The sequence below is a fragment of the Rutidosis leptorrhynchoides genome, chromosome 1, assembly GCF_046630445.1.
Source record: "Rutidosis leptorrhynchoides isolate AG116_Rl617_1_P2 chromosome 1, CSIRO_AGI_Rlap_v1, whole genome shotgun sequence".
Lineage (NCBI taxonomy): Eukaryota > Viridiplantae > Streptophyta > Magnoliopsida > Asterales > Asteraceae > Rutidosis > Rutidosis leptorrhynchoides.
Genome location: NC_092333.1, coordinates 100,904,545 through 100,976,633, shown reverse-complemented (window position 1 = coordinate 100,976,633; position 72,089 = coordinate 100,904,545). Strand labels below are relative to the sequence as shown.

Sequence of the window (72,089 nt, the reverse complement as noted above, 5' to 3'; positions counted from 1 at the left end):
CAGTATGTTTAAGAATATGCTCAACCGTGGGCACTCGGTAACTAACTTAACGTTTAAATAATATATCACCCCCTGAAAGTACACTTGGCAAATGCGTATGTTTACGAAGTATTAAACACTCGTTAAATGCTAGCGCGACTAGCCCGAGTGGGGATGTCAAACCCTATGGATCCATATCTAAGATTCGCGTTCACGGTTCAAAAACCAATGATTAAACGTTACCGAGCTAAAGGGAATGTTTATGCCGTTGTATAACCCACACATATATATAGTTTAAGTACTCGTGCCTAGTATGTAAAACATAAAATCCGCATGTATTCTCAGTTCCCAAAATAAGTTAAAGTAAAAAGGGAATGCTATAACTCACAATGATAAAGTAGCGGTAAAGTCGAGTCGGGAAAAGTGTGCAAGTGATGAAGGTCGTCCAAACGGGTCCTCAACCTAAGTCAAATAGTACTAAGTCAGTAAATCGTCTGAATAGGTTTAAAAGTATGTAAATAAGGTCTTAAGGGTCATCATCATTCATCATTTAACATAAGGTGTAAAGTAAGTTTCGTTTATGAAAGTAGTTTAAAATAAAGGCTGACTTCAGTCAGTCACCACAGCCTCTACCCTTACTGAAATAAGGTGAGACCAGTGGTCATGGCTCCGTATATGAGTCCTTTAAGTGTGGTAAAATTTACAGAAGCAAACTCGTCTTCGTTTGACCGTGGCGACGGTCTAAGTGCGAGTAGGTCAGAAATTTCTGCACAACGTTAAAAGGACATAGTGACGATCGGAGGGCCATAAATCCTAAACCGTAACTCGGATTTAGACGAGTCCTATATGAAAAGTTATCTACTCGAACAGAGATATCTGAAAATCAACATTAAAACAGCCCAGGTCTTACTGATCAGACCCAGAAACGGCAAAACAGTAGGGTCAGTAGGTTCCGGTGGTTCTTGGTGCTCGATGCTTATCATGGTTCTCATCCTTGATGCATATAGCTTCAAGTGTACAACTCGTTGATGTGTTTGCATCATTTTCACCAAGGTTTGACCATCATAACCCAAGTGTAAGTCTAAGACATGAAGCACAACTCACTTAAGTGTTGCAAGTGTTTTGATGAACCAAAGTTACATCAAAGTCTTAGATTCAACACATACATGAAATGTAAAAGTAATATTAACAAAGTTTTGACTATTATGACACAAGTGTAGGTCTAAGACATGTAGCACAACTCACTTAAGAGTTGTATGAAGTTTGATGAACCAAAGTTACATCAAAGTCTTAGATCTAACACATACATGAACTTTAAAACTAATAATAAGTTACAAACTTGAAAGTAAACTCATGAAATCAAGACTTTGAGTTGTAGAACATAGTTTTTTAGTTTGGTCTTGAAGATCCAAGACTCAAAAGTCTAGATCTAACATAAGTGTACCAAGTTATAATTAAAGAAACTTACTTACATGTTCTTGAACTTTTAAAGTTAATTTTAGTTCAAGATTAATGAGATCAAAGTTAACTAGTAACATTTGACCAATAACAACCAACAAACATGAAATAAAAGTGCATAAAATGAAGATATAAACTAAGTAAACAAGTAACTAGTTCATTGTTGTTCATACTTTAAAGATTCAAACCAAAGTTTGATCTTTAAGAAAGTAAACTTCAAAGTTTACTAACATGAATTACAAGTATGAGTTTAACAACTATGAACTTACATTCTTTTGATACATTAAGTGTAGAACATAAACTAGTAAGTTTATGTTCTTGAGTGTTCTTGTAAAAACAAGATAAAAGAAGAATGAAACTAGTAAGTTTGATTCTTGAAACCAAGTAAGTAAGTAAATGATAACAAGTAACAACTAACAACTACAAACAATTAACAACAAAGAACAAAGATGATGATGATTTAAGGGTTGTTGGTTCGGTTTTAAGATAAAGAAAAAGAGAGGATTTGTTCATAATACTTACAAGTATTTGAGAGAAAAAAGGGGAGAAAATATGCAAGCAAGTGAATGTGTGTTTTAAGTGAAATGAAAGCAAGAGTAAGTAATACAAAAAGTAAATCAAAAACTCCACCAAAAGGCCCCTTGGCCAACGGCTTGAAGGGAATCAAAAGGGAAGGAAATATCCACAAGTTAATCTCATGTAATTGTCAAAAAAGATGGTTAATAAGGGTGTGTTAATGGGGATAAGGTGCAACTACATAGTAACTAGTCTTCCATGCACTTAACCATCTAGTTTCATCTTAAGAGTAATACTAACATAAAAAAAAAATGGGCTAACAAGTCCATTAAAGAAGTAGAGTGGGCTCTTAAGTCCAATAACCATTAATAAAAGCCCATGTTCAAGTAATTAACAAGTAAGTCCAATAAAAGCCCAAGTGATTAACTAATAACCATAGTTAATCAAAATGATTAATAAACTTAATCATGAATGTAAATAATATTCTAAAAATATTATTCGTGAAAGTTTCGTGTGTCACAAAGACGTTTCGGGCATTCAAGAATCATGTATGGTAGCAAGTAAATGTATAACAATACATTCGTTAAATCACAAGTATTAATAATAATAATTATTAATTAAACGTTGGAAAATCCAGGGTCGTTACATTACCCACCTGTTAAAGAAAATTTCGTCCCGAAATTTTAAGGAGTGACCAACAATGGTACCGTAATCGATTAAGAGGGGTGTATCAAAGTTCCGTGAGACCCGTGGGCTCAGAAGTAAGTTATTTACCCTAAAAGGTATTTCGGTGTATGAAAGTAAGAATGGGTACATGCCATTAATTAAGTCTCTTGTCCTAAGAGATCAACAAATCGATTCCGTTTCCGATTAACCTGAGTATGTCATCTGAATGTATATCTACAAAAAGAAAGATGGTGTGTCTAGCCTTACAGGCATCTACGGTAAGTTGGATGCGTGAAATGCATCATGAATGATTCTAAGCTCATCTAAAACATTGAGCGTGAATGTCGTAATATAAGCTGACGGTAGAATGGAAAACATAGTGATTACAACCATGCGATTTGATGTCTGGATAGCGTTAGCCACGAATTTTACCAATCTCTTGGTTTCGAAAGGAGGCCATAGGCATAGGAACTCGATATTTAAGAACGTTTCATTTGAATAAGTGAATTGAGATTTTAGCTAAAAGTGATCAATTGGACTTGCAAGCCATAATTATTCATAGTGCCGTCAGAACGGTCTGAACGAACAATGAGGAATATCACCTAGTTTACCATACTGCAGGTGAACCTACCCTTGGATGAAATGAAAGCACAGTTCTGTAATGTAACTTCATCCTTTCAGTTACATGTTGAAGTAGGGTTAACGTTAACTAGAGCAACATACAGTTGCAACCAATGAAGGAAGGAACATATAGAGTATCCACATCAGTGTCGTAAATGTTTTAAGCAGTCCCCTCCCAAGGGATAACAAGATTCATAGGTGGGGTTGTGGCTCCTGGAACGTCTGGAAGATGGGGTTGTGGAATGTCTGGAAGATGGTCCTGGAAGATGGGGTTGTGGAACGTCTGAAGGAAGGAACATATAGAGTATCCACCATCATCTTCGCCTTGTGATGGTCCTGGAACGTCTGGAAGATGGGGTTGTGGCTCCCCCTGCTCAGCACCGTCATTTTCCTCATTATCTTCTACTTCTGGTATTTCATCTTGCACTGTATATTCATTTCTCATGAATGATTCCGTTGTTGCCTCTGGCACTTGAGCAGCAACATTTGATTTCTGATATATTGTGGGCTTTTCAATATCTTCTATTGTCTGGCTTTCATGGAACACCACGTCCCTACTTCTGATCACCTTTTTCTCCTTTGGATCCCATAATATGTATCTAAATTCTTCATCTCCACAGCCTATGAATATGCATGGAGTAGTCTTTACATCCAGCTTCTGTCTGAGCTCCTTGGATACTTGTGCGTACGCCAAACATCCAGATACTCTTAAGTGAGAGTATGATGGATCCTTTCCAGACCAAAGTTTCTCCGGAACTTCAAAATTCAGTGGTACTGATGAAGATCGGTTGATCAAGTAACATGCGGCTCTGACTGCTTCTCCCCAGAATGGCTTTGGCAGCTTAGCCATACTGAGCATGCTCCGAACACGTTCCATGATTGTTCGATTCATTCTTTCTGCTATACCATTGTGTTGAGGGGTACGTGGAACTGTCTTCTCATGTCGGATGCCATATGATCTGCAATAGGCATCGAACTGCCTGGAAGAGTATTCACTGCCGTTGTCAGATCGAAGACACTTTAACTTCTTTCCTGTCTCACGTTCTACCATGACATGGAACTGTTTGAAGTAATCGAAAACCTGGTCCTTCGTCCGCAAGAAATATACCCACACCTTTCGAGAAACATCATCGATAAACATTAGAAAGTATCGATTGCCGCCAATTGATTTAACCTCCAAGGGACCGAAAACATCAGAGTGCACCAGACTGAGTAACTCTGATCTTCTCGTTGAAGAGGAATTAAACGAGACTCTATGCTGCTTACCAAACAGACAATGATTGCAAGGATTTAGTGCAGAGTCCTTGTCTACATTGATAAGCTCCTTCTTTATTAGGGTAGACAACCCTTTTTCACTCATGTGACCGAGTCTCTGGTGCCATAAATTTTGTGACGCCTCTTTTTCTGCAACATTAAGGCCGTCTGTACAGATCTTCACATGAGTTTTGTATAGTGTGCCACAAATATGTCCTCGAGCGACTATCATAGCGCCTCTTGACAATTTCCATGTGCCTCTACTGAAATGACTATCATAGCCCTGTTTGTCTAGAGCTACTCCAGAAAGTAGATTCAGTCGAAGATCTGGCACATGGAGGACATCCTTCAGAGTGATTGTGCTCCCGGAACTTGTCTTTATTGTGACATCTCCAATTCCGACAATCTCAGTGGAACTGAAATTTCCCATTTTCACAGCTCCAAAGTCACCAGCTTTGTATGTTATGTAGTATTCCTTGTATGGAGTCACGTGGTAGGATGCTGCAGTATCTACCACCCATTCCGTGTCTTCTCGTGAGACGTAAAGGCATGTCTCATCATGAGTTGAACAATAAGCTACATCACCAGTGATAGTAACTAATGTTTCTCCACCCTTATTCTTCGATTGTGAACTGCTCTGACCTTGTTCCTCTTTCAATCTGTAGCAGTTCTTCTTCATATGTCCCTCTAATCCACAATGATAGCATTTATATATTAATTTTCTGCTATCAGAGGACCTGCTCCTGCTCTTGATTCTGCCTCTCCATTTATTTTTGCTACTTATTTGTTGTCTCCCCCAATTCTCTGTGACAAAGGCATGGGTCTGATCTGTGCCCATGTCCTTTCTCCTTGCCTCTTCACTGAATAGGGAATCCTTGACCATTGAAATGGTTAGTTTGCCATTCGGGCTGAGTTGCTGAGTGTTACTACCAGTGTTTCTCAACTATCGGGAAGAGAACTAAGTAGCAGTAGCGCATGAACTTCATCGCCAAGCGGCATCTCTACAGACGATAACTGGTTGACCAAGCTCTGGAACTCACTGGTATGCTCGGCAACCGAAGTTCCACTTTTAAGCTTCATGTTGACTAAACGCCTCATCAACAGGGCTTTATTCCGAGCAGTCTTGGCCTGGTACATGTCCTCCAACTTTTTCCAGAGGACATATGCGTCTGTCTCTTGTGCAACATGGTGGAAGACACTATGATCAATCCATTGACGGATCTGACCAATAGTTTTTCGGTTTGATTTCTTCCACTCTTTTTCTTTGGCGGAATCAGGATTTGTACACTTTAATTCAATAGGGTCAAACAAATCCTTACAGCTGAGGAGATCTTCCATTCGAGATTTCCACAGCGTGTAGTTGGTGGCAATGAGCATAATGTAACATCCCAACCCGTTAACCAACCAAATACGAGTAAAAAAATTTTTTTGTATACACAGTGTAGTGCGCGGCGCGCACCACCCTCTGTGCGCGGCGCGCACAGAGGCCTGGACAGTTCTGATCAACTTGTTCGTTTCACGCGAAAAGATCTTAGACTTCCCGACACAATTAGACCAAACGGTTTTCACAACACATTATAATAAGTAAAACTAATACGTTTTGATAATAAACAAGTTTTACGACACCGGGCCCACAACGGCCCGTTTTACGAGTTAAGTACGAAATACAATTTTCGACCCCAGTTTCTAACACAAAATAAAAGCCGAGCATGGCGATTGGGGATACGCTACCCAATCCTAATCCAAATCCAAAGCAAGTCCACTAATCCCCGCGCTCACCCGAGCCACCGTCTCCAAAGCAAATCTATAAAAAAGGTAAACAACGAGAGGGTAAGCTAACGCTTAGTGAATGCAATAATTATACATATACATATATAATATACCTACTTGCATACACTTACACAAATACCTCATACACGCTAGCAAGTTACATAGCATACCTTCGCAAGTATAACTCTAAATTCTTCAAGACCACAAGCTAGCACCACAACAACATATATATAACTCGAATAATATAAAATGTTACACTACAACACGTCACCATGGTTAACCGATTACACAAGGGAATGGTACTTCGAATTTCCCACCGGTATTCATAACAACCGTTAGTGTACAACGAAATATATCACTAATCCCTAGGCCATTCGGAAAACGAAATATCCGTTCAAAGCAATCGTTAGTGTACAACGAAATATATCACTAACTCTTGGTCGGATTGGACAACGAAATATCTGTTCAAAGCAATCGTTAGTGTACAACGAAATATATCACTAACTCTTGGTCGGATTGGACAACGAAATATCCATTCAAAGCAATCGTTAGTGTACAACGAAGTATATCACTAACTCTTGGCGGTTTGGACAACGAAATGTCCATCGTTAGTGTACAACGAAATATATCACTAACTCTTGGGCAATTTGGACAACGAAATATCCATCGTTAGTGTACAACGAAATATATCACTAACTTTGGTGGTATAGACAACGCATACCCGGCCCCTCCCCCGCCCTACAAATAGATACATTATATACGCACATGTATAATCATTCCACTCACCTTGTCGCCTTGATGAAATGCTACCGAATAATCCGCAACTCGCCGATGAAATGTACCTATTCCATCATCACAATTACAACAACACACTTAGAGTGGATTTACAAACCAACTCAATTCGACCCTTAGTGCAAATTCGACCAATTGCACTTACAAACCCAAAACGCGCCCAAACTAACCAATAATCACTAACACAAGTGAAAATGGTCTTATTATGCCAATTGAACCCAATCTTAAGTGTTAAACACTTATCATTCTCAAAATCAACCAAAACCCCAATTTTGACTCATTTCCAAAATTAGTCTTTCAAATACACAAAATGGGTTCTAACACTTCCATAATCACTAATCCTAGTGATTAAACCCAAATACAAGTCCTAATCATGGCCAATTTGTTCACCAACCCAAAATCCACCAACAACAACCAATAACCCGATTACTAGCATCAATAAACTCACTTCATGAGTTTAAATGGGTTTCCTAACAATTTTAAGTTCAAACTCTAACTCGAGTACCAAAATCAACCAATGAAATTCGGAGTTTGAACTTACCGAAACTACCACAACGTAGCCGTGAACGGGATGAACAACTTTAAAACCCGAGCTTTGGTGAGAATCCAACTCCTTCTTCCCCAAGTGAAGCTTTCTCTCTCTAAACTCTTCTCTCACTAGGGTTTGGAGATAAGAGTGATGAATGGATGTGAAATTGATCCACAATTGGATCCAAACCAGTTGATATGGCCACAGATCCGACCCCTAGTGAAATGACCAAAATGCCCATCATTAAACTCAAAAAGCAGAAAAACAGAATCCTGTCGCTGGCAGTGTGCGCGGCACGCTCACTTAGTGGTGCGCGGCGCGCACAGTGGTCTGAGCAGTTTCCTGAGCTTTTTAATTTACGCCATGCACTATACATTTATGTACGCCATTTGCACTCTATGTACCATGAATATTTGGGTGTTACAACTCTCCCCCACTTAGAATCGATCACGTCCTCGTGATCCTCGTCACTTAACCGTCCGGATCTACGCTCCACGGTCCTCAACATAAGTTCCAAATTCGATCTCCACCACATAACGCATTAATCCGAAGATTATTCCAATAACTAAAAACACACTTGTACACGTTCCGAAACGTGCAATACATACAACATCCGAAATCCATAACGATCACTTGGAATACGCGAGACCGCCACGTACTCTTCCAACTTCTCTAGGCAATCCTTCTCTAAGAGTCACCATTAATAACCAAATCGTCACCCACGATCTATTAAAATTCACAAATCCAAGCACAAGAATTTGTTAAATCCCTCCAATCGGGAAAACTCAACCGATCTCGTACCGAGATATCAATCCCTGGACGTACTCTCACCAAGTACAATGCTAAGAACAACCAAGTCTCAACCTAAGGTCAACAACCCAAACGATGAACACCAAGCAAAAACGAATCCTTACGGATAACACTTACCCCTAGCATCCCCCGTAGTGCGCAAACACGGCTAGTACGCAACTATCGTACATCGTAAGCATGCGACCAAAACCGCTAACGTCCAAATCGACTAAGGCATCACATGTTCAAATTGTGTGAGTAAAACACGGCTATTACTCACAATCATACGCACAAACACGGCTATGTGTATAAATATGGAATGTGGACAACACATGAATGGTACTCCCATTCCGATATGGTTATACCACGATTAACCAATAATACAAGGGAATGGTACTTCGGATTTCCCATCGGTGTTCCCAACAACCGTTAGTGTACAACGAAATATAACACTAACCCCCGAGGTGTTCCAAAACGGCTATGAAACACTATTACCAACGTGTGAGTAAAAATCGGCTATTATTCACCACCATGTGCACAAAATGGCTATGTGCACAATTCATACGGTCAATTAACATCATAAACCTACAAGTAACAGTTCTTTCCGAAAACCGCTCACCATCAATCACAACCAAGAGTGGTTAACTAAGAGCTAATCCTTCCGGATATCACTCATCACCTATCGCTAGTCAAACGCGGTCAACCTAGAGATAACCCCAAATAAACACATACACGTAAGCACCTCGTAGTACACAATAATGGCTATCGTGTAACTACCACCCAAAGTATACGATAATGAGGCATCGTAACCTTTCTCAAAGTCCCATTATGCTATTTCCAAAGGTAACCAAACGGCTAACACAATCGAGCCAAGAACCACCCATATTGCACATAGGCACAACAATAATTCCCTAGAAGAGAATCCGGCACGCACATCCCTTAACCGAGGGATCTTACCTTGCTCGTCGAACGCGTAAATTATCTCCCAATGAGATTTACCACATCACCACCTTGGTGATAATTTAAATCCAAAAACCATAAGTACAATTTATTCCAAATCGTACTTTTACCACAATCGACCAATGTAGGTCTCAACACTAGCTTCGAATCCCTACGAGCATCGTCCAAATATCACTACAATAGAACACCTTCGTGCGAGAGTACAAACTCCCCCACTTAGAACTCCGCTCCGTAACCACATCACAGAACAATAGCATCCCGTGGAACGACCACTTATCAACATACACAACCAATATCCTCATTGGTCATAGTCCTCGAATTCTCATGGATTCGTTTTCAACAATAAATCCCGACGATAAACACATGCTCACTCTCACGGAAGGAGTGACCACTAATCCAACAACTAATGCGCCATTTGCATTATCATAACCCCTAAAAGAGAGACGAGGTACACCCGTCTTGCATAGTTCCTAATACGCACGTCATCAAACCTTGCTCCAACTTTGAGCATACGAAGGTTTTTAACCTATTCTTAAACACTTCAAACGAAGAGTTTACCACAAATTTCGCAACTTAAACCTTGCAATGCTCCGGTTGCTCTAGCTTGTCAAATTTCCACCTAGTCACTCATGTACTTAAGGGTTTCTCCCCGATACCCTAAGTACAATGTAACCGCAACACAATCGGAGTCGATCACCACGCTAGTAGGTATGAAAGAGGCACCTAACGTTGCGTCCCGTAGACTCCATTACTAACATTCATCTAGGCCAAACACTTGATCTCAATGGTTCCATCCACCCGACGAACCTCATGGTTCATCAACACGAAAGCGAGCACGCTCTAACATTCGAACACCAAAGCCCATTTCCATGGCTTGGTAGAAATGCTTTCCGAAACATTAAGGAATGCTTGGTTGCACCAAGTCTTACGCCCTTCGCCCGACAACCAAACGTCACTATAGGGTACTTCCATTAGGAACTTCACCCATAACAATAAAACGCACAACACAACGCACTCAACAAAACTGTACACATCGGCACACAATAAATATTCAAAGGACATATTTATTAAAAACGAAAAGTGCCTTAACGTCCCCTTACGGCATTTGCCGCCGCCAACTCGAGACAATCCGGCTTGCGATGTCCCTCTTTATGACAATAGTAGCACATTCCGTCATCACTTCTCGGTATCGTGCACTCCCATAGCTTGTGGCCCCTAACACCACAATTGAAACATCTAGGCGCACGAGAACTCGTAATTCCTTTCCCTACATTTCCCATGCTCACACTTGCACCCTTAGCCTTCTTACTTGGAGCACCATACGAATCAACCCTTCTCTTACTCGAAGGTTCACCAATTATCGATCGCGAATACGATTCAAAGCCCCTAGCCACGGTGAATAACTCCGCGAACGAGTTCACTTGACCAATGCTAATTTTGTTCCACAAGTCATCATTCAAAGCTCGACAGAAATCTTCCATCAACATACGATCATTCCCAATATACTCCGGGCAAACACGAGCCTTTGCCATAAAGGTCGTCTTGAGAGTATTCAAATCCATAGAAACTTGTTGCATATTTCGTAACTCATTACGCAAGTCCAACAAATCCGCTCGAGTCCAGAACTCCTCGAAGAATTCCTTCTTAAAATCGTCCCACGATAACCCCTTAAATGCTTCACCGCCAACAATATCAATCTTACCATCCAACCACTCCCTTGCCCTACCCCGCAACAAGCTAGTAGCGAGTCTCGTCCTCTTCTCGGGAGGGCAATCAATAGAACGAAAACACCCTTCGGCATCCGAGATCCATGTTGTGCTTATCCAAGGATCCGGTTTCCCATCATATATCGGAGGTTTAGTCTTCATGAAGCTCTTACGACAACGCTCCATTTCACCATTACTTCGAAAATCGGAATACATCCTACCCATTTGCTCCGCAACGGCGACCGTAACTCTAGCATTAAACTCAACGTCGTTCGTCTCGATCCCATTTCCCGTCACCATTTTAAGAAATGCATAGATTAGATCATGAACGTATAGAACCAAACATGCAACGTCGCCCCATCTTGCTCAATAATCGTCTTACATAACTTGTTAGACACGTTTTTCACCCGTATTAATGATAGCTAGTCTAATACGCGAACACGTCGCATCCACTCGTTAGTACCACGACCATCTTGCTCGATGATTTTCTCAAACACAAACATAAACACAAAACAACGCATTAGTATATTAATAACATCCGCATATTAATATAAACGTTAGTCCACCTATAAACTAGGTCACTAACCAATTTCCCTTTCCGACCCGTAATCCTACAAGTCCCGCAACAATTTCGCACACATAAAAGTCTAAGTCTAGGCACCTATCTCAAGTCACCTAAATCCCTTAGACCATGCTCTGATACCACTTGTAACATCCCAACCCGTTAACCAACCAAATACGCGTAAAAAAAAAATTTGTATACTCAGTTTAGTACGCGGCGCGCACCACCCTCTGTGCGCGGCGCGCACAGAGGCCTGGACAGTTCTGATCAACTTGTTCGTTTCACGCGAAAAGATCTTCGACTTCCCGACACAATTAGACCAAATGGTTTTCACAACACATTATAATAAGTAAAACTAACACGTTTTGATAATAAACAAGTTTTACGACACCGGGCCCACATCGGCCCGTTTTACGAGTTAAGTACGAAATACAATTTTCGATCCCAGTTTCTAACACAAAATAAAAGCCGAGCATGGCGATTGGGGATACGCTACCCAATCCTAATCCAAATCCAAAGCAAGTCCACTAATCCCCGCGCTCACCCGAGCCACCGTCTCCAAAGCAAATCTATAAAAAAGGTAAACAACGAGAGGGTAAGCTAACGCTTAGTGAATGCAATAATTATACATATACATATATAATATACCTACTTGCATACACTTACACAAATACCTCATACACGCTAGCAAGTTACATAGCATACCTTCGCAAGTATAACTCTAAATTCTTCAAGACCACAAGCTAGCACCACAACAACATATATATAACTCGAATAATATAAAATGTTACACTACAACACGTCACCATGGTTAACCGATTACACAAGGGAATGGTACTTCGAATTTCCCACCGGTATTCATAACAACCGTTAGTGTACAACGAAATATATCACTAATCCCTAGGCCATTCGGAAAACGAAATATCCGTTCAAAGCAATCGTTAGTGTACAACGAAATATATCACTAACTCTTGGTCGGATTGGACAACGAAATATCTGTTCAAAGCAATCGTTAGTGTACAACGAAATATATCACTAACTCTTGGTCGGATTGGACAACGAAATATCCATTCAAAGCAATCGTTAGTGTACAACGAAGTATATCACTAACTCTTGGCGGTTTGGACAACGAAATGTCCATCGTTAGTGTACAACGAAATATATCACTAACTCTTGGGCAATTTGGACAACGAAATATCCATCGTTAGTGTACAACGAAATATATCACTAACTTTGGTGGTATAGACAACGCATACCCGGCCCCTCCCCCGCCCTACAAATAGATACATTATATACGCACATGTATAATCATTCCACTCACCTTGTCGCCTTGATGAAATGCTACCGAATAATCCGCAACTCGCCGATGAAATGTACCTATTCCATCATCACAATTACAACAACACACTTAGAGTGGATTTACAAACCAACTCAATTCGACCCTTAGTGCAAATTCGACCAATTGCACTTACAAACCCAAAACGCGCCCAAACTAACCAATAATCACTAACACAAGTGAAAATGGTCTTATTATGCCAATTGAACCCAATCTTAAGTGTTAAACACTTATCATTCTCAAAATCAACCAAAACCCCAATTTTGACTCATTTCCAAAATTAGTCTTTCAAATACACAAAATGGGTTCTAACACTTCCATAATCACTAATCCTAGTGATTAAACCCAAATACAAGTCCTAATCATGGCCAATTTGTTCACCAACCCAAAATCCACCAACAACAACCAATAACCCGATTACTAGCATCAATAAACTCACTTCATGAGTTTAAATGGGTTTCCTAACAATTTTAAGTTCAAACTCTAACTCGAGTACCAAAATCAACCAATGAAATTCGGAGTTTGAACTTACCGAAACTACCACAACGTAGCCGTGAACGGGATGAACAACTTTAAAACCCGAGCTTTGGTGAGAATCCAACTCCTTCTTCCCCAAGTGAAGCTTTCTCTCTCTAAACTCTTCTCTCACTAGGGTTTGGAGATAAGAGTGATGAATGGATGTGAAATTGATCCACAATTGGATCCAAACCAGTTGATATGGCCACAGATCCAACCCTAAGTGAAATGACCAAAATGCCCATCATTAAACTCAAAAAGCATAAAAACAGAATCCTGTCGCTGGCAGTGTGCGCGGCGCGCTCACTTAGTGGCGCGCGGCGCGCAAAGTGGTCTGAGCAGTTTCCTGAGCTTTTTAATTTACGCCATACACTATACATTTATGTACGCCATTTGCACTCTATGTACCATGAATATTTGGGTGTTACACATAATCATGACTCGGGAAGATGATCCTGACTCTTCCGTGGACATTATTACCTTACAAATAATTTTTCAACACAAACGGGGTTGAAAACTTCAGAAAACCCAAAAACTCGACCAACGCCTCTAACCTAGCTCTGATACCACTTGTTGTGATTAAGAGGGGATCGACTGGACGTTGGTACACACAAATTTGAGAGAAAATAACTCTATTACTCACAAGAATAGATTACAGAGTATTACAAAACTCTAAAACAAAAAACTCTCAAACTAACAAACTAGGAATTCTCACCACTCTCTAGAGATGTATTCACTCTTGGTTAGGATTACACTTTAACTCACACACACTAACTAGGTGTGATTACACTTTTCTGAATGATTTACAAATGAGGCTTACACCTCTATTTATAAGGAAAATTTGAGGAGGTGGAAGGTGTGAACGCAGATTGGTGTGAACGTAGAAAAGGGTGGCTAGACGTAATCGTTTCCAATTTGAATACTTCTATATGAGTTGTCAAACAAGTGGCTAGCCGTAATTGTTTCCAACTTTGCTTCTTCAACCGGCTTCTTTGAATATATAGAAAAATCTAGATTACGGCTAGAATGGAAACATCTAGATGACGACATCTAGAAGATACGGCTGAAAATCATCATAGGAGTCAGTTTTAGTTAAAGGGCACCCCAAACGTCACAATTTAGGGGGCCTTTTAGTATAAGGGAAAAATATAAGGGAAATAAATATAAAATATAATATACTAGTAAAATGACCCGTAGAATCACGAGTTTGTTTAAACGAAATAATTTAATGACATGTTTTAGGTATTATGTAAATGTAAATGATAAAGTCATTTATTTTAATGACCCATGAAACCACGGATTCCAACTAAGAAACTTGTATTTGTTTTTACAAATATATAGAAACATGTATTTTCGCATATATATGTAACGTAATTAATCTCGTAAAGAGAATCAATATTTGAATATTAATAATATAATAATTATAGTTGTGGAGCCCTCGCTTCGCGCCGGGGGCTCCGTTTTGAATGCGAGTTAAAAAAAAGTCTTGATCTATTTTGTAAAAAAGAATTTTTTTCGACATCTAACATTGAAGGGTTGTTCCTTTTGTGAAAGTTGCTTCTTTTAGCGTTCCTTTTTTTTAAAGTTAATTGATCTATTTTGTAAAAAAGAATGTTTTTCGACATCTTTTGGTAGCATTGAAGGGGCGTTCCTTTTATGAAAGTTGCCTCTTTTATCGGTGAGGGAAAAAAAAAAGGTAGTTAATTTTTTTGTAAAAAAGAATTTTTTTTTCGACATCTTTTGGTAACATTGAAGGGTTGGTTCTTTTACGAAAGTTGCTTCTTTTATCGTTGGAGACAAAAAAGTTAAAATGACGAAAATACCCCTGATTACTATTGGTAAATAGTGTTACATGGTTTTATCTTTTAGATAGTATAGTAATTAATAATTATAATTATAATTATTATAATAAAAAAATCATAATAATAAAGTTTGCTCAAAGTTGAAAATTTATATTTTTAATAATAATTATTAGTAATAGTAATAACAAATACCTTTTAATTTTTTTTTTTTAGAAAATTAAAATATAATTATTATATAAAGGTTGTACAATATGTTTATAATTTATAAACGTGTTCATTGATTGTTCTATAGAAGATTGTATAATTTGTTTTAAACTTTAAACATATGGTCATGTGGGTGTTTTATCATAAGGTTGTATATAATGTTTAAAATATTGTATATATAGTCATGAAGTGTTTTACCATAAGGTTATACATAATGTTTCAGACTTTGTACATATAGTCTTGGAGGTATTTTATTTTCTTTCCATAATAATAGGGAAGTTTAATTTTTTGTTTGCATAATTCCGCGTACTAATATGCTCCATTGTTTTTAAATTTTTTTTAATTGTATTTAATTTTGTTATCAAGAGAAATTTAGGGGATGGATTAGCTTAATGACATCATCATCATTATATAGATTAGCCTAATGATGACATGGAATAGAATTGGTAGATGGTGGAACTTTGACAACATCTACGTATCTACTCTCGCGGACATTTCTAATCCCAAAATCCGCAACTTACCTCCTCTACGGGTGTAACTCTTTGGCAAGCAACCGTTTGGGTCACTTCCTATTTCATTTGGAAGAATTGTAATGATCACGTTTTCGCCAACAACCCTCTAAGTGGACCTAAGCTAATCTCTGAAATTCAAACCAAAAGTTTTGAATGGATCAAGTCCCGTTGAAAGAAATGTACTCTAGATTGGCATAACTGGCTTTTTTTCTCCAAAATGTTTTGATATGGATCGAGCTGCAAAAATGGGAATGGGCTAATGTTTGGGTTTTTCACTCATTATCTCAATGGTTTCCCCTTTTGGTGATTAAACGAGATGATAGCCGTATACTTTGCCGTTGAGTTCTCAACACTGTATCGTCTATTTTTCTCGGCTTGGTTTCAAGTTCACTAACCAATTGGAGAAATAGTTGTGATAACGAGTTTTTTCCCAATTCGATTATTTAATTATTGTCGAGTTCATTTCCTAGTTTTTTCCCTTTTTTTACACTTGTAATTGATAGGCTCGAGTTGTGTAGTTTTGTGTTCGTGCTTATATAGGCTTGTGATTTTGTATAGGAGCTCCTTTGAGTTTCCGCTGTGTATTCATTTTTCTTTTGCTTTAATAAAAGTTGATCTTTAAAAAAAATATAGATAGATTGTTTTTTTATAAAAAAGAAAAAACATAACGGTGTCAGGCTGCCAGCGGAAATATGTGACCTATTAAGACCACTAGTAAGACCATCTTTATCCCTGAAGGGGATGATGGGCGTGTTGCTGGGTGGGGTGGGCGGCTTGATGAGCGTGCTGACATACCGGTGTGTAATGGGGTGGAGTGTTAAGTGGCGTGTTGGGTGATGTGTTAAAATCTGATTGGAAGTTGGGTAAAAAGGGGGATAAAAACTAATTAAAAAATAATAATAAATGCAGCACATGTTCAACATCTCCCGTGCTCACTTGATGCACTTGGACCAACACACACACCAACACGCCTTGTTATGGCGTGTTCAGTGGCGTGTTGGCCAACACACACCCCCAACACGCCTTGTTAAAGGTGGTCTAACGGTTTCGTGTTTCTACCGTCCTTCACCTCCGCCCTTCAAGGAATCCACTACTAGCAAATAGTCCTTGGTCCGTCGTTGAAGACCCGTACTCCAAAATGTCGTTGCACAGCAAATTCGATCACGGAAGCAAAGCAATTTTTTGTTGTACATAATGCTTTTAAACTTGTACCCGTAAATAATTAATCAATTTAGTGGGTCTGAGAAAGTGTGTGATGAATACGTCATAGTTGTTAGTATTTAGTGGTTGGTTAGTAATAAGAAGAAGATGCTCATGTAGCATTGATGTGACACTCCGTAATTCTATGACGTAACGTCATGATGATTAAGAGCGGTCTAATAACCCTGGGAATTGATATTTCCAAACTTGTTTTTGATGGATCCATACAAATTTACTAAACTACTCTTAATGATATGTTATATAAATTTTTCAATCTAAATTATTAGAGAGTATAACTGGAAAGTAATAACAAATGTGTGTGATTTATCGCATGTTTGAAAATATCAATCACCCAGTAACCCTCCTTTATAAACAGCAACCCACCACACCTGCTTTTTCAATTATTCACAATTCACAAATCAAAACCTAAAAAAAATAAAACAACCAAAAAATGGTAACTTCGTCTTCATCACAGATCACGGCCCTTATTGTGCTGCTGTTGATGGCCGTAGCGGTATCGACGGCAGAAGCGCAAGCTCAGACATGTGCATCGAAGCTAGTTCCGTGTGCCCAGTACCTTAACGCCACCACAAAACCACCAAACACCTGCTGTGATCCAATCAAACAAGCCGTGGCTACCGATTTACAATGTTTGTGCAACTTGTACGAGAATCCTTCATTTTTGTCGGGACTTGGAATTAATGTCGAACAAGCTCTTCGTCTTCCTAAATTGTGCGGTATTTCATCTGACGTTAGCGCCTGTAAAAATGGTTAGTTTTATTTTATTTATTATTTATAAATATTATTTATTTTATTAATGGATCGTGTAATTAATTTATTATTAAATTAATTCCTATTATGTGTGAATTATTTGTTGATGCAGCTCAAGCTCCAGCTGGATCTACCACACAGCAACCTCCACCACCACCAGGTATTTTCATTATCTCAAATTTTCATTTATTTGGTTTTACATTATTGCAGATATAATATAATAATAATCACCAGTAACACTTAAATTTTGATATATTGCAAAGCTCCTTTTAAATTTTAATCCTTTTTGGGTTTACCGGGCATTGATATTTCTAACATCAAAAATGATAAATTCATCGTAACAATGCATTATAGAGTTGTACAGTACAAGTCCATTATATACCATTGTGGTGGATTTATGATTTTTGATGTTGAAAATATCTTCAGCCTTACCTACATTCTAGAAAGTGAGTAAATGAATGTGCCAAACAATGTATGGTTAGACATATAAGTTATTGACTTTACGTGTTCAACGTATAAAATTTGCCGTTCAAAAAAAAAAAAAAAAAAAAAAAAAAAACGTATATAAATTATTTACTTTGACCTTTCCCAGCCATCGTGAGATAACCCTGCCCTCTGCCCTCTGAGTATGGCGACTTTGGAAAGCATTTATCATGGTTTTTTAGTTGGTTTGACTGTGACTTAGTAATGTTGTGGGATGAGAGGGTATGACTATAAGATGAAAAACAGCCCCTTTTCTTTTTGTTTAGCCTGTTCCTATCAGAAAAAATTACGATTTCAGAGAAGAGGAAAAAAGTCATCCGTCATAGGCGGATGATCCGTACACCATCAATTTTTAGTTATACACAATCAAACATACTTGGAAGTGTTGTATTGTACAACATTATAATGCATATTTGGTCGTGTATAGCTAAAAATTAGATGTGTACGGATCATCACCCTAACTGAAAATGTTGTGGGAGAGGTTGCGAGTGATGTGTCAATATAAGATTATAAATTGGTCGAAAAGTCGGTGAAAAAGGTAGAAAAATGACAAAAAATAATAATGAAATACCCTTGTTTATTTTCGTCCAAAGTTGCTCGAACACTTCAATTTTTTTTGGCTAAAAACATCCTATAAGGGAAGTGATGCAGATACGACTAATAGGTGGGCTAAAGTGTATCAGCGAAGGGCCAAGGCATTGGGCCTACATGATTACTTAAAATATTATGGGCTTATGAATGATCAAATGGGCTGTGGATAGCCTGACTTTTCCAGCAAGCAAAAGGAGAAGACTTTTTATGTTTTCAATTTGATTGATATTTTGTTTCCTATTTGAACTTATCTATTCCTAGTATTTATCTTTCTGCATTTACTTTTTGAAAGGCAGTTTTTTGTCTTCTAAATATTGAATAAAATTATTTCACGTGAAGTTATCACGTTTGGTTTCTTATCCTGCGCAGCCATACTTTTCATCCCTTAACAGGGACATTATTTGGTATCCAGAGCGCTAGGTTTCGAACCGAAAGAATGCATCGTAGAGGTGACCGTCGAGTTAACCCTCGTGATGCTGAGATTGCTCGTTTGCAGCAAAGAATCGCAGATCTAGAGTTGAACCGAAATCTAGATGACTACTATGATTCGGAACATACAGAAGATCAGTGGGAAAATCCTTTCGCCGATGCACCGAGGGGATTCCAAAGGGGTAATCGTGATGATCCCCTACGGAACTTGGGAGTAAAAATTGAGATTCCTGAATTTTCGGAAGTCTTGCAACCGGATGATTTTCTTGACTGGCTAAGTACCGTTGAACGCATCTTTGATTTGCGTGACGTTCCCGAGCACTTGAAGGTCAAGTTAGTCGCGATAAAATTAAGGAAACATGCCTCACTATGGTGGGATCATGTGCAAAAGAATCGAGCAGTAGCAGGTAAATCAAAAGTCGCAACTTGGGACAAGATGAAGAAACTGTTAAAGGGTAAGTTTCTTCCACAAAACTATCGCCAAGAAGCTTTCTTGGAATATCACTCGTTGCAACAAAGATCTTTAAGTGTTGAAGAGTTGATTAGAGAATTTGATAAGTTGCGTATTCGGTGTAACTCAAACGAGGAAGAAGAACAGGTAATCGCTAGATTTCTGGGAGCTTTAAATCCAGAAATTGCAAACGTAGTTACTTTACAACCCTATTGGTCTTATAATGATGTGTGCAAATTAGCTTTGAAGGTGGAGAAGCAACAACGCAAGGGCAAGAACCGAATTCCGTTTAATCGAGTTCCTCCTGTGATACCCACCAATCCTTCTGTGGTAGATAAAGGAAAAAAGGAACAAGCTTCTTCTAGTGCAGCTCCTAACCGCAACAATATCCGTGCTCCTCGTTGTTTTACGTGTAACGGGATGGGCCATTATTCTCGAGATTGCCCAAACCAACGTACTATCACTCTAATGGACGAAAAGGAAGAACCTATTTACGATACCGAAGGGGAGTTTGAGCCGCCTGAGAACTCTTATGAGGCTGAAGAGGAGCTAGTTTTTCCAGATAAAGGGGAATCCCTTGTCATTCGTCGAGCTTTGAAAGCTGCTGCTGTGACATCAGATGATGAGTTCGGATGGTTGAGAAATAATATTTTTCACACAAGGGTAACCGCAAAAGGGAAGGTCTGTAATATGATTATTGATGGCGGGAGTTGCGAGAATGTGGTGTCGAATGAGATGGTCGAAAAGTTGGGATTGAAAGCTGTTGACCACCCCGAGCCATACCAATTGACTTGGTTAAAGAAAGGTAACTATATCAAGGTTACCAAGAGGTGTTTAGTGCAATTTTCTATTGGGAAAAAGTACAAAGATGAGGTTTGGTGCGAAGTCATTCCGATGGACGCGTGTCACCTACTACTCGGTCGACCATGGCAATTTGATAGAAAGGCTAAGCATGATGGGTTCAAGAATACCTATACTTTTTATAAGGATGGTATACAAATCACTTTAGCTCCATTGGATATGCGGCAACAACAAGATAGTACTTTAATAATCGATCGAACTGAATTTGAACAATCAGCCAAACTAGCACCTCTCGTGTTCGCATTGGTAATTCAAGAAGTTAATGACACTGTTCAAGAAGTGCCGAATCAGGTTCAGCCCCTACTGCATGAGTTCGCTGATGTAATGCCAAGTGAAATTCCTTCAGGTCTACCTATGATACGTGATGTGCAACATTGCATCGATTTAATTCCCGGGTCATCAATACCAAACAAACCGGCGTATCGAATGAACCCTGCCGAGTTTGAAGAACTACAAAAACAGGTTACTGAATTGTTGGAGAAGGGATTAATCCGAGAGAGTATGAGTCCTTGCGCGGTTCCTGCCTTGTTAGTTCCGAAACAAGGAGGGACGTATCGGATGTGTATCGATAGCCGGGCAGTTAATAAGATTACTATTAAGTATCGTTTCCCCATTCCGAGGTTCGACGATTTACTTGATCAGCTTCATGGGGCTACAGTGTTTTCAAAAATTGATTTACGAAGCGGGTATCATCAGATTCGGATGCGGCCCGGTGACGAATGGAAAACGGATTTTAAAACACGGGACGGATTATATGAGTGGATGGTCATGCCTTTTGGATTATCTAACGCACCAAGTACGTTTATGAGATTGATGAATCAAGTGTTTAAACCATTCATTGGGCGGTTTGTTGTCGTCTACTTCGATGATATCCTAATCTATAGCACATCCGTTGAACAACATTTGGATCACCTTCATCAGGTTTTCACTACATTGAGGGACCAAAAGTTGTATGCAAATCGTAAGAAGTGTCATTTTCTTACAACGGAGGTGACGTTTTTTGGGTATGTGGTGTCTGGACGAGGAATACGGATGGATGTAGCTAAGATCGAAGCAATTTTAAATTGGCCACTTCCCACCACATACTCAAGAAACGTCACCTCCGTTGTAAGAAAATGACACTTCACGATATCCGTAGTTTTCATGGGTTAGCTTCTTTTTACCGTCGTTTCATTAAAAATTTTAGTACTATAATTGCGCCTGTTACTGAATGTATGAAGGGTGGAAAATTTTCTTGGAATGATGAGGCAACCAAGGCTTTCAATGAGCTGAAAACGAAAGTCACTCAAGCACCTGTGCTTGCCTTCCCCAATTTCTCGGATGTATTTTACGTTGAATGTGATGCTTCAGGGGTTGGGATTGGCGGTGTCTTAAGCCAAAACAAACGTCCTGTTGCATTTTACAGTGAAAAATTAAATGATGTTCGACGTAAATATTCAACCTATGATCGGGAGTTTTATGCTATTGTGCGTTGTTTGGAGGCATGGAGGCATTATCTACTGCCTTCCGAGTTTGTGCTTTATTCTGACTATGAATCCTTAAAGTATATCCAGGGGCAACATAAGTTGAATGCTAGACATGCGAAGTGGGTTGAGGCTTTACAAGCCTATACATTTGTTATTCGGCACAAGGCTGGTTCGCAGAATCAGGTGGCTGATGCACTTAGTAGACGTTTTTCTTTTCTCTCCAATATGCGTGTCCAAAAGTGTGGATTTGATGCTTGGAAATCTATGTACGAACATGATAGAGACTTTAAAGATGTGTGGAATAGATGCAAGACAGGTACTGATCAGTTGTTCTATATTCATGATGGGTTTTTGTTCAGGGGTGCGCGACTTTGTGTACGCACGGGTTCAAGGGAAGCGGTTATATCCGAGGGCCATTCGGGTGATCTTGCGAGGCATTTTGGTATGAACAAGACACTTTTGCTAATCAAGAATAAATTTTATTGGCCACACATGGAGCGCGATGTTAATCGGGTCGTGGCAAGGTGTCGAATTTGTCATATTGCTAAAACACATGGTAGTAATGTTGGATTGTATATGCCATTGCCCGTACCCGTTCGACCGTGGGAAGATGTTAGCCTAGATTTCGTGCTTGGTTTACCACGTACTTAAAGGCAAAAAGATTCGGTCATGGTGGTTGTTGATAGGTTTTCTAAGATGGCACATTTCATTCCTTGCGTGAAGACATTCGACGCAAGTCAAGTGGCCCGTCTTTATTTTGCGGAGGTAGTTCGGTTGCATGGTATTCCTAAGACATTAACTTCTGATCGAGATGTCAAGTTCGTTAGTCATTTTTGGCGCACGTTATGGGCTCGTGTTGGGTCCAAGTTGCAGTTTAGTAGCTCTCATCATCCGCAAACGGACGGTCAAACTGAGGTCGTTAACAGAAGTTTAGGTAATCTTTTACGGAGTCTCGTAGGAGATCATCCGAAACAATGGGATGTTATATTGCCGCATGCCGAGTTTGCCTATAACCGGTCAGTTAATCGCTCCACGGGTAAGACTCCATTTGAAATTGTGTATGTCTTTAATCCTTCGACTCCCCTTGATTTCTGTCCCAAACCCATGCGTGAACAACCTGATGATGAGGGGTTAGAGGAGGCTGAATATATGCAGAACTTACATGAGCAGGTTCGTGGACGTATTACTCGACAAAATGATTCCTATAAAAGGCGTGTGGATACTCATCGTAAGCATATAGTGTTCAAAGAAGGCGATCTTGTGTGGATACATCTTCGCAAAGAGCGTTTTCCAGCTGGGCGTTTTGGTAAATTAAAACCAAGAGCGGATGGGCCTTTTCGGGTTTTGGAACGTATTAATGATAACGCTTATAAGATTTGAGTTATCGGGTCATTATAATGTGTCTGTGACTTTTAATGTAGCTGATCTCTCACCGTATGTTGATATGAATGAAGATGAACTCGACTCGAGGACGAGTCTTCCCCAAGGGGGAGGGAATGATGCAGATACGACTAATAGGTGGGCTAAAGTGTATCAGCGAAGGGCCAAGGCATTGGGCCTACATGATTACTTAAAATATTATGGGCTTATGAATGATCAAATGGGCTGTGGATAGCCTGACTTTTCCAGCAAGCAAAAGGAGAAGACTTTTTATGTTTTCAATTTGATTGATATTTTGTTTCCTATTTGAACTTATCTATTCCTAGTATTTATGTTTCTGCATTTACTTTTTGAAAGGCAGTTTTTTGTCTTCTAAATATTGAATAAAATTATTTCACGTGAAGTTATCACGTTTGGTTTCTTATCCTGCACAGCCATACTTTTCATCCCTTAACAGGGACATTAGGAAGTCTCAGGGGTTTTTGGTTGCCTGCTACCGGCCCATAGTAGATAGTCTTACGGGCATTTGTTAAGTGTTCAAACTACAATGCCGTGTGTTCTCGGCTATATTTTGGGCTTCGTGCAAATATTAACGAGCAATATCTGCGGCATTCGAAAATATCGTAATATCTTTTTCTTTAGTTCATACAACTATCAATTATATTTTGTCACGTTAATTACAACTTTTTTACAATTCTCTTTCACAACCTTCACCATTGCTCTTCATTTTCACCCAACCTTGTCACGTTCCATACAAACAACTTCAAAAGTCCCCACAACTTTACTACGTCATAATCACCATTATAAATAGTTTTAGAAAATTTGGATCCTGTATTTTTTGTTATTGTGTTCCAATTTCTGTTGGGACCAATGCTTTGGAGATAAGTTAGTAAATGAGTAATTAGATCGAACGCCCACTGTTATAAGGTTATTCTTCGTCTCATTTTAATTGTACACTTTATTATTTTTGTATGTTTCATTGCAACTTTTAAAAATCATTACACTTTGTATTGCACCCTCATTAATTACTTTTAATCATTTGATGCAACAAAATTGACGATTATATCTTTCTATCATGACATCAAAGAAAATTTCATAAAAGAGAATTAGTATGGTATATGGAGAGTAATTATTTAAGTTTAAGATAATGACTATGTTTGGCGACGAACTTATTGGAGCTTTTAGCTTTTATGAAAAAGCTCATATTTAATAAAAAGCTCCGTTTGGTTAGAGGAGCTTAAAGTTTTTAGACAGTGGGAAAAAGCTAAAAGCTACTTGAACTAGCATTTAGCTTTTAGTTTCTAGATTTTTGTCATTTTACTCTTTATTTAACAGATTCAGCTACTTTGTCAAACACTAAAATATATTTGAAAAGCTAAAAGCTACCAGCTATCAGCTAAAATCTACCAGCTATGAGCTAAAAACTAAAAGCCACCAAGCTAGTTTTGTAAAACATATCCAATACTTATTTGAAATTTAGTTCATTTTAACATGATATTGATATATAACTAAGGGTGGTGTTTGATACAAACTGTTAATGTACAGTTATGGTGGATGTATTAAAAATGATGGTGAATATAACAATTTAACTAATGGTATCAAATTCATTTATATATTTGAAAGTATAAAAAATTATTCATATGGAATAATAATCCGGTGGAGACGATATCATATGGTGGTGTAGAACAAACACATGAATCTTTACATGTTATATAGGTTAAGAAGATGCCTGAAACATGCTTTTTCCCATATGTTTGGTTCAAGAAAGTTTAGTTATATTAATAAACAAGTACCCCATGTGTCTTTCGTGGCCTATTTTGAAATTCAGTAATTCATAAAATAGATAGTCGAACTTTTTATCTATCTGTTCTGAACAGCTGATAGTACATCTGTACATGCTTTGTATGTACGTTGCAGGCAGTACTCCTGGTGGAAATGGAGCCGGTAAGATCGCTTCGAGTGGTGCGGTTGGATTGTTTTTAGTTTCAATTTGTATGATGTTATTATAAGAGAAGGTATATTATATAATTCATTGTTATTATAAATATTATAATTATAATATAAATTATAATTATAATTATAATAAATAAGTGAGTTTATGTTAAACTTCACATACCATTTAATTCTTGCTGTGTCAAGCTTTTAGTTATGATTGTTGTGAGTAGGCTGTTTTAAAAACCGTCAAATCACGAAAACCGACCGTATCGTATCGATTTAGTTGGTTTGATCAAGTTTTGGATATTAGCGATCCGATCGTTGGTTTGAAAATCACCAATTTGAAAATCACCAAACTGCGAAACTTGATCTGGTTTACAGATTTATAAGGCAACCGATCGGTTAAACCGGACCAGACTATTGAACAATATTATATTTTATTTATTAGTTATATAAAATATACAATAATTCATGTATGTATAATTCATGTATGAATTTCAGTGGATCACTTTACTCACTAGATCATAGATCATGTAGAACGAAATACTACTATATAACATGTGCAACAGCTTAGTCTTCCAACCCAGTAAGATAATAAAAGATAATAACAACAGATGAGAGCAACATTTCTAATTTTTTTTTTATTTCAGTAGCGCTATAATAGTACTGCTATATTAATTATAATAAGTTTTTTTTTTTTTTTTTTTTTTCGAAAAGCAAAATTTTATTAAACAAGGACCAAGCAAATAGCCTAGCCCAAAGATACACTAAGCTATTTCAGTTCATATTGGCCCGGACATACAGACTCGAATCGATCACAAACATTGAATAAGAAATACTCGAAGGTTGCTGAGTGTGCAACTCTAAACCTAAATAGAATTAAATTAATTAAGACTAGAAGGTCCAAAACCTATTCGCATTTTTGATGGTTGGTTGAAAGTGAAGATAGCAAAAAGTAGTGGTCGAAGCATGGAAGAACAGGAAAACAAGAAACGCACGTGTTTCAGAGATAAATTAAAAAATGTCAAGGAAGCTCTTAAATCAAACGGCAATCCAAACTTCAACAAATTAAACTCGAAAATAAGTGATCATCAAAAAGTTGATAAATGGGAAAATACCATTGGTACAAGAGATCTCAACGAAACTGAAATTGAATCATGGTTAAACTCGAGGAAAAAGTGGCTTCAAAAAGACAAAGAAAAGGTTGAAATTCTTACACAAAAATCTAGAATAAAATGGGCTGAGGTGACGAGAATAGTAAATTCTTTCACTCAATTATTAAGAGGCGACAAAATAAAAACAATATCCGTGATATCAATATAAATGGTATATGGTCTGAGGGTCCTGAGACAATTAAGAATGAGGCTTACAATCACTTTAGGGCAAGGTTTAACTCATCATCTTCCCGTCGTTTTTCATTTGGAGGTAGGCTAGAAAATGTTCTTTCGGCAACAGATGCATCAATGCTCGAGGAACCATTTTCGGAAATTGAAATTCTCTCCGCTATCAACGAATGTGGTGGCGCAAAATCACCTGGCCCGATGGTTTCAATATGAAAATTTTCAACACTTTCTGGGACACTGTTAAACCCGAATTAATTCTTGCTTTCAACAAATATTGGGAAACTGGTGTCATAAACAATGGGTGTAATGCGTCGTTCGTTGCTCTAATACTAAAAAATAACGACCCTCAAAACTTTTCGGAATATAGCCCAATAAGTCTAATAGGGAGTTATTATAAAATTCTCTCTAAGGTGTTATCAATACGGTTACGTAAAGTTATCTTCTCGGTTATTGGTTTCGAGCAAAGCGCCTTCATAAAAAATCGATATATACTTGACGGCATCATGGTTGCCAATGAAGCTCTAAGTGACATGAAAGCAAACAAGAAAAAATGTTTTTTTTTCAAAGTCGATTTTGAGAAGGCTTTCGACTGTATTAATTGGGATTATCTTGTCGAAATAATGCAACTGATGAGATTTGGTCATAGATGGATAAAATGGATAAAAGCGTGTTTAACTTCGGCTTCCATATCGATTCTCATCAATGGATCTCTACTTATTTCTTCATAATTGTTGCGGAGGGATTAAATTACCTAACCAAGTAGGCGGCTACCAAAAACCTTTTCTCCGGAATTTGCATCGGGAAAGATAACGTCCATTTAACCCATATACAATATGCGGACGATACCTTGTTTTTCGGGGAATGGAGCAAACATAATGCAAAAAATCTAATGAAAATTCTGAAGTGTTTTGAAGACACATCCGGGCTAAAAGTAAACTTCAACAAAAGCTGTGTATATGGGGTGGGGGTCTCAAAAATTGAAACTAACAACTTGGCTTCCTGGCTTGGTTATTCAGCAGGTTCCCTCCCCATAACATACCTTGGGCTGCCAATTAGGGCGAATATGAATAAAGTTAAAGATTGGGGTCCGGTTCTCTCCAAGTTCGACAAAAGACTCGCGGATTGGAAAGCAAATACCGTCTCATTCATAGGAAGGCTCACACTTATCAAATCGATTTTAAGTTCCATCTCTCTTTATTACTTCTCCTTATTTAAAGCACCCTCGATGGTTGTCAATAATCTTGAGGGTCTACGCCGTAGATTTTTTTTTTTTTTTTTTTTTGAAGGCAAAAATATTATATACTGAGAAAAACAGGAGGATATAAGAGAAGAGCATGCATAGAGTTCATGTAATGCTAGAAACAACCCTACTACACTGTACAACACAAAGTAAGAGAGACACAAAATTTATGCGAACATAGGAATTTTGATCAGGTTAACCATGATCCTCGAATCCAAGTGGGTTAACAAACCACTGGTTTCAGTCCAGACTGATCTTCTTGCATCGTGACGACACCCAAAGGAAGCTTGTTACCTGAATTTCGTTAGCTACAATCAGACCAGGTGACTCATCCAAAATGTCTTGAATAAAATGGGATACGACTTTATTATCATATGAGTTGGGCGGGCTTAATATTGGATTACTTTTTAATAAAAACCGGACACTACTCGAAAAATAGTAGTGGAGGTTTAAAATTGAACAAAAATCTTTATGTGTCAAAATTATAAAAAGTATATACGGTTTTGATGGAAGACTAAATTCTAACTCGTTAATAAATGCAAAATTCTCAACGTCCACTTGGTCCACAATTTTTAAAAATGGTAGGCATTTGGATAGTCTGAACATACCTTTTTCATCATCTTTTTAAAAACGTGTCTCGGATGGTAAATTGACTAGCTTTTGGAATGAAAAATGGCTAAACAACACTAATCTTAGTTAAAAATATAATAGTCTTTTTCGTCTTGATATAAACAAAAACGCCACCGTTTATGACCATGTTAGATGCGTTAATAATGTAAGTTTGAATTATTGGTGTTGGTCCCGAGATTCCTCTGGTAGGTTTCACGGGAACCTCACCAATCTCACAAACGAGTTGGCTAGCTTTGTGTGTAGTAACAGGGCCGAAGATGATTGGAGTTGGGATCTGTCTTCACATGGTGGTTTCTCGGTTCAGGAACTTACACATATCATTGATCAATGTGGAATGTCAACTTCTATTGTGGCATCTGAAACTCGGTTAAATAAACTGCTTCCCCTTAAAATTTTTATTTTCATTTGGCGTGTCAATCGAAAAAGAATTCTGGTACGCACCAAGCTTGACAAAAGGGGCATTGATCTACACTCTATACACTCTATACACTCTGTGCATTGTCCCATGTGTGATGATGACTTGGAATATGTGGACCATGCTATTTTCTCATGCAAGTTTGCTATGGATGTTTAGAGTCGGGTTTTTAATTGGTGGGAAGGAGCTATGCCATACAACCTGTCCTTGGAACAACTCATTTCAGGTTCGTGTTTAACCTTCTCATCTCCTTGCACCAAAAATATATGGCAGGCAGTAGTCTGGACTGCGTGCTACACTGCTACCTCATATGGCAAAATCGTAACGCAATCGTGTTTAATAATTCAAAGAAAGGTGCTGCTGTGTTAACAAGCGAAATCCAACTAAAAAGTTTCGATTGGATCTCAAACAGGGTGAAGAACGGTAAGATTGATTGGACTGATTGGTTCTCTTCCCCTTCTTCCTCTTTCCGCTACAATACGGATAGAAGTGGCATTGGCTAAATGCATACTTAGGTGCTTGTGCTGCTGCTGCTATGAATGCTGCTCCCCTGCTATGTTTTTCTGTATTTTTTATTTTTATCCTTTCCATATACTGCAGCTTCTTTCTCGAGTTTTTGCAAATTATTTTTGGACCAAGTGTGGGCTTGGTTTAGGGCTAGTCTAATAGTCCAATAAATTTCATTGCTAATGGACTAAATGGGTGGATATGGGTGGCTTTGTGGCTGATTCGGCACTGTTGCCCCTAGACATCCAGCTTGACTTTCCAAGTGAGTTCTTGCTTTGATGTTATATTGGATGGTTAGATTGTAGCTTTAATATACTTGACTTTCCAAGTTACGAATAAAAGTTTATTGCCTTTTAAAAAGGTTATGTAATAGTTAGTTTTAGAATGATTGTTAATTTTTGTCAATAAGACGTGTTAGGATTTGAATCACTTTATAATTGAATTCGATTTTGGCATCTATTAAATTTTAATTTGTATTTCCGAAGAGAAATAAATTAAAAAAAAAAAATTGGGAAGAAAATTAAGAGGTTGTAAATGTTAATCCGAAGTGGGAAGCGCGGTATCAAAAACTTACAAAGACACGTATACACTTAATGATGACAAAGAAGTGACAGTAACAATGGAGTAAGGTTGTATTCTCGAGTTTTTCTTTTAGCGGAAAATAGTGAAGAAGAAAGGGGATGAGAGTGTTTTACTATCCTTCCCAATCCGCCCAAATATGTGCGGAGAGTTTTGGTGACAAAATCTAAAGGTACTATCCTTCATAATCATCTCCTCTCCTCTCATTTCCGCTAAAATTTAAAACTCGAGAATCGGTGTTATATTTTAATCCATTAATCTCCTTTCCATCCTAAATAAGTATCGAGAATACAGCCTAAGAGTGCATTTACAGAAGTAAAATAGATTGTTTATTCAGTTGGCAGTTTTGACCCCTATTGTTATATTGTTGTTCATTTACACTACCTTAATGCTACAAATGTTTTTTTTGTGCATAGAGAACATCGACGACCTAACTAAATTACCATAAACGGAGAGTTGTATATCTCATAAACTGATTATAATATCCTTTTGTTATCGTTTTGGAAAGAATTTAGAACTACTTAAGATATTTTGGAGATCACATACCTTTCAATACCGGATCTTGTTTGTATACCTAATACGGAGTAATAAGCATTTACTATGATAAACCGAAATTAAATAAGATACAAAAATTATATAATATCTGTCTCTTTACCATATCTGTCGAGTTATTCACCAAATTCAACAGGCTATTTTAAAATATAATGTGATAAGATATTAGAATAATAATCAAGAGTACATCCTTGATATTTACAAAAGAAAATAATGGATGAAAGTATAATAAGAGATCATACGAGAAAAAAAAAATGAGTATAGAGTTTGTGACAAGTTTAGAGTAGATCATGGACTTGTAAGTAGGGGCGGAGCTGTAGGCGGGTTTCCGACTCTCCTTTATAACTAAATGTATGTTAACGAGTTCAAGATGTGTGTCTAAAAATTGTTATCCGCTTATTTCAAAAAAGTTGTTTAAAGTTGAATCCTTCATATATATATATATATATATATATATATATATATATATATATATATATATATATATATATATATATATATATATATATATATATATATATATATATATATATATATAGGATCAAGAGGGAAGTAACCATTCGGGGGGAAGCGGGGGGAAGCAAAAACTTTTTTTTTTCTTCGTTTTTTGTAAAAACTTTGTTCACGAATATTATAGATGAGATGAAAATATGAACATTTAGTAGAGACACTTTGTGATAAATGTTTTTATTTTGGCGGGAAAACGCTCGAAGAAGTAATATATAACAATTATCGTGTTTTTCGAGCATATGTTGAGGTTTTAGCTATTGGGGTTTAGATATTAGGGTTTAGATATTAGGGTTTATAGGGTTTAGATATTAGGGTTTAGAAATTTAGGGTTTAGAGTTTAGATTTAGGGTTTAGATTTAGGATTTAGATTGAGTTTTTAACACGAACGGTTTAGAGTTTAGGGTTTAGGGTTTATGGTTTGGTGTTTTGGATTTATGGAATAAACCCAAAACACCAAACACCAAACCCTAAACCCTAAATCCTAAACTCTAAATCGGGCTAAATTTTACTTCACAAAACATGAAAAAAGACGTTCATATTCTTCACGAACAATATTATCTCGAATGTTATTTTTGTCGATCGTTTTTCCGCCTAAATAATAACATTCATCACGAAGTGTCTCTTCTAAATGTTCATATTTTCGTGTGATCTTGATGCCGGAAAAAAAAAATTCCAAAAAAAGCAAAAAAAAAAAAAAAAAAATTTTTGCTTCCCCCCGCTTCCCCCCGATTGGTTACTTCCCCATTGATCCTGCCCCTATATATATATATATATATATATATATATATATATATATATATATATATATATATATATATAGTGGTAGGATCAAGAGGGAAGTAACCAATCGGGGAGAAGCGAGGGGAAGCAAAAACTTTTTTTTTCTTCGTTTTTTGAAAAAACTTTGTTCACGAACATTATAGATGGGATGAAAATATGAACATTTAGTAGAGACACTTTGTGATAAATGTTTTTATTTTGGCGGGAAAACGCTCGAAGAAGTAATATATAACAATTATCGTATTTTTCGAGCGTATATTAATGTTTTAGCTATTGGGGTTTAGATATTAGGGTTTACGAGGTTTAGATATTAGGGTTTAGAAATTTAGGGTTTAGGGTTTAGATTTAGGATTTAGATTGAGTTTTTAACACGAACGGTTTAGAGTTTAGGGTTTAGGGTTTAGGGTTTGGTGTTTTGGGTTTATGAAATAAACCCAAAACACCAAACCCTAAACCCTAAATCGAGCTAAATTTTACTTCACAAAACATGAAGAAAAAAAAAACGTTCATATTCTTCACGAACAATATTATCTTGAATGTTATTTTTGTCGATCGTTTTCCCGCCTAAATAATAACATTCATCACGAAGTGTCTCTTCTAAATGTTCATATTTTCGTGTGATCTTGATGCCGGAAAAAAAAAATTCCAAAAAAACGAAACAAAAACAAAAAAATTGCTTCCCCCCACTTCCCCCGATTGGTTACTTCCCATTGATCCTGCCCATGTATATATATATATATATATATATATATATATATATATATATATATATATATATATATATATATATATATATATATATATATATATATACACATTAACAATCAAAGATGATTATTGTAAAAAAAATTTATTTATATCCCTTTTTGCACATTTATCACTAAAAGACCAATTGAATTATCTTGTGAAGCATTTCTATAATTTTTAATGGTTATACCTAGTTTATTTTGCTACATTTATCTATTATTTCCAATGTCCTATTTTTTAAAGGGTAATGATATGTACACAACCTAAAATTGTTATGTACACAACCATCATATTTTACAGTGCTGTACTGTACAGCACTGTAAAGCATGATGATTGTGTACATAATAATTTTGGGTTGTGTACATATCACTTCCCTTTTTAAAATACAAATGGTTGGACTTGAACTTTTATAAATGTACAAGGGTATAAAATGAAAAATCCGCCATATTTATTTTGAGACTTGATATGTAACTCTTATAAGTTGTTTGTGTCTGTGTGACAGGCATCATTCCTTTTCATCTCATCAATCATCAAACAGCCACAAATTGTAGTTCACCTGTTCCTTTCATGGCCAATGGTGGACCCCCTACTCTCTCACTACTAGGAACTATATATGAAGGTTGGTGGTTGCTAAATGTTTTTTTCAACAATATATATATATATATATATATATATATATATATATATATACCCATTGTATATATATATATATTAGCATTTGGATAATATTTACATTATATTATTAAAGTTACATGGTCATATTAAGTATTAATTTCTTTTATTTTTGGTTGATAAATAAAAGAGAAATATGGGGAGACAACCATGTTGTGATAAACTAGGGGTGAAGAAAGGGCCATGGACAACTGAAGAAGATAATAAATTGGTTAACTTTATCTTAACAAATGGTCAATGTTGTTGGCGTGCTGTCCCTAAGCTCGCCGGCCTGCGTCGTTGTGGGAAGAGTTGTCGTCTCCGGTGGACCAACTACCTTCGACCCGACTTGAAACGTGGTCTGCTCACCGACTCCGAAGAACAACTTGTGATTGATCTTCATGCTCGTCTCGGCAATAGGTAAGCTTCATGGTACTGATTGATCATGATAAGTTGATAACTAGTGAAAACGGTTTATGTGGTTATTATAATTACCTTATGCATGGCTCTATTAATCGAGTAAATAGGAAACGTCGATTTATGTGCGATTTAACTGTCGTTTAAAGCCCAAATTAAACTTCATGCAGGATTAATACTCATGAAAATTTGATTATACCATTTTATGGAGTCTCACTTTTTATTTTTTATATTATTTTTTAACGTATTTATTGGTTGGTCGGAGGTCCATTCAGAAACAATCTCTATATCCGTAGAAAATATTGAGAGGGATGCCTTTCTTTATTCTTGGGTTATTTGGTAGAGAAATAATTTCTCTTTATTTTAGGAATACGTAAAAGATTGTCTACATCTTATCTCTCATATATTTTACTTATGTGATTGAGTTTTGTTTTCGTTGTGTTGTATAACTAGCTTAAGACCCACGAATTCGCGAGATTTTTTTAGTGGTCAAATCAAATTCTTATTTGTCCCAATAATAGGATATTATAAGTATTTGTTAGGTTGATTAAAAAGCGAAATAATTTTAGAAGTAATGGTATATTAATATTGCATAATCAAATAACACTACATTGTAAAGCATAATATCACAAAAAAGCATTGGTTGCTTGGTCGAGCAGGTGTAGTTATGCATTGAGGTGAGTTTCCCACAACCTACTACTCCATGGTTCGCAAATTTTGCAGGTTTTAATATAGTAGTAAAAATAGAACAATTAATTCAAACTACACATAAGCACGTAAGTAGTCATCAAATGTCGAACTAACTATGTTGTTTTCATTGACTTTCAAAAATGACTAAATGTTATCAATCTTTCTTCATAGTGATTAATTGTCATTGAAAGAAAAAAACAATGCGTAGATGTGTTAATGTTTAGTCAAAATAGTTTATTCAAGTTGTATAAAATTTTGAAGGTGGCGATTCCAATAATGTCAATAAATACCTTATCTAAAAAGAATTACGGAGTATATAACTATCAACTCTCCAACTGCTTCATACTTGTGAGTGATATAACTTGAACCCTTTACAAAAGCATATGAGCTGAAAAGCTCAAAAAACAGCATACACCAAAAATGAAACTTTTTAGCCTTCCAAATGAAACACAACAATAGTATGTAACATAGCCTCACCAAAAGCTAAAAAGTCATACAAAAACCTTGAATGCAATTATAAAACATTAATTGCAACCGCAGTAGAGACAACCCCTACTCACGGAAACGTGATAGGGGATATAAGGTAGACAAACATGCCAGTTTTTGAGGGCTGGTGAGGTTCTGATGTTGCCCATCTACAACTTCGGATGTTTGACGTTCAACAAATGGTCGAAGGCGATTCTTCAGAGATGTTATGAGATTGGATTCCATCTCCTTTTGAAATTCCAGTATAATGAGAGAATAAAGAACTTTTGATTACCGCTATTTACAAAACTCACCAAACAGCGAACAAGGACAAACCACATGAACAATAGGGCGACCCGTGATAAAGCTAGCAGGAATCAAACATAAGTCCTCATTACTTCATTAGAGCTGGCAAAATTACCTAGAAAGGTATAACTGGGTCATATACGAGTATTAATACAAACTGGTGGGAACCTTCATTAACGGAATCAAAGCTCACGAAGCATACAACATATGACACAAGGAAATGATCATTTTCTGCATTATTAGTTGCAAAACTAAAATAAATAAAAAAGTAAATATAAAACATAACATCTAGAATATCTATGGCTAATTACACTATTACGGCATAGATCTATTGTTACTTTAAGCTGTATCTGTTCATATATGTAGTATTGTACATGAATAGAAGCCTTGATTTTTGCAAAATAATTGCACAAACCTTGTCAAAGCATATTTCACTATATTTTAGTTACCGAAAAAATGACTTCTTTACATGAGTCCTTTTAACATGTTGCACGAGCCCAATGCTACTAAGAAACAATATGTTCTTAATCTTAGGTGTACTTTTAATAATCATTGCATGATAAAGGTTCATGGCCTTCCTAAATGAGTGCCCAACGCCATTAAATGATTTTGACAAATTCAGATCCAACTACTATATAGCATCTGGAAAAGAAGCAAACCTTAGAAACATCAAAATGACCATTTCGATACAATCTCGTAGTGCCAGTTTGTACTCCTTGAGGGACTGTTAAACCTATAAAATACTATATTAATTCAATAAACACAGTCATTACTCAACATAAACCCATAACTAATAAGGCATCTGTGGCTATCTTATTTATACATACATTTGTTGTTTAAAGGTTAATGGCCTTCCTAAATGGCTTAAGTGTTCATTATGGGATATTTAAAAGAACATGTTTCATTTAGTTATCCAACCCACTTGAGCCGTCCAAATTGTCACCTCTAAAGCCATTAAAGAAGAGTACAACATTTACATCTTTCTAAGAACATATGGTTAACACAAAGTAATAATACAACTAATATTACAGTAAAAAAAAAAAATTATATCATACCTATTAAACTTCTATTTGAAACAGAAAATCTACAGACCTTTGTGTTAACATAATAATTAGTGGTACTATTTGACATCCAACCACCAATACATAAGGTTTGAGGTCAAATATTACTATTTAAACTGATTCAATTCCAATCATCCGGTAGTTAAAGTAAAAAAATATGATAGTTAAGGTAAAAAATAAACCTGAACCGACTATCATTTAACTTAACGCAGTTCCTGACCGAAGGAGATAAATATATCATTCATGTTCTATAGAATTACAAAATTCTCGTGAGAAGATTATACTTTCCATTACATGGCATCATCGGACGATCTTTATAACGTTCAATTGTGCAAAAGTTTGGCGCGATCAAATTGACAGCTGCTTCTTACTTAATGCATCTCGATTCTTGGTCTACACAAGTAAACAATTTGATTATAAAAAACACATCCAATTAGAATACATTCATTCATATATCGAAATCAAAGAGATAAATCTAAAACGTAAATCAAAATCAATTTAAAAACAAACTCTAATCAAATTTCAAAATATATGGATCCAAAATAATAAATTAATCTTATTTGATATAAGCCAGAGATCAGAAAAATATATCTAACTTATTTCATAAATACCATCGCTCCCGCAGGAAGACTCGCCAATAAGAAAAAAAATCAGCAAAAACCCTAATTTGATGACGAAGATGACTTTATACGAAACCTAATTTTACGATCAGATACACTTCAATCGATTATTCATCAATCTGCAACTAACAGTATTTGATTTCTTCGATCAATCAGAATCGAGTCTCGCCAGCTGATTTCAAAGGGAATAAATTAGGCGTTGAATCAAATTTATATTACAACTTCAAAAGATTCATTGTACAACACAAAACACATTCATAGTCAAGGTTGTAAAACTCGCGACTCGGGGAGTACTAAGTAGGAGGTTTTTGAGGAGTAATCGGCGACTCGGGGAGTACTCGGGGGAGTAATCGGATGTTGACTTTCGTTGACTTTTTAAGATAAATATATATATTTTGATAATATATAAATAACAGGGACTGTTATTGTCATTTTATCAAAGGTTCAAGAGTGATTATCAAATTTATTCTTATTATTAACGTTTGGTAATAGTTGAGGGGCTGTTAGTGTCATTTGATAAAGAAAAAGAAATTATTAAAATATTTAAAATATCACTTTTTATCAAGTGTCTAAGATCTGTACATCTTCCCGGATCTAAAATTCAGACACGCTTCCTTCCCTTTATTCATGTACAGTGTCAACTATACAAGAAGCTGTGGTCTTCCTTAATTCACGACAGGTTTCACCTTGCTCCTTCTTCCTTTTCCTTTTCTTGCTCTCCTTCCTCCTCTTTAAATATTTCAGGCAAGATCTGAGTTTTTCCGATGTCATTGACCACCGTTTGACCGGCGTTGACCGAGTAATTGGGCGAGTTAGACACCGATTTCTCGTTTTGATCTTCCAGCCGATTAATCGCCGATTACTCGGCCGAGTAGGCCGAGTTTTGCAACACTGTTCATAGTACAACACAACATAAATAACTATTTACAGAATAGTATGTAATGATTATGTTAGTGATTTGGTCATTATATACATAATGCCAACTTACTTTAAATAACCTGTGATGAAGATTTCAGAATAGCACAACATGGTTATGTTAATGATTTGATCATTACACTCATATTCCAATTGAGTAATGAGCATTTATGAGAATATATGACCAGTTTTAAGATGAACTAAAAAACGCCCATTTGATTTTTGTTTCTAATAGTCTTGATTCTATTACAAAGATAAGCCATGATTCTATTACATAATTTCAAGTCACTATGCAGAACATAATTCAAATGCAAATATTCAATGGGCAATCCGTTTAAGTATATCCCCTGCAAAGTTTCTGTCGCACCATGATTATCAACTGTCACAAATCTACTAACTATGATCGGAACAAAATCATAAAAATATTAACATCCTAAAACACAATCAATTATTAAGAACCCAAATACTTTAAATTCACAACAAACATAAAATAGGTTGATTAATCGATGGATGAAGAACCTGTTTAGATAGTAGGCGGATGAAGAATCTGTTAATTGGAAATCGCTACAATATCGATCTGCAAAACCCTAATTTTAATTTTCATACGAAAACGCGGCTTCGTGTTGTATGGTTGATCTTAATCATCAAAAACGTAAGTTTTGTTCATCGGCGCTCTTAAGAGAATCCATCAGCATCTGATGGAGAACCCTAATTTTATTTTCATATTGCATAATGCTTTGGAGAGGATGTTGACGGATGAATAAATGAATGAACTAAACCCCTGAATTAGGAATTTAGCCCGTGTTTTTTTGTTTTTTTTTTAAGAAATGTATTCCAAGGGTATTTTGTTAAATAAACAAGGATGGTAGGCGGGTGTTTATGAGGTCATAATCTTTAAGAGTTTAATCTAATGGTCAAGATTTAAAAGATTTATTTTAATGGAAAGTTATGATTAGAAGTTGGCGATATATATGATCTATTTTTGTGTTTGTTATTATAATATAAATATAAAGAGATTACTTTATGATATGTGATATTAGATACAAATTTATGCATGTTCTTTTCTGTTTTTATTGAGACTAATAAATATTAATTTTGTTTTAAAAACAGGTTATTGTATTTGGCTTTTGTGTTTTTTTTTCCCTCTTAACGCCTAGGTATAATTCTATACATGTGTTTTGAGATATAAAACCATCGATATTTAACTTTTAATTCACTTTTATATGGAGTGATATATGGAATATCACTCTAAGGTGAAATTTTGAAAAATAAAATGTGAGTTATTTAACTTTTTGTTACGAGTACAAATAATAAAATTTTAATTAAGATCTATACGCAATTATGTAAACGAGTTTTGTGGTTAGCCGCACTTCGCTGCGACTGAAGCGCGGTTGACTAATCATGAGTTGTTTTTTTTTTTTCTAGTGACGTGTGACGATCGCTCCAAATCCATATGGACGAACACGTCATTCATCGATTTCATTGCGAGGTATTTGACCTCTATATGATACGTTTTGTAAACATTGCATTCTTTTGAAAAGGCACACCATAAATGAATATTTAAATCAAAAGTTTTCGACATCTGATGATTTCTACATATAGACAATCACCGTAAATAATAGTTTACAATAGTACTTCCGTTGACAATGCAGTCAAAATAAGATACATGGTGATGATTTGGTGAATGCAACGTTTCCTTGAAAAATATGCCATGTAAGACTCCATGCACATAGCTTGTCTAACATATAAGCAAACAGCGGAAGACTTCTAGGGAACCTGAGAATAAACATGCTAACAAGTGTCAACACAAAGGTTGGTGAATTCATAGTTTTAATATTTTGCATAATCTGTACATAAAGGTGGATCACAAGATTTCAGTTGTTTCATCCAGAAACGTTTATCAAAATATTCTACAAGATTGAGCACACTGGTAACTAAACTTAACGTATATATAATTTATACCCTTTGTATAATCATCTTAATAATACACGCAAACCAACGTGTACGCTTCTCAAATAGCATACGTCCGTTAAAAGGCTAGTGCTCTAGCTCGGACGGGGATATCAAGCCCTATGGATCCATATACTACTACTCGCGCCCACCAGTTCTTATAACCAACAGTTACTAGTTACCAAAGCTAAGGAATTTTCGGTTCAAACTCAGTGTAGAATTTAGTATATACTTGTATCCATTGTGTTTAAAATAAAGTGCATGTATTCTCAGCCCAAAAATATATATTGCAAAACCATTTAAAAAGGGAGCAAATGAAACTCACCTTAGCAGCATATAAAGTCGTTCACCAAAATATGACCGAAACTCGGATTATCAAATAACCGTAGATCTCAACCTAGAGAACATATGTTGGTCAATAAATGTCTATCAAGCTAGGTCAGGTCATAGTGTATCACAATCCTAATGCTTGAGATCGACCTACAAAAGTTATCCAAAGTCGTTTCAAAAAGTCAATTTTGACAATAGTTCAACAAAACGAGACGTACCTTATATAAGGATTCATTTACTTGGTTGTTAATATTCAAAAATCCACTTTATCAATCTCGTAAACAAGTTGTTTAAATCTTAATTGCAGATTCAAAAGCAATTTCAATTAACGTCCATTATAATTCAGTTGATCATGTCTTTTAATCCGTTCATCGAAACTATTCGATATCTAAATGAAAAGTTATTGATTTTTCGTCAGCTTTCCAAAAACATGTATATCATATACCTTTTACCAGTAATATATGTATTTAATTAGTGATTCATTATAAACTGTTTAACGAAGAAATTTAGTATACAAGCATGCATAAACATATATACTCGAGCACTAGACATGGATACACAATTAATATATAAAAGATAAGATATGAATGCTTACGTATCAATATTGAGATTCAATATTGTAGGAAAGTACGTAGACGCAACAGAGATGATAAACACTAGATTTGATTCACAAATATACCCTCGAACATTACCCATAACCTCCTTGGCAATAACCCATAATTTCCTTAGCTCTATCCCGCTCAAAAACCCATTTTGAAGGTGACACGCTCATAACCTTGTCGTAGTATTTTATGTATATATACTACTAATAATAATATTATAATAAAATTAATAATAATAATATTAATCTTAATAATAATAATAATAATAATAATAATAATAATAATAATAATAATATAAATAATAATAGTATGTAGAGACCAGATCGAGCTTTTATAGTATGTGGCATGCTACAGTACCTCATGCGATCGCATGAGTTTTCAGTGTTTTTGCCATGCGATCGCATGACCGCCTTATCCGTTTTTGTTTGCTAGTTCGTCGACATCAAATAGTGTTTACTGTAGCAAATAGTGTTACTGTAGCAAATAGTGTTACTGTAGCAAATAGTGTTTTACTGTAGCAAAGTCATTTTTACTGTAGCAAATAGTGTTTTACTGTAGGAAAGTCGTTTTTACTTGTACACACACATATATATATATATATATATATATATATATATATATATATATATATATATATACATACATACATATAATTGTTCATGAATCGTCGAGAGCAGTCAAATGTAATTGAATACATGAAACAGTTCTAAAATTTTGAGATTCAACTTCATAGACTTTGCTTATCGTGTCGGAAACGTTAAAGATTAAGTTTAAATTTGGTCAGAAATTTCCGGGTCATCACATGACGTGTTACACGATATATTTATTATTGACATAAAATTTCATTTGTACATAGTTCTATGGTCATTGTTCATTGCTCATTGTTTATACTATGTTATCGATATAGTACAAAGTAAAGATACATGGTTCTACCAAGCATGTTATACATTGATACCTTTTTAGTAGTCCGTTAACGTCACTTATATTCTCTTATCGAATTTTAAAGTAGCATGATCCAATTTATAATATCTTTAAGAAAAATAATTGTAAAGGGAAGAAAATTTAGAAAACTGGTTGAGCGAACACTTTTATACGTATCATATAATGAAATAGTGGGTTAAAAGTGAAAGGACCCGTCCTAATCCATCTGGGCAAAGTCCATATCGATTATAAACGATTCACAACAGTTGATTACATCGCGAGGTACTTGACCTCTATATGATATATTTTACAAACATTGCATTCGTTTTTAAAAGACAAACTTTCGTTACATCGACAGTTGACAGGCATGTAAAGCATTTCATAATATATTCAAATATAATTGAATTAATAATAATCTTGTTGAACTCGACGACTCGAATGCAACATCTTTTGAAACATGTCATGAATGACTCCAAGTAATATCTCTAATATGAGCACATGCACAGCGGAAGATTTCTTTCATACCTGAGAATAAACATGCTTTAAAGTGTCAACCAAAAGGTTGGTGAGTTCATTAGTTTATCATAAAGAATCATTTCATAATTTTTAATAGACCACAAGATTTCATATTTTCTATTTCTCATAAACATACGTCCCATGCATAGAGACAAAAATAACATTCATATGGATTGAACACCTGGTAACCGACATTCACAATATGCATATAAGAATATCCCCATCATTCCGGGATCCTCCTTTGGACATGATATAAATTTCGAAGTACTAAAGCATCCGGTACTTTGGATGGGGCTTGTTGGGCCCGATAGATCTATCTTTAGGATTCGCGTCAATTAGGGTGTCTGTTCCCTAATTCTTAGATTACCAGACTTAATAAAAAGGGCATATTCGATTAGATAATCCAACCATAGAATGTAGTTTCATTTACTTGTATCTATTTCGTAAAACAGTTATAAAAACAGCGCATGTATTCTCAGTCCCAAAAATATATATTGCAAAAGCATTTAAAAGGGGAGTAATGGAACTCACGCATATAAATATTTTAAAACAGTTAATAAAGCATTTGCATGTATTCTCAGTCCAAAAACGTAAAGAGTAAAAGGGGATCAATGAAACTCACACATGTAAATATTGTAAAACAGTTAATAAAGCATTTGCATGTATTCTCAGCCCAAAAACGTAAAGAGTAAAAAAAAAGGCAAATGAACTCACCTAATGTATTTTGTAGTAAAAATACATATGACTATATTGAACAATGCAGGGTTGGCCTCGGATTCACGAACCTATATCATTTATATATGCATTAACACATATACTCGTAATCGAACAAGTTAAATATTACTATATATATATATATATATTATTTCAATTGGTTATATTTTTATATCTATATATATATACTTTTATATATATTTTATATAAGTAGTTTAATAACAATTTTATTGTAATAATAATAATAATAATAATAATAATAATAATAATAATATTGTAAATATAGTTCTTATAATAATAGTAATGTTACTAGTAATAATAAAAATGATAGTAATGTTAATAAGGTTAATAATAATATTAATGATGAAAATTCTAAAATGATACTAGTATTAATATTAGTGATAATAATAATAGTTTGTATTATTTCCATAATAATAATCATAATAATCCTAACTATAATATTTCTTACATCAATATTAGCAATTCTAATAATAATAATAATATTAGTAATGATAATACTAATAATAGTAATAATAATAATAATAGCTATAATAATAGTTTTAATAAAAATGGTAGATTTAAAGTAATGATACTTTGAGTAATCCTAATAATCTCTAATAATAACAGTACTTATCATAATAACAATAATGATACTAACAATTATAATTATAATAATAATACTAATAATATTTGGTGATATTACTTAATGATAAATAAAATGATAATAATAATAATAATAATAATAATAATAATAATAATAATAATAATAATAATAATAATAATAATAATAATAATAATATCAATTAATACCTTGGAAGCATTAAAAAAAAGAAAAGCTGCCCGCAACGAGACTCGAACCCAAGACCTCCCGCTCACAGCCTAACACCCTTAACCAAACGTACCATGCTGTTTTTCTGTTTTACATTTCCTTTTAACTATATAAAACCCGTAATCCACTGTTATCATCTTCTTCCATATATTCAGTCGACTATGGGACTCAACCCAGTTTTATTAAATCGAGTTTAAGCTTTGAATTAGGATACATATTTGAAATAAACGAAATTCATGGTAATTGTTTTGGATTAACAGAAAAAATATAAAAGAAAATAAAAAGAAATCGGCTGTAGCAGCCTTCGCAATGAACAACCTAACACAATCATTGATTTCGAATTTTATAACGTTTTAGAAAATAATTACAGTATGAATTGTGTTCCAAATGATTATTAGAAACTTTAGAAATCCTTAATTTCAACAGATTCGACTTATAATTCTCCAATTTAATCTTCTAAAAATCAGTTGACTTTTTATAAAATAACTTTGACCTTGAAATTAGATGTCGATACTGAAAATCGAACTTTGAAACTTTACAGATAATTTAAACATATAAATCCTAACATATCTGCATTATTACTTTTTGCAAATTCTTTTGAAATCAAGGTTTTTGCAATTTAAGAATGGAACAGGGTAACCGTCGGGGAAAAAAAAATAAAAAAATAATAGTTCAAAAAAAAAATGTATACGATTATATGCACTAGTAATTTGATGTTTGAGAGTGAAGGAAGTTTGAATGGTTTCTTTTGTAGCATCATAAGTAATATGCTAATTGGTAATTCGACAGAAGTTAATACAGAGAAGAAAAAAAAAAAAATTAATAATAAACTAAAAATAGGATAGTGACTTCAAACAAATTTTTGTCTGGTTCTAAGAATCGAATATAGATGGTACGATTTACAGACACAAAACAAAATTGAATAAAGGTGGATTGTGATATCAAACTGCCTCATTGGAGTCGAGCGAAAAAGAAAGGAATAAAAAAATTAAAGAAAAAAAATACATATATAACAACAGATTCGATTATATTTGTTTCTTTCTTTTTTTTTTTTTTTAAGACAATAATAATTAATATGTATATATATATTAATAATAATAATACTAATTATTAATAATTATTTTAATTATTATTACTAAGATACTTATAATGATAAATTTAAAAAAAATAATAATAATAAATAATAGTGTGATGATATTATTGATAACCAAAAATGATAATTTTAATAAGTTTATTAATAATAATTAATAAGAATGATAATAATAATATTATTAATGATACGCATATTAAATTGTGTTATTTTCTGAGAATGTTAATAATAATGATAATTTTAATGAGAACGGTAGTTACAAAAATAATAATCTTAAATCAAAATTTTACTACTCATCATAATAGTGATATTAACAATGATAACGATAATAATCATAATATTTATAATTCCCAATAATAATTACACTAACAATAATTATAATACTAATACTTAATAATAGCAATTATAATAACTGATAATACTTATATTACAATTATAATATATTCAATAAACTAATATTGGTATTGATATTAGTATTGTATTAGTAATTAATAATGAAAGTTATTATGATAACTATATTCTTAACTTGTATTTACATTTAATATATACAACTTATTAATTATGTAATATTTAATAATTATCTATATAGTAACTTATATTGAATATTAAATTCTTATATGTAAATTATAATATACATATTATAATAATCATATATTTAAATGTAAAATTTTATTTTAAATACAACTTAATTACTTTATATCTTATTTTACTTATCTAATTTTAATGTTTAAATTATTTATTATAATCTCAATTTATTATATATACCTACATTCATATATATATATATATATTTTCAAACAATTGTTCGTGAATCGCCGAGAGTTGGTCGAGGTTCAAATTATTACATGAATACAGTTTAATTTGTTTTGTGACTCAACATTACAGACTTTGCTTATCATCTCGAAATCAAATAAGATTCAAGTTTAAATTTGGTCGGAAATTCCCGGGTCATCACAGTACCTACCCGTTAAAGAAATTTCGTCCCGAAATTTGAGTGAGGTCGTCATGGATAACAATAAATATGTTTTCATGACGAATATGAGTTGATAAATAGAGTTTTATCATCATTGAGTAATATGGATAAAACAATTCGATTACTTGAAGCGTATGAGTGAAGCTATCGCAAAAAATTGAAATAGGAAGAGTAAAGATTCGTCTTAGCTTTTGACAGAATCAGAGTTGAATTCCGGAATTCAAGGGATTTCAAAGAAAATCTTCGAAATTTAAAAGATATGATTCTTCGGTAAATGAGGAAGTTAGGATCTCTTTAATTAAATGCGATGATCTGCCTTGATTGCTCTGTCTGATATTTCCACTATAAATTTATGTTTTCCATTCCCTTAGTTTTCACCACTTTTATACCTTCTTTCTCAGTTCATATATCTAAAAGATTATAATAATGCTTAATCCGGTTCTAATTCTTGTTCTTATTCTGACTATCGCAATGATCATTCTTCTTTTCCAACTCCCAACAGAAGAATCTGTTTATTTCTACTATGGTCTAGGGATTATTGTATTTATAATTCTCCCGTGTCTTTATATTGCTATACGCACTGATATCCACAGTTTGTAATTTCGGTGGTGTTGTTGGGCTTTATATTTTTCTTATATATCAGAGCTTCATGCTCTTGTTTTCTCTTCCCGACTTTAAATCAAGCGAATAATGGTCCAGAATTTGTAGATATAGAGTTCTAAATGATTATAATGTTCTAAGCAGGGTGGAACGTGATAGCACGATTTGATTTTCAAATTTATCAAAAATACAGATGATAGAACTATCAATAATACATTCTTCTTGATATGTTCGGAGGTTATGTAGAATGAAAGAGTTATGTAACATGACACATGATGATAGTATATCTACTGTGAACCATCATGTCCCATTAGAACTCAGCATAACTTACTGTAATATAATCGCGTTGATCAAGTGTCATTATATTATACTAACTCATGCATCAGTTCCCAACATTACTTCAATAACATTCATATTTTAAGCTCGAAAGTTTACAGAATATAGAAACTAATAGTTTCTATATGAGGTAACACTGATAGCATGAAGAGATAAATGATTTCAGAATATATTCAGAAATATCGAGGATATTTATAATGAAAGACACGATAATATCTCAGAATATCTAAGATCAGAGGATGATAGTAACTTTTAGCTGCAAGGATTTAGAATAAGGAGCAAGATATTCACTAAAGACTTTAGCAGACATTGAATCATTTGGATTCTTTGAAGTCAAACTTATTCCTTGTGATTTGTCCACGGCTTCCTTCATAGTTTCGCATGATCCGCTTTTCGGTACTAAATTTTCTATTGAATGTTTCTAATATAATGTTACACAGAAAGCACGAAGAGGTATATAATTTCGGACGAGAATATTTATGAAAATATCCTCAGAAATATCGAAGATACTGATGATGATATTTTGGAATATCTAAGTTCGATGGTTGATGGAGAAAGATTTTCCGCAAGATTTTAACATGACTTCGAAGCAAGATATTCTCTAAAGATTTCAACGGATCTAGATTTATCTGGGTTCTATGAATTTAGGGTATGTTACTTGTATTTCTCCTTGGTTTCCTTTATGGTTAGCTCAATCCGCTTTCCAGTTCCAACTTTTCTGAGCTTTTCCAACATACTAATTTTTATCATCAAACTTTCGATGATTATGGTCGTTTACGGTTATCTACAGTTTCTGCTGCTTCATTCAGCTTTTTCAACATTCAAAGTATTGATTTGTGACTGAGTGCTTTTCAGAATTTCAGAATGAGAGATCATAATTCTAAGAGATAAATGTCATACATATAACTGTTGATGTAGATATGCTGTGAGTTTTCAAAATACTGATTGCCGATTCCTCTACATTTACTGCTACCCTATCTGAATCATTTGTTATCGATCCGAGATGATTTCAAGAAAGTTGTGTTTTTAGATGATTAAACGCTGACGGTAATATGGTGGAATATAAAAGGTTCCCGGTAACAATAAATGAACATACATATTAGTCAAGGTGATAATGAGGTTGTTTCGAACGAAAAGTCGAAGTTGATTTGCTGAAGCTGTGACAAAATTTGCTACTTTGGAAAGAGATTACTAAGTTATTTTTGCTAATAAATGTCAAAGGATCTGACGCGGCTAAATGTTAAACTTTTACTCAGTTGCCGAGAGTTTCTCAGGTGCACTACTATATGCATAACTCTTTCCTTCCGTAAATGAAGTGCGGTTGGTTCATCCTCTCGATTGAGGTGTTTTCAAGAATCATGAAAGGTTTGAACGCAGATTGTAATTGTGATGATACGAATGAGGTTTAAGACGAAATCAAGTGGCAACTTGAAGAATTGTTTAGTTTCATATGTTATATTCAATATTTTAATTCATTTTAATTGTCCAATGTTATTAGTCCACAGTCGATAGTCCACAGTTGACAGTGCAATCATTCATATATAGTTTAATATATAATATTTGAATTAATTAATACGTATCGTGACCCGTGTACATGTCTCAGACTCGATCACAACTCAAAGTATATATATTATTATAGAATCAACCTCAACCCTGTATAGAGAACTCGATCATTACTGCATATAGAGTGTCTATGGTGATTCCAAATAATATATATAGATGTGTCGATATGATATGTCAAAACTTTGTATACGTGTCCCGATATTTAAAGTGCGTAAAGTAAATACAGAAATTAAATGACGATAAATAAAATGCGTAAAGTAAATAACAGAAATTAAATAACGATAAATAAAATTGCGAGAATTAAAATTGCGATAAAATAAATTGCGATAAATAAAATGTAATATGGAATTAACAGTTAGCTAGGAACAGTTAGCTAGGATTTTGTTAGCGTGGTTTCTTAACAAAATTTCATATTGTCAATTAGTCTGTTTCTAATCAATTTCTATTGTGTCCATTATTTCTTCATTATGCCACTTGTTGGATTCTGATAGATCAAAATCCAAATATGAAATTGAATTTGAATGAAAATAGTTATTCTTTGGTGAACGGATACGTAAATCGGTGGTTGTAAATAGGATAGTAAATGATCGTTGAATCAATTTCGGAGAATGTACAGTGTAACTTATTAATGTGATATCTAAATACTCCTCGGGTATTACCTACCCGTTAAAATATTTTCACCATTAACAGTTTGTACAAAAGAATTTTTTTTTAATTACAATCTTTATGAAAACATATATACGTATATATTTTCTTTAGATGTAATCATGAAGTTAATGAGTTAATGTGATATTGATCTCATTTGATTTATCATTAGAGCAAGAATATATAATTTCTAAAACATTAGAGATTACATAATCGCCATGTCGAACGAAAATAAAATAGATAGAACGATACGTAGAACGATGATTATACATGAGGTATAGAATGAGATGTCGAAGCTGGTGATGCGGATGTTGTTGTTGGTGGTACTAGTGTTGTTGGTGCTAAGGTTGGTGATGTGACTGGTGTTGGTGATACTGCTGGTGTTTGCAGACTGTGTACCGTGCTCTCTAAAGTTAACACTCGAGCTCGGAGTTCTTTAACTTCTTCTACTAACCCTGGTTGGTTATCAATGTGAGGTAGAGATTGGATATCTTTTCTAGTTCCATTAATGGTAGTCTCAAGACGAAAAATTCTGGCAAAAAGGGTATAAACGGTGTTGCGAACAGGTTCGCCAGTGAGCGGGTCGAGTACTCCAAGGTTAGGTGGTAGATTCGATTCATGATATGGAGTACCTTCTTCCCTTCTCCATAGAGTGAGTATGTCGCGAACCCACCCCCATTTTCTCCAGTAATCACGATAGTTGATTGATTGATGTGCTCCTGTCACGCTGTCTTCGGAGTCAGAGGAATTTGATCGATTCGTAGAGGCCATCTTACGCGATCTCAGGAAAGATTTTTGATATGAAGAGTTTAGTGATAGTAATTGATAGTTGGATGGCATTCTCAATGTATAATATGCATAGATATATAGTACCAGGTTCCCTTAAATTACGGAGAAATTTACGGAAGATATCAGGCAAGATCTACAGTAACAGATACGCTAAGATATGAATTGTCAGATACGCTAAGATATGAATTTTTGTCTATACACTATTTATGCAGTCAATGCAGTAAAACGTGTCTAGACTAAGAATAATGAGCATGTAATTTCTTAAGGATGATAAGCAGATGATTTTCGACAAAAATAATAAGCAAAACTTTTGACATGCAGACACGGTCGAAGTCCAGACTCATTAATGCATCCTAACGACTTATCAGTTATACATACTAATGTAGACCTGGTTCACTAAGACCACCGCTCTGATACCAACTGAAAGGACCCGTCCTAATCCATCTGGGCAAAGTCCATATCGATTATAAACGATTCACAACAGTTGATTACATCGCGAGGTACTTGACCTCTATATGATATATTTTACAAACATTGCATTCGTTTTTAAAAGACAAACTTTCGTTACATCGACAGTTGACAGGCATGTAAAGCATTTCATAATATATTCAAATATAATTGAATTAATAATAATCTTGTTGAACTCGACGACTCGAATGCAACATCTTTTGAAACATGTCATGAATGACTCCAAGTAATATCTCTAATATGAGCACATGCACAGCGGAAGATTTCTTTCATACCTGAGAATAAACATGCTTTAAAGTGTCAACCAAAAGGTTGGTGAGTTCATTAGTTTATCATAAAGAATCATTTCATAATTTTTAATAGACCACAAGATTTCATATTTTCTATTTCTCATAAACATACGTCCCATGCATAGAGACAAAAATAACATTCATATGGATTGAACACCTGGTAACCGACATTCACAATATGCATATAAGAATATCCCCATCATTCCGGGATCCTCCTTCGGACATGATATAAATTTCGAAGTACTAAAGCATCCGGTACTTTGGATGGGGCTTGTTGGGCCCGATAGATCTATCTTTAGGATTCGCGTCAATTAGGGTGTCTGTTCCCTAATTCTTAGATTACCAGACTTAATAAAAAGGGCATATTCGATTAGATAATCCAACCATAGAATGTAGTTTCATTTACTTGTATCTATTTCGTAAAACAGTTATAAAAACAGCGCATGTATTCTCAGTCCCAAAAATATATATTGCAAAAGCATTTAAAAGGGGAGTAATGGAACTCACGCATATAAATATTTTAAAACAGTTAATAAAGCATTTGCATGTATTCTCAGTCCAAAAACGTAAAGAGTAAAAGGGGATCAATGAAACTCACACATGTAAATATTGTAAAACAGTTAATAAAGCATTTGCATGTATTCTCAGCCCAAAAACGTAAAGAGTAAAAAAAAAAGGCAAATGAACTCACCTAATGTATTTTGTAGTAAAAATACATATGACTATATTGAACAATGCAGGGTTGGCCTCGGATTCACGAACCTATATCATTTATATATGCATTAACACATATACTCGTAATCGAACAAGTTAAATATTACTATATATATATATATATATATTATTTCAATTGGTTATATTTTTATATCTATATATATATACTTTTATATATATTTTATATAAGTAGTTTAATAACAATTTTATTGTAATAATAATAATAATAATAATAATAATAATAATAATATTGTAAATATAGTTCTTATAATAATAGTAATGTTACTAGTAATAATAAAAATGATAGTAATGTTAATAAGGTTAATAATAATATTAATGATGAAAATTCTAAAATGATACTAGTATTAATATTAGTGATAATAATAATAGTTTGTATTATTTCCATAATAATAATCATAATAATCCTAACTATAATATTTCTTACATCAATATTAGCAATTCTAATAATAATAATAATATTAGTAATGATAATACTAATAATAGTAATAATAATAATAATAGCTATAATAATAGTTTTAATAAAAATGGTAGATTTAAAGTAATGATACTTTGAGTAATCCTAATAATCTCTAATAATAACAGTACTTATCATAATAACAATAATGATACTAACAATTATAATTATAATAATAATACTAATAATATTTGGTGATATTACTTAATGATAAATAAAATGATAATAATAATAATAATAATAATAATAATAATAATAATAATAATAATAATAATAATAATAATAATAATAATAATAATAATAATAATAATATCAATTAATACCTTGGAAGCATTAAAAAAAAGAAAAGCTGCCCGCAACGAGACTCGAACCCAAGACCTCCCGCTCACAGCCTAACACCCTTAACCAAACGTACCATGCTGTTTTTCTGTTTTACATTTCCTTTTAACTATATAAAACCCGTAATCCACTGTTATCATCTTCTTCCATATATTCAGTCGACTATGGGACTCAACCCAGTTTTATTAAATCGAGTTTAAGCTTTGAATTAGGATACATATTTGAAATAAACGAAATTCATGGTAATTGTTTTGGATTAACAGAAAAAATATAAAAGAAAATAAAAAGAAATCGGCTGTAGCAGCCTTCGCAATGAACAACCTAACACAATCATTGATTTCGAATTTTATAACGTTTTAGAAAATAATTACAGTATGAATTGTGTTCCAAATGATTATTAGAAACTTTAGAAATCCTTAATTTCAACAGATTCGACTTATAATTCTCCAATTTAATCTTCTAAAAATCAGTTGACTTTTTATAAAATAACTTTGACCTTGAAATTAGATGTCGATACTGAAAATCGAACTTTGAAACTTTACAGATAATTTAAACATATAAATCCTAACATATCTGCATTATTACTTTTTGCAAATTCTTTTGAAATCAAGGTTTTTGCAATTTAAGAATGGAACAGGGTAACCGTCGGGGAAAAAAAAATAAAAAAATAATAGTTCAAAAAAAATGTATACGATTATATGCACTAGTAATTTGATGTTTGAGAGTGAAGGAAGTTTGAATGGTTTCTTTTGTAGCATCATAAGTAATATGCTAATTGGTAATTCGACAGAAGTTAATACAGAGAAGAAAAAAAAAAAAAATTAATAATAAACTAAAAATAGGATAGTGACTTCAAACAAATTTTTGTCTGGTTCTAAGAATCGAATATAGATGGTACGATTTACAGACACAAAACAAAATTGAATAAAGGTGGATTGTGATATCAAACTGCCTCATTGGAGTCGAGCGAAAAAGAAAGGAATAAAAAAATTAAAGAAAAAAAATACATATATAACAACAGATTCGATTATATTTGTTTCTTTCTTTTTTTTTTTTTTTAAGACAATAATAATTAATATGTATATATATATTAATAATAATAATACTAATTATTAATAATTATTTTAATTATTATTACTAAGATACTTATAATGATAAATTTTAAAAAAAAAATAATAATAAATAATAGTGTGATGATATTATTGATAACCAAAAATGATAATTTTAATAAGTTTATTAATAATAATTAATAAGAATGATAATAATAATATTATTAATGATACGCATATTAAATTGTGTTATTTTCTGAGAATGTTAATAATAATGATAATTTTAATGAGAACGGTAGTTACAAAAATAATAATCTTAAATCAAAATTTTACTACTCATCATAATAGTGATATTAACAATGATAACGATAATAATCATAATATTTATAATTCCCAATAATAATTACACTAACAATAATTATAATACTAATACTTAATAATAGCAATTATAATAACTGATAATACTTATATTACAATTATAATATATTCAATAAACTAATATTGGTATTGATATTAGTATTGTATTAGTAATTAATAATGAAAGTTATTATGATAACTATATTCTTAACTTGTATTTACATTTAATATATACAACTTATTAATTATGTAATATTTAATAATTATCTATATAGTAACTTATATTGAATATTAAATTCTTATATGTAAATTATAATATACATATTATAATAATCATATATTTAAATGTAAAATTTTATTTTAAATACAACTTAATTACTTTATATCTTATTTTACTTATCTAATTTTAATGTTTAAATTATTTATTATAATCTCAATTTATTATATATACCTACATTCATATATATATATATATATTTTCAAACAATTGTTCGTGAATCGCCGAGAGTTGGTCGAGGTTCAAATTATTACATGAATACAGTTTAATTTGTTTTGTGACTCAACATTACAGACTTTGCTTATCATCTCGAAATCAAATAAGATTCAAGTTTAAATTTGGTCGGAAATTCCCGGGTCATCACAAAAAGTTCGATAAAAAATTTGAAAAACTTTTTAGAAAATGCGAGAAGAATTTAAAAAGGTTTTAAATGAAGAATAAAAAATATAATAAAAGTAATATTTTAAAAAAATTTGAGAAAAGAATAAAATAATAAAAAGTGAGAGTTTAAGTAGAAAAATCAAAATGTATTTGAAGAGTGGGAAGATTGAATTCAATTAAAATTTTGAAGAAGTTATTTCAAAAGATTTAATAAAAAAGGTGCTAATAGGTAAAAAAAGAAAGTAAAAAAATAAGAGAGAGAGAGTTGGAAGGAATTGAACCCATGACCCATTACCAAGTATACACTCTAACCATTGAACCATTTCTGTGTATGTTAAATTTTTGAAAGAGTTTATATTTATCAGTAAACAAAAGCGTTTTTAAAATTAAATGCAAAAGTGGGCCGAAATTGGGCTGTATTTACTGTTCAGGTGCTAATAGGTAAAAAAAGAAATAAAAAAAAAAATAAGAGAGAGAGTCGGAGGGAATTGAACCCATGACCCATTACCAAGTATACACTCTAACCATTGAACCATTTCTGTGTTTGTTAAATTTTTGAAAGAGTTTATATTTATCTGTAAACAAAAGCGTTTTTGAAATTAAATGCAAAAGTGGGTCGAAATTGGGCTTTAATTGGGCCGAAATTGGATTGTATTTACTGTTCATTCAATTCTTCAATTGAATATATATACAATAACATATATATATATATATATATATATATATATATATATATATATATATATATATATATATATATATATTGGTAGGATCAAGGGGGAAGTAACCAATCGAGGGGAAGCGGGGGGAAGCAAAACTTTTTTTTTTCGTTTTTTGAAAAAACTTTGTTCACGAACATTGTAGATTGGATGAAAATATGAACATTTAATAAAGACACTTTGTGATAAATGTTTTTATTTTGACCAAAAAACACTCGAAGAAGTAATATATAACAATTATCGTGTTTTTCGAGCGTATGTTGAAGTTTTAGATATTAGGGTTTAGATATTAGGGTTTACAGGGTTTAAAAATTTAGGATTTAGGGTTTAGATTTAGGATTTAGATTGAGTTTTTAACACGAACGATTTAGAGTTTAGAGTTTTGGGTTTAGGGTTTTGGGTTTTGGGTTTAAGGACTAAACTCAAAACACCAAACCCTAAACCCTAACTCTAAATCGGGCTAAATTTTGCTTCACAAAACATGAAAAAAAAGCGTTAACATTCTTCACGATCAATATTATTTTGAATGTTAATTTTTGTCGATCGTTTTCCCGCCTAAATAATAACATTCATCACGAAGTATCTTTTCTAAATGTTCATATTTTCGTGTGATCTTGATGCCTGAAAAAAAAAATCCAAAAAAACGGAAAAATTTTTTTTTGCTTCCCCCCGATTGGTTACTTCCCCATTGATCCTGCCCCTATATATATATATATATATATATATATATATATATATATATATATATATATATATATATATATATATATATATATATATATATATATATATATATATATATATATATATATATATATATATATCCTTTTTTATTTTTATTTTTATTTTTAACGAGGAACTCCCTATGAACGAACACATTGACTCCCTCATAGCAGGTAAAACTCGAAAATCGAAAACTCATGCGTCACCCTAATGCCGATAAAACACCTTCCACTGTAAATTTCTAATTAGGTTGATCCGACTTTACCAAGGATCGAACCCATGTAGCTTCACTATGAGTTCCAGTGACCACTTGAGGTGTGCCCTAAGTGATTATATTCCTTTTCCACACACATATAAACATAATAATACTTTTACAAAACGACCATCTATACAAAATTATATGGTGTTTGAATTTACAGTTTGAAATTTAATTGTGTTTAGATACTTATAATTAAATAATCAGTCCTAGATAAGTGTGTTATATATTAATGGTGTTTGATTGTTTAATAATTATTTTATTTTTTTGTTGTTTTGAAAAATCTGATCATTTCATAACATAACATGTAAAGGGGGAAATAAGTGAGAAAGAAAATTGATTATAGTTCTACAATAATTTGTGACATCTCTTTTCGTTTTCACGTTTTGAGTGTTTAAAATCGAAATTACTTGACATCTATATTTAACTTGTTAAACACTACCGATTAATTTTAATGATTAATTTATAACATGTCATAATCACGTGATTATTTTTTTCTGCGAAAAACTAAATATATATAAAAACGGGAAATACTTCATCGAAATGATGAAGACCGAACATATAAACAAACCGGAGAAAAAATCGATCTCAAACTAAACATAATAACCGAAAACTACGAACACGCGCTTTTAGTAAAGCGAAACCCGACAAACGATATGAACCAAATGAAAATCAACCCAAACTGAAACCTAGAACAAGAAAGAGAGCCTATAATCTAGTCACCACCTGACCACAAAAATTAAGACATCTATTAAAAAATAAATTTTTTAACCAGAGACCCCAGTAACTATCATTCCTAGATCCGCCACTGCATTCAAGCAACAAAAATCAAATGTCGTCGACTTTAAATTTCCCAATTCTTCTCCGTGCCCGTTCTTCATCTTTTTTGACTTGAATTAGCCGCCTCGAAATCTTTTATAACGGAGTAAAAACCCCAAAAAAGAGCCCGCGAACACTTTATCTAAACGGAAACCGGAGGCACCCTTACTTTCAAAAGCAAATATAAACACTATATTGATGGTGTATTTCTTTTGGAAGAGTTAAAGATAGATGTGATAATGGAGATTAATTAAAAATAAAATATATACACACTATATTGAATGTTTATTTTGTGGGGCAAGTAGATAGACTTCCACGTTTTTCTTATGGTTTTCTTTTCCTCAGATGGTCAAAGATCGCATCAAATTTACCAGGACGAACAGATAACGAGATAAAAAATCATTGGATCACTCATATCAAGAAAAAACTACTAAAAGGAGGACTTGATCCAGCCACACATGAACCACTTCAAAATGAATCTCACAACGTAGAGACATCAGGTGATAACAACTATTCATCGCCCCTTGAAGGTGACAATGCAACATCAAGTTCGGACGAGAACTCAAACTCGTCACCACCCGAAAATTGTTCATCTATGACAAGTGAAGGACATGAAAATATGTTTCAAAGACTTTCCGAGAACTCAAACTCGTCACCACCCCAAAATTGTTCATCTGTGACATGTGAAGGACCTAAAAATATGTTTCAAAGCCTTTGTGAGGACAAAAAGTTGTTAAATTACCTCATAGGTGACGATGAGCCGACTTTAGTCGATTTAATGACTTGGGAGTTACAAAACAACCCACAAAACTTCAATAATAGAGATTTCACCTCCTGGGATGATTGTGCTCCATGGCTAGTTGATTGTCAAGATTTTGGTGTTCATGATTTTGGGTTGGATAGTTTCAATGAATTTGAGATTAACATATTAGATATGGACAAGAAACAACCAAAATGAGGTTACTAATTTGATTAATTAATGTATATTGTACAAGTTGTTAGGTAGTGAACCATTAGGTCTCTAGTGTTAGTAAACTAAACGATCACAGCATGTATTGTTTTAAAAGAGGTTTCTCAGCATCAATTATGTAACTTACTCAAAGTTCTTGTACGTCTTTTGTTGTTAAAAATATAATTAATTATATATTTTATATTATCACAATAGTCATTTTCTCCTTTTTATATTCTTCTTTTTTAAATAACACGTAAACGTTATACTCCTTATTAGACTATATTACTTGAATCTATCTATCTATATCTATATCTATATCTATATCTATATCTATATCTATATACTTATATAAAAAAGAGGTTTGTTTAGCTTATTTGTCAACAAACTCATTTTTAAGGGGTTAATGACAAGTGAAATTTACACTTGTCAAATTCTCAGTGATTGTGATTAAAATCCATTAAATAAATGATTAATAACAATATTAGAGAATAAAGAAATTAATAAAAAAAATGAGAGCAATTTAGTACGGGTAATTTTAAGGGATTGTTGTAACTAATCAATTAGAAAAATATGCTTAATTATTGTAACAACCCGACTTTTTCCGTTTACTATCGTTACTTGTCCGTTAAGTATTTAACGGTGTTTACTTAAATTTTGTGTATTTAACAGAATTAAATGCATACTTGATCCTAGCGGATTACTTGAATTAATATGTTATATTAATTTATGAACTTATTTCGGGTAGCGAAATAACTAGAAAACGTTACGATTAAGTTAATCGTCTAGAAAGCTTTTCAGTTTACGGAACTCAGAAAAACGATAAAATAATTATTTTTAATAATTATTGACTTTAAGAAAAACTAATTTAATTTATTAATTATTTAATGAATTAGATCCGGTGATTGCGTTTCAACGACTAGTTAACGTTCCGGAAATCCGGTACGGTTAACGGCACTCGAAACGGACCACGCGCGTACCAAGAATTAACAAAAACCGAGCCCGAGACCCCATAAAAGGGCCAATCGGCCGAATCCCCCTAGTGGGCTCCTTGTTTTGTAATTTTGGACTTTAACTTGTTAATTAGGTCATTAGCTTTCTTAATTAGAGGCCCTAACTATAAATACTTGGAATTAAATCACAAACCCTCATCATTCCCATTTGTTTAGTCGACAATTTGCTCTCCCCCTTGCTCCCTTTGGCCATCGACCACCCACAACCACCAACACCACTCAAAATTGGAACATGTCTTGAAGCTAAAAGTTGTTGCTTTGATCGTTCAACACGCACTAGTATCGATTAATTTTGTTTTTAAGGTATAACTCATAACCCTAATTTCTATAATTCAGTTTTTATGTCAATTACATAGTGTAATCAAGTCTAGTGCTCAATTAGTGATGTTTTCTGTTGTCGTTTATCGTTTAATTGATCAATTGATGTTGTTTGCATGAAAAATGAATATTTATTTTAATGATCTGATAACATTAACTTGTGATCTGAACTTATAATGTGTTTAGATGAAAATGTATCGAAAAACTATTAATTTTGGACTTTGATTTCGCTTGATTTCGTTATCGTATGCTTAAGATATGCTAAATCGAAGTTTTGACTAGGTTATGCTTGTAATCCGAATTTTCTGAGTTGTGTGCTTTATGATTTGGATAATGAAAAGTGTACCACTGTAATCCTTGTGAAAAATCATGCATGTTGGACTTAAGATTTGCGTTAAAAGCTTTTGTAATGCTCTCGGTGTGTCAAAACGAAGATTTGCTTTTTAATGAGAGCTGAAACTGTTTTCGAATGCAAAAGAAATTACCTTGTGTGAACTAGAAATTGATTGAGACCATGAAATTCTGGAGTATGATATTTTATATGTTCTTTGATGCATTTCATTTGTATACTAACTTCTGAAAACGTGTTTTTCCATGAGATATAGGCTTGGTCAAATGACATGTCTGTTTGTTGATTAAAACTGAAGAGTCTGTAAAGATTGGATAATCTATACTAATTGGCTAAAGGAAATTTTTTGATTATTTTATTACTAAAGCTTTAGGATGTTTTGAGATATATCCAATTGTCCGTTCGTCAAAATCTATCTTCAATATTTTTTGAGAAATGTTCTAAAACTAACGCGTGGGCAGAAACTGATTTAGTAAACCATAAATAGACCTCTTCTGATATCCGACTTGTAGACATCGTATGAGGGATGAGTTAGACTTTTTGGAATTGATTTTGAGTCTAGTTGTGATATGAAGTTTTCCATGATTTTAGGAATTATGTGCTCAACGTTATACTTGATTCTTTCTACAATGTACGTATTTTAAAAACATGCGATAAACTGCGAATGTGCAATTTGCTAAACTACGAGCTATAACATGTTGTATGACCTAGGTTTGACATGTTGACCATGATTTCATGACCTACTGATATGTTTGACTTTAGTGACCACTTTGGCCGAGTTGACTTTTGAGTTGACTTTTGTTGACTTGCTTGAACTAGTTGACTTTTAATTGCATGTTGAGTCAGTCTGAGCACTAGGACTTTGCGTACACTATGGGTTGACATAGTGTGACCTATATGTATACTTAAGGTAACCTATTTGACTAGGTTGCGTTGTTCAGTCGATATTGTTCGACTACAGTACGATTTTGCTAAGATATTTCAGTGCATTTGCTAAGGTGAGTCTACAGTCCCTACTACGTTTTTCAGGGATGAGATAACATGCTTTTTACAAATGTTTTACATATTAGGCACAACTAACTTAAACGCTATACATATGAGTTCAGATCAAAAATCTCTTAGCTTGATTATATTAATTACTTTACGTAATCTCGACTTATAGGGACGGTACCGTTAGGTTTGACAAACCTCTCCTAAACATAACAGGTGCTTATTTTGTTGTTACTTTTACACTTGATCGGTGTATGCTTAGAAAGGATAAAGGGAAGATGTGTAGCGCTTTAGCTATCCGCGGGTTAAAGTTTTATAATCAAGTTCTCATGCGTGCTCATGCTCATGTATAATTTTTACGATGTTTTTCAGAAATCTTGTGGCTTAACTTACGAAATGCTTAACTAAACCTGTAGATTCACTCAACGTTTTTCGTTGACGTTTTGCATATTTTTATCTCAGTTCCATAGAAGTAGTGCTTCCGCTTTACAGAAGTTGTCATGCTTGTTTGCTGCTAAAACTGGATGATGTCCAGCATCTTTTATCACTTTTATTTCGAAAACACATATTCGCATTGAAAACGATGTTTTAAATAATATTTTGGGTTTATTTACGTTGGTCGTTTATGTCAACTACTTTACAGTTACATTTTCTTTAATAAATGACTTTACTTTGATATTTAATGCGAATACTTTTCGGAAACGTCTCATATAGAGGGCGTGACCGCTAAACTGTGGGACCATAGTTAATACACCGTTAGTGAATTCTGACGGGGTATTACATTTGGTATCAGAGCAGATCGGTTACCTAGGACTAGGCTGCATTAGAGTGTCGAATTTTAGTGAGTCTTTTGAGTCTGGACTGTAACCCTAGACTTGCTAAGTTACATGAACCATAGTTACACTATTTGTTACCTTACTTGAATGATATGATTTCTAAGTGTGCTAACTTTGTGTTTTTCTTGATTGCTGATAATGCTAAAAACGAACATATATTTCATAGCATTATCTTTTAAGAAAGACAAGCTTTTAGTTGCAATTGTTCTATTTACAAGTGATATTCGTTTAAATAATAAAAGGTGAAGACAAAAGATAGATTCGACGATTTGAAGACGCAAATGACCAAAACGCTAAAAAGTACAAAGTACAATCCAAGTGTTTCAAATTATTGATGAGAAACGTCTAAAAATTACAAGAGTACAAGCCACGAAACGCAAAAGTACAAGATATCTAAGCATACGAAAGGACGTTCGAAAATCCGGAGCCGAAACATAAACCGAGAAGAAACATACGACTTAACGGAGCTAAAATTACAAGTCAACGATGCACAAGAATATAATATAATATTATATAAAATTATATATATTATATTATATAATATTTAAATTCGAGCCGCCCACGTTTTGGAATCATATTTGACCAGGAAAAGGTTGCCATGCGATCGCATGGCCTGGGTGTCTTAAACCCATGCGATCGCATGGGTTGGAAAGTTGGGACAGGCTATAAATTCAGCAATTTTCGGACGAGTTTAACACACCATATTTCTCTGATCTCTCAATTCTATCAATAATATATATATTTATATTTTAATTATAATTTTAATATTAAGTTAATAATAATAAGGTTATAGTGGCGAATGTTTTAAGTTTGTAAGTCGAAATTCTGTCCGTGTAACACTACGTGATTAATACTCATTGTAAGTTATATGTTCAACCTTTTTAAATTAATGTCTCGTAGCTAAGTTATTATTATGTTTATTTAAACCAAAGTAATCGTGATGTTAGACTAAATATTAAGACGGGGTTATTGGGCTTTGGACCATAATTGGGGTTTGGACAAAAGACCGACACTTGTGGAAATTGGACTATGTGCTATTAATGGGCTTTATATTAATTAAATGATATCTCGTTGATTTAATATAGAGATTTATAATTTGACGTATTTATATTTAACCACATACGCTTTACTGGGTACGGTGGGCGGGATATCTATAAATACTAATAATTATTCATTTGACTGGACACGGGGATTGATTAATAGTCACTGGACTCATTAAAACAGGGGTGAATTATATTCAAGGGTAATTGGTGTAATTGTTAACAAAATATTAAAACCTTGGATTAAACGCAGTCGATAACCTGGTGTATTCATTAAACAAAGTATTAAGACCTTGTTACAGTTTAAGTCCCCAATTAGTTGGAATATTTGACTTCGGGTATAAGGGTAATTTGACGAAGACTCTCGCACTTTATAATTATGACCGATGTACTATTATGGACAAAACCAGATGGACATATCGAATAATCCAGGACAAAGGACAATTAACCCATGATAATAAATTAAAATCAACACGTCAAACATCATGATTACGGAAGTTTAAATAAGCATAATCCTTTATTTTATATCTCATCGCACTTTTATTTATCGTCATTTTATTTATCGTACTTCAAATAATTGCACTTTTAATTATTGCACTTTTATTTATCGCCATTTACTTTACGCTTTAAATTAAGTTATTTTTATTTTTAATATTTTGCATTAGAACTTAAAATCGACAAACCGGTCACTAAACGGTAAAATCCCCTTTTATAATAATAATAATACTATATATATATATATATATATATATATATATATATATATATATATATATATATATATATATATATATATATATATATATATATACAAATATAGTTAATAAAAATATAGCGTTAAACTCGGCTGTCTCCCTGTGGGACGAACCAGACTTACTAAAAACGACACTACTCTACAATTAGGTACACTGCCTATAAGTGTTGTAGCAAGGTTTTAGGTAAATCCATTCTTTAAATAAATAAATAACTTTTTGTAAATTGTATCGTATTTAATAGTATTTCGTAGTAAAATATAATATATTTCGTACTACCCCTCGCACACATCAAGTATTTTTGGCGCCGCTGCCGGGGACCATCAAGCGAAAGCGAAACGCTATAAAAAAATATATTTTAATCTATTTTTGTGAGAATATATTTATAAGTTTCAAAAATATAAAAACATAAAAAAAGAAAGAAAAATATATTTCTATATTTTTAAGTATTTAAATTAAAAAGTTTATATTTTAAGAGTTATAAAACTAATAACTAATATTTTTTTATAAAACTAATAAGTTATATTTATATTTTATATAAATTAAACTCAAAAAAAATAAAAAAAAAAATAAATAAGTATTCGGGCCGAGTACTGTAGCAGCCCAAACAAATTGGCCTGGTATCCTAACCCATGCGACCACATGGATTTAAAACCCTCAACTCATGCGATCGAATGAGCTGAGGTGACAGGTCTGGTACCTTTGACTGTCAGATTAGGGTTAGGGTTTTATATATTATTATTATTAATTAATTAGAATTAGGGTTAAATTTAATAATAATTAGTTTTAGTTTTATTATTTAATTTGTAATATTAAGTTTTAATTAGTTTTATTAATTATAATATTAATACTTTTATAAAATAATAATATAAAAATAATATTTTTATAAAAATAAGCAATTTTATCATTTTTGTTTCTTTTTATAAATTGTATATTTTTATCATTTAATTCGTAGTTTATATATTTATCATTCGTAATTAGTTTAAACTTAGTTTTTTCCGTAGTTATTTTACATTTCTAGATTGTTAGGCTTTGCCGTAAAATCCCTTAAGTGCTTTTTCTTTATATTAAGATTTCGACGCTTTAGAATTTTACGACGTGGCTTATCGCTTTAGTTTTAAATAAGTTTTAGTGCCTTTTTAAGTTATTGTAGTTTTGGATATAGAATTCTTTTAAGCTTTAATACCTTTAGACACAAGTTTTAATTTTTAGTTTTTAGGCTTTTAAGTTTCGACGCTTTATTTTTTTCAATTTTTATTTTACGACGCTTATTTTTCGCTTCTTATTTTTCGACGCGCTTTTTCTTTCTCATTTCTACGCTATAGTTTTTAGGACATAGAATTTTCTATATCTTCTTTAAACTTCGAAGAAAAATTATTTTAAGCGGTTAATTTGATAGACATCCAAAATTTTCCGATTTAAAGGGTCCTGGCTACCTGCTGCATCTATTGGCTATTCGAAACTTGGGTAAAATCAGAAAAGTCTATTAATTTGATAACTTATATAATTTTTATCTTTATAACCAATAGGATATTCAGTGAACGCACCGAGCAAAACGTTCACCACCTTTCATACGTTCACCACCTGTAACTCGATCAAGACATCTAGTCAATATTGTCGCCATTGATTTTTCTTTAGAATCATCATCTAGTCGACCAAGTACTCCAATTCAAATTTCCGATAATCCATTTTTTGAACCCAACTTCACAATTGAGAGTCCGGAGGATATTCAAGGACAATTCAGAGATCCTGAACCACTAATCATTCCTCCGGAACCACAAATCATACAACCAGAGATTGTCGAGGAAGAAACCATTAAATCAGAATCCTCTAGTGATTCAGATTCAACAAATTCAATCATGAAAAATCAGGAACATCTAAGTATGGAATATCGAATGAGAGCTACACGCACTGGCCAAGGTCATGCCATTACTCAACCAGACATTAATGCGCCAGATTATGAAATCAAAAGACAAATCCTACACATGGTAACTAATCAATGCCAATTTAGTGGTACGCCAAAAGAAGATCCAAAAGAACATCTTCGAACTTTTAATAGGATCTGTACTCTATTTAAAATCAGAGAAGTTGAGGATGAACAGATCTATCTCATGTTAATTCCCTGAACTTTAAAGGGAGAAGCCAAAGATTGATTAGAATCGTTACCTGAAGGGGCGATTGATACATGGGATGTTTTAGTTGAGAAATTTCTTAAAAGAATCTTTCCGGCATCTAAAGCCGTGAGACTTCAAGGAGAAATTGTTACGTTCGCGCAAAAGCCAAATGAAACATTATATGAGGCGTGGACAAGATTCGGAAAGTTATTGAGAGGATGTCCTCAACATGGTTTAGATACTTATCAAATAGTGCAAATATTCTACCAAGGATGCGATGTTGCTACACGAAAAGACATCGACACAGCAGCTGGTGTTTCCATTATGAAGAAAACCGCAACTGAAGCTCACAAAATCATTGATAACACAGCTTCCCACTCACATGAGTGGCACCAAGAAAAAGATATTCTTTGTTCATCTAAAGCGGCTAGAGCCAATTTTAGCCATGACTTTGATTCCATTTCCGCAAAGTTAGACTCTTTTGAGAGACAAATGGAAAAGATGACTAAATATATTCACGCAATACGAATTAGTTGTGAGCAGTGTGGAGGACCACATTTGACAAAAGATTGTCTCAGTATTGAACAAACAATGGAACAAAGAGAGAATGTTTCATATATGAACCAAAGGCCTGGAAATAATTATCAAAATAATTATCAACCGCCAAGAACAAACTACAATCAAAATCAGAATTATAACCGAAATGTTCCATACAATAACCAACAAGGTCCTAGCAATCAACAAATATCTAACAATACTTACAACCAGCAAAGACCTATTTTTCCAAATAAACCACCACAAATCGATGATAAAAAGCCAAATTTAGAAGATATGATGTCGAAGCTAGTTGAATCTCAAACGCAGTTTTTCACATCTCAGAACAAACTAATGAACAAAATGCTCAAGCATTTAGAAATCAACAAGCTTCTATCCAAAATCTGGAACAAGAAGTGAGTAACCTAGCAAGGTTAATTAGAGAAAGAAAACCAGGGAGTTTACCTAGTGATACAAATGCTAACCCCCGAAATGAAACAGCTAAAGCCATTACCACAAGAAGTGGTATTACACTTAAACCACCTGAAATGCCTGTAATTTTTAATGACTCTATTCCTACTACACAGGCACCACAGCCTGAGCAAGAGAAGGAAACAGAGCCGGTAGTTGAAAAGGTTAATGAAGATAACACAGTTAAGGCTAAACCTTATGTTAAACCATACCAACCACCGCTTCCTTACCCGAGTAAAATGAGAAAAGAAAGACTTGAAGCCGAGCAATCCAAATTCTTGGATATGTTTAAACAAATAAATGTCAACCTTCCTTTCATTGATGTGATTTATGGAATGCCAAGATATGCCAAATTCCTGAAAGATCTAATCATAAATAGAAATAAAATGGAAGATCTAATCACAATTCCATGTTTTCTGGGTAGTCTTAGTTCAATAGAAGCATTGGCAGACTTAGGTGCTAGTATAAATTTAATGCCGTATTCACTATACACTAAACTAGACCTCGGAGAATTGAAACCAACAAGAATAAGCATACAACTAGCCGATCGATCAGTAAAATATCCTAGAGGGATAATGGAGAACATGCTAGTTAAAGTTGGTACTTTAGTATTTCCAGTAGACTTTGTTATTCTGGACATGGAAGAAGATTCTCGAGTTCCTCTCATATTAGGAAGACCATTCTTAAACACGGCTAAAGCAATAATAGACGTGTTCGATAACAAACTGACCCTAAGTATAGAGGACAAGATTGTTACCTTTTTAGTTGATAGAGCCATGCAACAACCGCAATATGCAGATGACACATGTTATTATATTCAAACTATAGATTCACATGCAGAATTGTTACAAGAATTTCCAGAATTACAAGGAACAGGAGAATATTCTTTAGAAGAAGGAACTGAATCAATTGATGAAGCTGAAATGTTAGCTACACTCATGGCCAATGAATAAGAACCAACAACAGAAGAACTTCAAATGCTAAAAGAGGAAGACAAATATCGATACAAATCATCAATAGAAGAATGATAATGCTAAAAATGAACATATATTTCATATCATTATCCCTCAAGAAAGACAAGCTTTTAGTTTCAATTGTTCTATTTGCAAGTGATATTCGTTTAAATAATAAAAGGTGAAGACAAAAGACAGATTCGACGAATGGAAGACGCAAACGACCAAAAAGCTCAAAAGTACAAAATACAATCAAAGTGGTTCAAATTATTGATGAGAAATGTCTCAAAATTACAAGAGTACAAGCCGCAAAACGCAAAATACAAGATATTAAATTGTACACAAGGACGTTCGAAAATCTGGAACCGGGACCAGAGTCAACTCTCAACGCTCGACGCAACGGACTAAAAATTACAAGTCAACTATGCACATGAATATAATATAATATATAATTAATTCTTAAAATTATATATATATATATATATATATATATATATATATATATATATATATATATATATATATATATATATATATTATATTATTATATAAAACCGTCGGCAAGAAGAAAACAACAACATGTGAGCTCTCCTAGCTGGCCATGCGATCGCATGGCCAGGAAGAAGGAAATCCATGTGGTCGCATGACCCAAAAAGTGAGGCCACATTGCTATAAATTTCGCAGTTTTGGTTGAAAATAAACACATCTTTTTCCCTTCTTACTCTCAAACGTATATATATATATATATATATATATATATATATATATATATATATATATTATAATTTTAATTTTAATTTTAATTTTAATAATAAGGGTATGTTAGCGAATGTTGTAAGGGTGTAAGTCGAAATTCTGTCCGTGTAACGCTACGCTATTTTTAATCATTGTAAGTTATGTTCAACCTTTTTAAATTAATGTCTCGTAGCTAAGTTATTATTATGCTTATTTAAGCTGAAGTAATCGTGATGTTGGGCTAAATATTAAAATTGGGTAATTGGGCTTTGTACCATAATTGGGGTTTGGACAAAAGAACGACACTTGTGGTCATTAGACTATGGGCTAGTAATGGGCTTTATATTAACTAAATGATACCTCGTTAATTTAATATATAGACTTATAATTTGACGTATTTATAAATAACCACATACGCTTAATCGGGTACGGTGGGCGGGATATCTATAAATACCAATAATTGTTCATTTTACCGGACACGGAACTGGATTAATAGTTAATGGATTAGTTGAAACAGGGGTGAATTACATTCAAGGGTAATTGGTGTAATTGTTAACAAAGTAGTAAAACCTTGGACTACACGCAGTCGATAACCTGGTGTATTCATTAAACAAAGTATTAAGACCTTGTTACAATTCGAATCCCCAATTAGTTGGAATATTTGACTTCAGGTATAAGGATAATTTGACGAAGACTCTCACACTTTGTATTTATGACTGATGGACTAATATGGACAAAACCGTATGGACATATCAAATAATCCAGGACAAAGGACAATTAACCCATGGTACTAAACTAAAAACAACACGTCGAACATCATGATTATGGAAGTTTAAATAAGCATAATTCCTTTATTTCATATTTAATTGCACTTTTAATTATCGCACTTTAATTTATTGTCATTTTATTTATCGCACTTTTATTTATCGCAATTTCATTATTGTCATTTACTTTATGCTTTAATTTAAGTTATATTTATTTTTAATATTTTTACATTAGGTGTTAACTGCGACTTAAGTTTTAAAATCGACAAACCGGTTATTAAACGGTAAAAACCCCCTTTTATAATAATAATACTACTTATATATATATTTATATTTTTACAAATATAGTTTTAAAAATATAGCGTTAAACTTGGCTAAGATCCCTGTGGAACGAACCGGACTTACTAAAAAACTACACTACTGTACGATTAGGTACACTGCCTATAAGTGTTGTAGCAAGGTTTAGGTATATCCACTCTATAAATAAATAAATAACTTGTGTAAAATTGTATCGCATTTAATAGTATTTTGTAGTAAAAATATAACTATTTTGTATACTCCTCTACGCACATCAAGTATTTTTGGCGCTGCTGCCGGGGACTGCTTAAACGCCGGAAGCGAAACGCTATATATATATATATATATATATATATATATATATATATATATATATATATAAAGATTTTTAATTTACTTTTGTAAAAAAATAATACGTTTTAATTTTTTTTAAAAAAATAACAAAAATATAAAAAGAAAAACAAAATTGATATATTTTTAAGAGTTTGTTAAATATATATATAAAATTATAAAGTTTCTTCATTTTTATTTTAGTTTTTAAAATATAAGTTTTTATTTGTTTATATAAATATTTAAAAAAAACAGAAAAATAAAAAAAATTAATTAAAAACTTAAACGGACCGATCACTGTTGAAGCCCAACATTTGGCCTGAAACCCTACTCCATGCGACCGCATGGATTTATAACACAAAGACCATGCGATCGCATGGCTTAATCTGACACGCCACAGTTTGACTTCCAACGGCAATAATTATGGATTATTAATTATTATTATTATTATTATAAACCCTAATTAGGGTTAATTAATTAATTAATTTAGTTTTTAGATTTAATTTGTATTTCTAGTTTTAATTAGTTTTATTAGTTATAAAAATTAATACTTTTATAAAATAATAATATAAAAATAATATTTTTATAAAAATTGTACTTTTTACAACTTTAAGTTTATTTTTATATTTTGTATCTTTTTATTTGTTTTAGCGTAATATTTGTATTTTTCGTCCGTATTTAGTTTAAAGTCATAGTTTTTGCCATAGTTATTTTTATTTCTAGATTTTTAGGCTTTGTCGTAAAATTCCTTAAGTGCTTTTTCTTTAGACTAAGATTTAGGTGCTTTAGAAATTTTGCGACGCCGTTTTAAAAATTTTAGTATCTTTTTAAGTTATTGCCGTTTTGGATATAGAATTCCTTTTAAGCTTTAATACCATAAGACGCAACTTTTAATTCTTAGTTTTTAGACTTTTAAGTTTCGACGCGCTACGTTCTTTTTATTATTTTTTGACCTTTTATTTTTCGACGTTTTTCGACGCACTTTTTCTTTTTCATCGACGCTCTAGTTTTTAGGACATAGAATTTTCTATTTCTTCTCTAAAATTTCTTTAAACTTTGACGAAGAATTATTTTAAGTGGTTAAATTGATAGACATCCAAAATTTTCTGCTTCATAGTAATAGTTGGATTTGTTAGTGGCTGAGTTGTGAGTTTCCGATTTAAAGGGTTCTGGCTCCCTGCTGCATCTATTGGCTATTCGAAACGTGGGCAAAAGCAGAAAAGTCTATTAATTTGATAACTTATATGATTTTTATTTTTATAACTAATAGGATATTCAGTGAATGCACCGAGCAAAACGTTCACCACCTTTCGTACGTTCACCACCTGTAACTCGATCAAGACATCTAGCCAATATTGTCGCCGTTGATTTTTCTTTAGAATCGTCATCTAGTCAACCAAGTACTCCAATTCAAATTTCCGATAATCCATTTTTTGAACTCGGCCTCACAATTGAGAATCCGGAGGATATTTAGGGACAATTCAGAGATCCTGAACCATTAATCTTTCCTCCGGAACCACCAATCATTCAAACGGAGATTGTCGAAGAACAACCCACTAAATCAGAATCCTCTAGTGATTCATACTCAACAAATTCAATCATGAAAAATCTGGAACCTCTAAGTATGGAAGACCGAATGAGAGCTAAACGCACTGGCCAAGGTCACGCAATTACTCAACCTGAGATTAATGCGCCAGATTATGAAATCAAAGGACAAATTCTATATATGGTAACAAATCAATGCCAATTTAGTGGTGCGCCGAAGGAAGATCCAAACGAACATCTTCGAACCTTTAATAGGATCTGTACTCTATTTAAAATAAGAGAAGTGGAGGATGAACAGATATATCTCATGTTATTTCCCTGGACTTTAAAGGGAGAAGCCAAATATTGGTTAGAATCGTTACCTGAAGGGGCGATTGATACATGGGATGTCTTAGTTGAAAAATTTCTTAAACAATTCTTTCCGGCATCTAAAGCCGTGAGACTTCAAGGAGAAATTGTTACGTTCATGCAAAAGCCAAATGAAACTCTATATGAAGCGTGGACAAGATTTGGAAAGTTATTAAGAGGATGTCCGCAACATGGTTTAGACACTTGTCAAATAGTACAAATATTCTACCAAGGATGCGACATCACTACACGAAAAGACATCGATATAGCAGCTGGTGGTTCCATTATGAAGAAAACCGCAACTGACGCTTACAAAATTATTGATAACACTGCTTCCCACTCACATGAGTGGCATCAAGAAAATGATATCGTTAGATCATCTAAAGCAGCTAGAGCCGATTCTAGCCATGACTTAGATTCCATTTCCGCAAAGATAGATGCTGTCGAGAGACGAATGGAAAAGATGACTAAGAGATATTCACTCAATACGAATTAGTTGTGAGCAGTGTGGAGGACCACATTTAACAAAAGATTGTCTCAGTATTGAACCAACAATGGAACAAAGAGAGAATGTTTCATACATGAACCAAAGGCCTGGAAATAATTATCAGAATAATTATCAACCGCCAAGACTAATCTACAATCAAAATCAGAATTATAACCGAAATATTCCATACAACAACCAACAAGGTCCTAGCAATCAGTAAGTATATAATAATACTTACAATCAGCAAAGACCTATTTTTCAAAACGAATCACCACAAACCGATGATAAAAAGCCAAATTTAGAAGACATGATGTCGAAGCTAGTTGAATCTCAAACTCAATTTTTCACATCTCAGAAACAAACCAATGAATAAAATGCTCAAGAATTTAGAAATCAACAAGCTTCTATTCAAAATTTGGAACAAGAAGTAAGCAACCTAGCAAGGTTGATAGGTGAAAGAAAACCGGGAAGTCTACCTAGCGATACAAATGCTAACCCCCGGAATGAAACAGCTAAAGCCATTACCACAAGAAGTGGTATTACACTTAAACCACCTGAAATACCTGTAATTT

General features: G+C 33.5%; 2 protein-coding genes and 1 non-coding gene across 3 annotated transcripts; 2 read left to right on the top strand and 1 right to left on the bottom strand.

The window, feature by feature from the left end:
- The first annotated feature begins 17,591 nt into the window (after positions 1-17,591).
- On the top strand, positions 17,592-25,652 carry LOC139863580 (non-specific lipid transfer protein GPI-anchored 7-like). The gene is made up of 3 exons (XM_071852202.1): positions 17,592-17,942; positions 18,056-18,103; positions 25,522-25,652. The coding sequence occupies exons 1-3, from the start codon at positions 17,624-17,626 to the stop codon at positions 25,611-25,613; spliced, it is 459 nt and encodes a 152-aa protein (XP_071708303.1). The 5' UTR covers positions 17,592-17,623; the 3' UTR covers positions 25,614-25,652.
- Positions 25,653-33,592: 7,940 nt separating this feature from the next.
- Positions 33,593-57,722, top strand: LOC139863576 (MYB-like transcription factor ODO1). The gene is made up of 2 exons (XM_071852196.1): positions 33,593-33,913; positions 57,038-57,722. The coding sequence occupies exons 1-2, from the start codon at positions 33,651-33,653 to the stop codon at positions 57,648-57,650; spliced, it is 876 nt and encodes a 291-aa protein (XP_071708297.1). The 5' UTR covers positions 33,593-33,650; the 3' UTR covers positions 57,651-57,722.
- Positions 57,723-65,182: 7,460 nt separating this feature from the next.
- LOC139887176 (small nucleolar RNA R71) lies at positions 65,183-65,289 on the bottom strand. The gene has a single exon (XR_011773017.1). It is a non-coding gene; the product is annotated as a small nucleolar RNA R71 (small nucleolar RNA).
- Positions 65,290-72,089: the final 6,800 nt, after the last annotated feature.

Coding starts and splice junctions, on each gene's coding strand:
- LOC139863576 (XM_071852196.1), top strand. CDS start 33,651: ATGGGGAGACAACCATGTTGTGATAAACTAGGGGTGAAGAAAGGGCCA. Junction 33,914..57,037: donor CATGCTCGTCTCGGCAATAG/GTAAGCTTCATG, acceptor TCTTTTCCTCAG/ATGGTCAAAGATCGCATCAA.
- LOC139863580 (XM_071852202.1), top strand. CDS start 17,624: ATGGTAACTTCGTCTTCATCACAGATCACGGCCCTTATTGTGCTGCTG. Junction 17,943..18,055: donor CGTTAGCGCCTGTAAAAATG/GTTAGTTTTATT, acceptor TTGTTGATGCAG/CTCAAGCTCCAGCTGGATCT. Junction 18,104..25,521: donor GCAACCTCCACCACCACCAG/GTATTTTCATTA, acceptor TGTACGTTGCAG/GCAGTACTCCTGGTGGAAAT.